The following is a 72,089-nucleotide window of genomic DNA, read 5'->3' on the forward strand; positions in this document are numbered from 1 at the left end:
TTGTGGTCTGAGGGTAATGCTGGCATCATAGACTGAGTTTGGAAGTATTCCATCCTCCACAGTTTTTTGTGAGAGTTTGAGAAGAGTTGGTATTAATTCTTCTTTAAATGTTTGGTACAATTTGGCAGTGAAGACATCTGGGTCCTGTGGTTTTCCTTGTTGGAAGACTTTCTTATTACTGCTTCAAACTCATTACTTGTTATTGGATACAGAATTCTTGGTTGACAGTCTTTTCCCATAGCACTTTGAATATATCATTCCATTGTCTTCTGGCCTGTAGGGTTTCTACTGAGAAATCCACTGAGAGACATATTGGGGCTTCACTGAATATTATGTATTTCTTTTCTCTTTTGCTTTCAGTAATCTCCGTTTGTCTTTGGTTTTTATTAATTTGATTAAGATTTGTCTTGGGTTGTTCCTCTTCAGATTGCATTTGATTGGTGACCTCTGAACTTCCTGTATCTGGATGCTGTCATCTTCCTCTATACTTGGGAAGTTTTCAGTCATTATTTCCTTGAATATGCTTTCTATGACTTTTCTTTATCTTCTCTTTTTGGTATGCTAATTATGCAGAGGTATATTGCTTGAGGGATTCCCATATATGTTGTATTTATATTTCTTTTTTTCTTATTCTTTTTTCTTTTTGCTGCTCTGATTGGATAATTTTCTGTGTCTTTCCTCTGTTTGATTAAGTCTGTTATTGGAGCTTATATTGAGTTTTTCAATTCTGATAATATTTTTTTATTACTAGAATTTCTATTTTTAAATTGATTTTATTCTTTTCTCAACTTTCTCATTCTGCTTCTTAATTTTTTCCAGATATTATTTAATTTTCTATCTGTATTTTCTTGTGATTCTCTGTACATCCTTGAAAGGGTTATTCTGAATTCTCTGTCAGACATTACATAGATCTGCTGTTCCTCTGCATTCATTGCCAGTGCTTTGTTTTCTTTGATGGTGACATATTTCTCTGTTCTTTCTCAATATTTGTGTCTTTACATTGATGTGTGACCATTTTAGGAGACAGGTACCTCTTCTAGATTTTATATTGGTATCAGAGCTTTGTCTCTTTTCTGGTTTTTTTTTTTTTTTTCATTCTCTGGTGGACTAACAGTTACCACCACTATTTAGACACTTCGTAGGAAATAATGTGCTGTCCTGTGGTTAGTTCTGAGTTGGGGGAACTTCCCATGGGGAACAGACCTTAAGCTCTGTGCTTGAGTTAAATTGCTGTTTTGCTGCTGAGTATTTGGGAAAGTCTTTGTGTGAAGATTGTTAATGACTTATGGATCTGAGCTATGTGAAAATTCTGGCCAAGGATAGAATCTTTCCTGCAGATTGTGCCCCCTGAAGTTCTACTACCCTGACTTATTTCCATTGAGACCAGCTGCCCTCACTGATCCCTATATTCCCCTAGTGGGCCAGCCTTTCTCCTGCACTCCAACCACTTCCTGTGGGGAAGGTCATCTACACTTGTGATAAATCACTGGCCTTGGTGTGGCTCCTTTCTCTAGTTGGCTGTGCTTGCTTGCTTGTATGTGGGCCCAGGGAATCCTGCTAGTGGTCTTTATGGCCTGTGGGCTGGTATGATGTGTTCCAAAGCCCTTGTCTCCCCTGCAGAATCCAAGCAGGTTTAGATGTTACCAAATGACTAGAAGAGAGAAGATCAAATGTGCACATCACAAAGAAATGATTAAATTTTACAATATGATTATGGTAATTACCCTGAATAAATCATCACATATTGTATACATGTATTGAAATATAACTGTGTACCTCATAAATAAATAAAATCAATATTTTTCAATAAAACAATTAAAAAATAAGGAATTATACACTAATGTTCTTGAATAATATTGATGCAAAATTCTTCAGTAAAATACTAGCAGACTCAGTTCAACAACACCTTAAAATAAGTATACACTATGAGCAAGAAAGATTTATTCCTGGAATGTAGGGGTGGTTCAATGCATGAAAATCAATGTAACATACCACATTAACAAAAAGAAGGAAAAAAGAAAGATCACTTGAATTGATGCAGAAAAAGTTCTGTACCCTGTCATGGAATAAAATTACTCTACAGGCTAGAAATAGAAGAAAGTCAGCTTAGCATAATAAAGTCCATATATGAAAAGTCCATAGGTAACATCATACTAAATGGTGAAGAAGTGAAATATTTCAGGAACGGGGTAAAGAATCCCACTGTTACCACTTCTATTCAACATAGCACTAGAAGTCCTATGCAGAGCAATCAGGCAAGATCAAAAGAAAAGGAAATTAATCCAAGTTGAACAGGAGAAGTAAAATTTTCTCTGTTTGCAAATGACTTGATCTCACATTCCAATCCACATATCTATCCATGTAGGGATGAATGGATAAAGAAAATGTGGAATATATATACAATGCAGTATTATTCGGTCTTATAAAAGTAGGAAATCCTGTCATATGCAACAGTGTTGATGAACCTTAAGTACATTATGTTTACTGAATCATAAATACAATTGTACTGCCTTTAATAGTGCCTTACATTATAACTGTAACTGGCACCTATTTATAAATTCTTGAATTCATAATAATACCAGAAATAGGAGCATCATTTTTCCTATGTAGGAAAAATTCATGCAAGTGTGTCCCCAAGGGAGAAAGGAAATGCACATAAAACCCAATTTTGATGCAAATCTCTAGTGGGTTTGCAGAATACCTCTAAAGTTCAAACACTCTTTACTGTGTCCTATGGATTATCATTGGTTTACCATAAGACAGTTCTATGTCTGAAGTTAGAGATGCCAGAAAACTATAAATGTATTGAGGAAGGGTCGTGTTGCTTCAATACTTTTTTTTAAACAAATTTTACCTAATTGTATAGATCTTCAATACAAAACAACAAATTAAAAATTCTATGAGTTCTAACATTCAGATCACACAATGTGAGAAGCTCAATATTTATACTAACACAAATAAAGGTGTTATTTTTTTGACCTCATACATTGTTAAGCAAATTAAAACCAAAATTCAATGTTTAGGCCTTTGACATGACCTTACTGACAGCCATCTCATTCTTCTATTAACCTTGAAGAATGTTTTACCTTTATCCAGAAAATTATGGCTTTCTTCCGGTCTAGTACAGATGCAGAACTTTCAGTTCATCTTACTTTTCTGAGAATTTCTTAATTTTCCACTGTGATTTCTTTACTCTTCCCTTAGCCCTCCTCTCTTCCTAGAATACTAGATATGGACAAACACTCCCTTGACTTCTACATATTTTCCTCTAGTAATTTAATAGTGCTAATTTGTGATCACCCCTTACCCACTTCTTGTTATTTGTTTAGTAAATGTTTAACAAATGTTCCTGAATTTCTTAAGATAATAGCTTTAAAAAAGTTACAATTGCTTATATAATACTTTTTGCAGTAGATTACATTAATGGTCTCAATATTTCTCCCCACTCCCTTTCTATACCCTTTAGCATGTATCTTTGCAGTTCCTCCCACAAAGGGGGCAGAATACATTTCTTCACCCCTTGGAGTTCTGCTGTGATTTGCTTTGGACGGTAAAGTGAGTTCCACTCCTCTTCTGGCACTTTGTCTCTCTTATTGTCATAAGAATGGTATGTCCAGGCTAATTGGCTCATGCCCAAGAAGAATGAGGAACATGTAGCACAGACATCAATCATCCCATCAGAGACCAGATTTAGTTAGCTGATGACCAGTAGAGGTCAGCAGAACTGTCTAGCCTAGACCAGCCTCAATCATCTGAACTCCATGGATATATGAGAAATAATATCTATTGTTGTTTTAAGCAACTGAGTTTTTGAGGTTTTTGTTATGCATAGATACCACTAGCTGATCTAGGGATTGTCTTTAAGAAACTCATGTATTAAGGGAACAACTGTTAGTTCCTGTAACTGAAGAAAATGTGAAAAAATTAACAGCCCTATAATTTTTCTAACACATCAACATTTTTAAATTTTTTAACTTAGGGCTTATTATATTGATTTATTTTTTCTGAAATAAGACTTTAGCATGCTTTCAGTGGAATGTTGAGCTGAGTTCAAAATTAGCCAATACTGTTAATCATGTGCATGTGCTAAGTACTTTGTAACCATCACCTCATTAAATCATCATATAATTCCTTGGAGACAGAAATTCCTAAGGTTCGCTCACTTTACATCTCTGGAAACTGAGGCCATAGAACTTAATTAATTTAGGTCAAATATTGATTTAATCAAAGATTAGGTGATATAAACTTTCTGAAGCCATTTTTCATTTAGAGGGCTTTGTGTGTAAATAATTTGACAAAACATAAATGGCAGGAAGAGCAAAATGTTCTTTATACATACATATACGAGCATGAAGGAAATATGTGTGTGCACATGTTCATTTTTTATTCTTATTTCATTTCACACACTTGCAGTATGCTTTTGTTTCTTTTATCATCTCCTTGTTACCTCTACTGTTTTCAAAAATTTACAAACAGTTACTTTAAACATTCCTAACTTATTTAAGCTTATATTTATCTCATTTTCAAACTTAAAAGCAACAACAATTTATTAAAATTTGTCATCCCTAAATATTGTTTTGTTTTTTTATTGCTTTGTGTACTACAAGCTAAGAATCATTTAAGCTATTTTGGCTGGTTCTTATGTAAAAAAGAAATAATGCCTTTCCCAACTCCTTTATAAATAATATTCAAATAAGGACAGATCTTTATTTTTAGACATTATATAGAATTGGATTAATTCTAATATTGTTTCGTGATGCATTGACATCATTGGCATGTATGAGCCTTGTTTATTTTTTTTCCAAACGTAAAAGTTGACTATCACTTATCATCATGTATTATGTTGAGACTTATGTAATATTCATCAATTATTATTATGAATACATACATTCGTATGTGTATGTAAGCAGTTATGGAAAATCTCAACTCTCTTTTTCTCAGATGCAACAGCATGATGAATCTTTGATGAAGATCATTGTCTTAATGTATGCCTTAGAATGCACTCTCTTCACCATGTATTTCTAAATAACACAACAGTATTTTGGTTTTGCTTTTCTTATTTCTATTTTTAACTTTATAAAACTGGTATTATGCCACATATGTTTTGGAAATTAAATTTTTCTCTTAATAGTATACTGCCATGATTTGTCATTTTGGTTTTTTTGGGTGTAGTTCAATTATTCTGACTACAGTGTAACATGCTATTCTATCAGTTCACTGATGTTCATTTGTTCTTTCTCCTGTCAATGGGCGTTTGGATCGTTTTCAGACTCTTGCTTTTATGAAAAACTCTATATGAAAGACCCTCTACATTACTTTATAGTGTACCAATTTGAGAAATTCTCTTGGGTCTATATAGAAGAGTGAATTGGTTATGTCATAAGGTAAGTGAAGTTTAAAGTTTACTAGATAAGTCACACTTTCAAAAAGTGGCTGTACTAAATTATCCTTCCATCAGCAATCACAAGAAATTCTATTGATGCACATTCTCTCCAACATGTACCATTGTCAGAAATTTTCACTCTAGCCAATAAAATGTATCTAAAAGAGTGCATTAATGAGATTAATAATCTCTCCATGGGTTTATTGTCTCAATGTGTTTCCTCCTCTGTGAAATGCCAATTCAATTCTAATGCTCATTTGTCTCTCTATTGGATGCTTCTGTATTCCTCATTTTTATGAGGAATTTTTAATACGGTCTTGATACTGTATAGAATGGCATTAATGCCACATTAAAATGCTTTCCAAATTGAGATTCAGGGTGAAAATCACTATCATAAAATAAAAATTCTGGCATTCAAGAATGAATATAAATTTTAATTTGAAAATCATTACAATTTATTTATTTATTTTTTTTTCGTGACTGGCCACAGGAATGGAACCCTGGACCTTGGTGTTATCAGCACCATGCTCTAAGCAACTGAACTAACTGGCCAGCCACAGTTTAATTTTAAAAAATCTTAGTAATTATATGAGTTTTCTAGGACTGCCATAACATAATACCATAGACTGGGTGGCTTCAATAACAGAAATTTATTTGCTCACATTGTGGAACCTAGACCGTCAAGATCAAGGTGGCTTCAAGTTTTGTTTCTTCAGAGTCCTCCTTAGCTTGCAGATGGCCGCCTCCTCCCTGTGCCTTTGCATGGTCTTTCTTATGTGAGTGTGCATCCCCAATTTCTCTCTGTGTGACCAAATTTCTTCTTATAGCAATGCCAGTCAGTTCTATTAGGGCCCAGCCTAATTGCCTCATTTTAACTTAATTACCTTTTTAAAGGTCCTATCTCCGAATGCAGTCACATTCTGAAATTAAGGCTTCAATATATGAATTTTTCGGGGACACAGTTGAGCCCATAACAGTCATCAAAGTTTAAATGTTTAGCATTACTTTTTCCAGAAAAAGATATTAGCAGTATCATCTGCTGGATTTTTCCTAAAGTTATTTTATGATGTATTAGCAATTCTAATTAGATACTTAATTTTTTAATCGCTGAAAACTATTTTCTTTTTTCTTTTTAGTAAGTAGATTTTCAAACATAAAGTAGAAGGACTAGTAATTATAATGAATTATAGTGTACCTACCACTCAGGTTCAATAATTATTGACTAAAGGCTAATACTGCTTTATTTATTCTATGACCCACTTGTCCCCTTTGCCAAATACTAATTCTGAAATACCAGACTTCATATAATTTTATTCATAAATATTTCACTATGTATCTCTACAGGATAAGGATTTTTACAAGTAATCGAAATACCAATTTCACATTACAGGTTTTACACGTTGCCTTAAAATTATCAAATATCCAGCCAGTGTCCAAATGTCTCTGAGTACCTCAATATTTTAATAATCTATTCAAATGAGGATCCAAGTGTGTGTGTGTGTATGTGTGTGTGCGTGTGTGTGTGTGTGTGTATGCATATTTGAATCTATATACTGTAAATGGTGGGTATGACTTACTGTGCAATACCCACTTATTTTTAAAATAAAATGTGAACACTTCCATCAACAATATGACGACTATTTCACATTTTTTTATAATCAATTATGCTTTAAAAAAATATGAAAGTCAATTAATGAGATATACCACATTAACAGAATGAAGGATAAAAATCACATTATATTTTTAATAGATGGAGAAAATGCATTTGAGAAAAAGTCAGTATCCCTTCATGTTCAATATTTTTACTTTGTTTTTTGATTGTTTTTTTTTTGCCCTTGCATTGTCCTTATGATATACTGACACAAGTAGATTAATTACTATGTTTTTACAATGCTTGAGTTATTTCTTCCCCCTGTCATCATGCCAGCAATTTGATATACATATAGATTCATTTGTTACACTTTTTTTGCTTTAGATACTTCTTTTTAAAATGTAGATTTGATTTATAATTATGTAAAGTATTTAAATTGTTCCAAAGTTACATTTTTAAAAGTTTTAGCCTGTATCACCGTCACTTCTACCCTATTTCTTCCCTCTCTCTAAGTTAAACATTCTTTTTATATTTTGTTTCATCCATCTATTTTTTAATGAAAAATATTTATTTCACATGTTTAAAAAGAAAATTCTTTGATGACCCACTCCAGAAGGAAGTGAACCAGTCTCCATATCTCATTTATCAGAGTGTGTGTCAGTGTCATTTTCTAGAATCTGTGAGTTTCTTATTGCTTCTGATAACGAACAATGAAATTGTTGGCTGAGAGACCAAGACATGAAGGATGGCAATATCCTGGGTGCTAGGGTGGCCACACCACAGCTGCTCGTGACTCTATTTTAAAAGACAGAAGAAAGTCACACACTGAAAGGATGTCTGTCAACTACCTCAATGCCTGTCAAGAGTCTTGTGGTTCTTTACCTTTGTCTGAATCCAACAAAGGCATCTGTTTCTTTTCTTGGTGCTTAAAAATCCTTATGAACACCTTGACCAAAACAGACTACAGGATGTATTCTGTGACTGCTGGTCCACCTCTCCAGAAGCACTGGCTTGGCCTTGCTCTCACCTATGGATTTTGGGAAATGGGGCAGGAGGGTGGGCACTAAGCGTTTAGAGCCTACTTCCATAGTGTCCTGTTCTGACTGCTCACATCTCCCTGGGGTATCTGCCAATGACAACTGCAAGTCATTACAGATCTGGCTGGGACTTTGCTTTTCTTGGGTTTATCAAACCAGAAATCACAGGATTAAAATGAACTCTCACCATGTGACCTTTCCCTCTTTGCTGGTCTTGAACTTCTCCATGCAGCCTTCTACTAAGCGCTGATGTAAGTCTTGCCTCTCAGTAGGGATCAGACAAATGCATCGTGTCACTTCAGGATGTGGCTGTACAGCAAGTATCCAGAATGAAGCACCCATTTTCAAAAGAAACGTATGGCAGTGGTGTGCATCACCCACCAAGTCACCAAGTACCTAGCAGCAACATGTGAGCTGACAAGTAAACTCGAGCACCCTGGGTATCTAGGGCACCTCATCACCTGTGAGAGGTGTGCTGCATGTTCTTTTCCTGGAGGGTGCTTCTGGCTCTTTCATTCCCTCTTTCATTATCTTTTTAATACATGATCATAGGGCCGATCCTGTGGCTCACTCGGGAGAGTGCGGCGCTGGGAGTGCAGGGGCACTCCCGCCACGGGTTCGGATCCTATATAGGGATGGCCGGTGAACTCACTGGCTGAGCGCGGTGGGGGCGACACCAAGCCAAGGGTTGCAATCCCCTTACCGATCATCTTAAAAATAAAAATAAAAAAATACACGATCATATACTTTACTAAAAAGTTATGTGATATATATGTGTGTGGATAGATACATAGATCTCTTGAAAAAACAGAAAGGAAAAAAAACCTCAAAAAACCAAGAACAAAAAACCCCAGCATAATCTGGAGACCACTCAGAATAGTATTCATTTCTTTGTAAAGTTCATGCTATATTCATCCAAGTCTCCTGGTGGACTGGGTGTTTAAACCATTTCAGTCCTTTCCTATTGCAAATCATCCTGTGGTCTTAAGGTTTAAGGTCTATAACCTTAAACAAACTTATTTTTCATAATTTTGTCAGAGTGTCTTTGGGATAGAATCCTGGAGTTGCTGAAGGAAAGGGTATAAAATTGTTTAATTTTTCTAGAATTGTCAACTTCTCCTCCATGGTATTTTTACCATTCCATGTTCCCACCAGCAATATAAGAAAGTGTCCCGGCTTCCCCACAGACTCACCAACAGTATTTTGTCAAACTATTGCTTCTTGCCGATGTGATCGTTGAGGAAAATAACATTCAAGGGGGTCTAAATGGGCATTTCTCATATTAGGAGCAAATTTGAACACATTTGCTTTCATTTTACTGTGATTTCTCCTTTATTACACCTTTTGCCCATTTTCCTATGGGACTGTTGGTTTTCATTTGTCCATATTTTAAAATCTTTATTTATTAGGAAGGCTAACTCTTAGTGTATTTACCAATATCGCTCCCAATATAGGCATTTTTATCTGAAGTTAGCAGCAAATCAAGAGTTTCTTGCTTTGCTCTTCCAGTGAATGTTATTGCTGCAGATGTAGTGGCCACCAAAATATTAGCCCCTAAAGATTTATCCACTTTTTGATTCTAAGACTTGAAATTTACTTGATGACAATGACTGAATGTCATTAAAACTACCACATATTCGGAATGAAGTTTTGTGCATTTTCTGAGGAAGAAGCTTTCTAATTACTGTATATTTCTACTTAAAATCTTTGCCTTCACTTATATTTTTATTTCTTATATATTTGCATACACTGACTTTTTCAGAAAATTGTGTGTGGAAATATTTCCTTAAATCATGGATTTAGGAATTTAGCAATGAACAAAGTCTATTGACTTTTGAGAAAATAATTTCATCTTCAATTTTTTTTAACTGAATTTGTTTTCATTGTATGAATACCAGTTTCCTTTGGGATAGCACAAGGGGAAGAACTTTTTCTTGTTTTTTATTTGTGGTAAGAACACTTAACATGAAGTCTATCCCTTAAAGTTTTAAATGGGCAATGCAGTACTGTTAATGGGAGACACAATGTTGTACAGCAGTTCTTCAGAATTCATTCATCTTGCATAACTGAAAGTTTATATCCATTGAACAGCAACTCCCCATTTTCCCTTCCCTGTGGCCCCTAGCAACCACTATTCTACTCTGTTTCCATGAGTTTGACTGATTTAGGCAACTCATATAAGTGGAACCAGGTGGTATTTGTCCTTCTGTGACTGGCTATTTCACTTATAACGTTCGACAGGCTAATTGATGTTGTTGCCTATGGCAGCATTTCCTTCTTTTTGAGGGCTGAATAATATTCCACGGTGTGTATATTAGTCTGCTTAGTTGTTTGTATCAGAATACCTGTAACTAGGTAATTTGTAAGGAAATGAAATTTATTTCTTACAGTTTTGAGGGAAGTGTATAGTCCAGGGTATGAATCTGCGGGGGGCCTTCTTGGTGGGAACTCTGCTGGGTCCCATGGTGACTCAGGGTATCACATGGTGAGAAATGGCATAAACAAGGGAGCTAACCTGCTCACCCTCTCTCTTTATAAAGCCATCAGAACCATATCCATTAGTCTATGAATGAATGAATCTATTCACCAGGATAGTCTTCACAATCCAATTGCCTCTTAAAGTCCCCACCTTCAATTGTAATAGGATTTCCCATCCTTTTAAAACTGTCACAGTGGCAATTAAGTTTCTAATACATGAAACTTTGGGGGACACAATTTGACCTATAGTAGGTGGGTCATAGTGTAATTTTATTTTTAATTTTTTGAGAAATGAGCATTCTGTTTTCCATAGCAGCTGCACCATGTTGCATTCCCACCATGTACAAAGATTCCAATTTCTCCACATCATCACCAGCTCTTGTTATCTTCAGTGGGTTGTTTTTTGTTTGTTTGTTTGTTTGTTTGTTTTGATAATAGCCATACTATCAGGTGTGAAGTGTTATGTTGTTGAGGTTTAGATTTACATTTCCCCTGATGATTAGTGATGTTGAGCATAATTTTATATTTGCTATATATATCTATTCTTTGGAGAAATGTTTATTCGAGTCCTTGATTCATTTTTTAATTTGGTTATTTGTTTTTCTTGCTTGAAGATCTTTAAAACATATGTCATTTTATAAATTCTTATGTTCTCAAAGGACATTCATTTATTTACTTTTTTAGCAACCACTGATTGATAGTAAGCTCTATCGGTTGGTATTATTATATGCAAAGTACAGTATTAAGGCTTTATTTTCTTCAAGCAATCTTTTTTAACCTATGATATTCATTGTTACACCTTATTTGAACATCATGTATAAAATCTTTTGTCAAGTGGTTCCAAAATCTTTTGTTAAGCTCTAAATAAGAAATTTTTTTAAAGCCCCATTATGTAATTTTGACTATGGCTTGTTAGGTTGCTAAAATATGAGGTGTTATAATTATTTTCTGACATGCATTGAAAGAGATGAGCAAAATAGCACATGCTTAGGATTCTTAAACCACTTAGAGCCAATTTGTTCATCGGCTATTGCTTGATACTTTATTGAATATTCATTACATAAATATTTTTCAATCTGATTTATTTTATTAATGAAAGACATGAACCACAAAATCCCAGAATTTCAATGCACATGGAAAACTACTCAGATTTTTAAATAAGTCAAAATGACACATTTTTATTGCACACATTGCTTTGCCTATAAGATATACTGATAAACAACACAACAACTTGATTGATCATGCAGAAGTTCAGGGATGCTATAAAAGTTATTGAAATAAGCATTTTTTCCTGAGGTCTCTGGAGGTTTAGTTTGAAGCCCAGTTGAAAATTTTGGTCAACTGTCAGGGCCAAATTTTACTGTATTCCTAAATGAGATAAAGACTATCTCTTTAAAAATAGCTTATTTAATAGGCTAATACATTGCTACTATTTTTACTATTGAACTAGTTGATAATTGACATATTCAGAATTCATTTAACTCTTTTAAAATTCTGACTTATTTTTTATATGTTAAAACATATCACTTCTTGACCTTTTAGCTAAAATCAAGTGTGTATGTAAGTTAAAACAATCCTAAAGGAGATTCATAAATTTATACTACCGGCAAATAAATATAAATTAGAATAGAAGACAATAAATTCTAAAAACTGGCAAAAAATGAGTGCATGAGATGAAATTATGGCTGAATTTCTAATAAGAATTAACAAGATGGTGTAACAACTGGTTTACAGCTGGATCCAATTACCTGGGTACGAAATACACTTTCCATCAGCATGCCCTGGGAAGTACTCGTACATTTAGAGTTTTAGATCTTGACATAAAAAAAAATTTTGTGTGGATCCTTATGCCACCACAATGCCTCTTTTCTACATTAATACCGCACATGTCAAAATATTATGTAACAGTGTGAAATAAAGGTAGTCTTACTTTAATAACTGATACCAGACCTCTGCTTAAAAAAAAGAATCACAAACATGTTGATGTTGTTTTAAAAGAAAATTAGATATCAATAAATAAAAACTTTGATGAAATGATCTGGGGGAAAATCCTAAAAAATGGCATAGTTACACTGCTCTGGATAAGAGCTTTAGTAAAGGCTATACACAGCAAAGTAGGAGAGAGAATGGACTAAAAAACATTCCAAGAAGCTGGAACATGAATGAAATGAAAGAAGACAACTGAAAAGTCTCCCATGGCAAGAAGCAGATAGGCAATCATGATGCAGTTAAGATTATTCTTTTATTCATTTATGCATCATTCATTCATCCCATTCATTTATTCATTCATTTCAATTCAGAAGTGTAAATTAATAAATACTTACTATCCATAGCCAGCAGTATTTGGAATAGGAATGAAAAACGTCAGTGTCTAACATGAGACAAAAAAGTGGGGGAAGAAAGGAGAAATGCAAAGTGAGATGATCCATAAATGGAATTTAACTTAGCAAGACAAGAGTGAGGAGAAATATAAGCCCCATGGCAAGATTCTCTCTGAGAGACTGGACATGGCAAGGCACATGGAATATATGTATTTTAAGAATTTTAATAGAATCAAAATAACCAATATACATTGCATTTTATTACAAATCTTTTCACAAATGCAAGAATAATGAATAGCTATGAAGAAAACCAATTAATATTGCAGTATGAAAAATGTAATTGATTTTATAACACTACTCAAGTTTTACTATTAAATTAATAATTTGGTAAAAACTCTAATTATAATTTATATTTAAGTATAATTCCATTTTATAAAGGTTCCTTTCATTCTTTAAAAAAGATTATATTAAAGAAGTAAAAAGCATAAAAACTTAATCTCATTGAGGCAAGAATAATAGGTAAAGTAAGTTATACTTAAAATATTCTCTTTATTTTTCATATAAAATGACTTGAAATAATTGAATATAAAGTCATTACAAGAATGTCCGTGGCTCTTATCTTAATTTTTTTCTCATTTAATTTCATTCTGTGAAATTTAGGTATTACCTAATCATTACAATTGTGCTTCTGAGCTAAGGCTGAGATGTCTAGAGAATGTTTTTAAAAGCAGATTTCTGGGTCTAATATAATACCCCCAATTTTCATTTGTTATGTTTGAGTTGGGACATGGGAGTTAGTATATTCTTATAAATATGTCTGTTTATCAATCAGCAGGTCAGTAGCTACATATTTTGTAAACCTCCAGGTCAATCAGAGTTTATTAGTCTGGTTTTAGTTCCATGTCTAACACACTTTTCTACTTTGTACTATCTCTGTGAGGACTACTCATCTGCATTGTTAGCAATTCCATTTCTTGTTCATCTTGAAGCTGGGCATTGCTCTCAGACAGTGCTCTGCTTCTCCTCTAATTCTAATAGTAATAATGACATTAATAATAATGCAACAAATATAATAATTTCTGGTTCATATTGTATTTAACTTGCAGAATCTTCCTCTGAAATTTTAGTGCTTCAATTACTATTATATATTTAATTATATATATATATATATTCAATTAATACATTATTTAATCTCTGGAATTAAAAAAAGTTTTCAGGGTGCTTAGCTTTCACTAATTTTAATAATTCCAGTTCAGTATTATACTTTGAGTATTCTATGCCACATTTCTGAAAAAACTATCCATTGCCACAACAGACAGCTAAACAGATTTTTTTTATTTACATAGTATTGTCATTCCCATATTAATGATTTTCCTGATGCTGCTTAGTTCCTTTTACCTTCATTTCCTTCCTCATCCTCTGAATAGACATTTTATCAATACATACTAGAATGGTCAACCAGGACTTTAAAATATTTATATAGCTGTGGCCAGGAGTCTGACCCACTTCCCCAGAATACACAACTTGCTAAGATTCATCAAGAGTTAATATTCTATATTATAGGAAGCTTCAAGAACCAGGTTTCTCAGCCAAAAGATGTATCTATCTTAATAGGTTGATCCCTATGCTGTTCTAGGACCATGAAGGCCTATTCCCTGTCTGTTCCATATTCAAGCTCTGTATTTGCTACAATCCTAACCAGGGTAGTTTGAGGTGGGTACTACTGGAAAACCATTGTGGCGTTTGCTAGCCATCTGTCTGTGATCCCCATAGAGCAATTCTGATCATCTGATTTTCCCTAGGTGAGTGTGTGCTGGACCCAAGCGGGGACTTTGGAACAGTTAATGTTGGGACAGGTACATGAATGGTGGTGCTATTAACCCTTTAGGGAAATGCCTGTAAATACATATGCATTGTTTAATATAATATTTTAATGTTTATACAATGTTACCAGATTTCTTGGAAATTTTTACTTGCATAGGTTTTATATGGGTTGATTCCCAACAAGGCAGGGGATCAATAGTTTATAAATGTTTTTATTGCTAAAACTTACAAAACTATACTATGCGTTCAATAAATGAATAAGCATCACCAAATTAACAGTGAATTTACCCCCCACCTCCACCTTTTCTTCTCTTCCAGGATCCCCAGGCCTGAATGCAAATACAGAGTCTAACCTGTAAGTGGGCATGAGCATGAGTACAGAAAGCTCCAGAAGTTCTCTAGTTCTGACCCAAGGAGCAGAAAAGAAAACCCCTGACACTGGGAGAAAATGAACAAATTCCTCCTTTTTTTTTTTCATATTCATCCTTTTCATGTGCATTCTAAAGGATGTGGGTGGAGGAGGAAGCAGCATCAATGAGAGCCCGCAGAAACCCCATGGGAGCTCAAACTCTATGTCTCCTGTTTTCAAAGTATATTTCCATTTTACAGATGTGGAAATTAAGATTTGAACAACTTGAATAAACCAAAGTCATAGAATTGGTGATTGAAGTATTTGGATTTCCAATCTATTTCTTCCGAATCTGTATTTTTGTCTTTTCCCATGCTTCGTTATTGTGTGAGGTAGTCATTTCCATCTCGTACAGCTCCAATTTGATATTCTATTGTTCTGTATTTTAATTTTTTAAGGGAGGGAGAAGATTAGTGATGAAGGCATCCCTTTTCTCTCTTTGTTAAAAGCAAAAAGAATGTTAGTCTCGTGAAAGTGTCTTAGGTGGTACATGCTGCTATGCGGTAGAGGTTACACCCCCTTTCACTACAATTAACAACAATTTCTGGAATAAATGTACCTGATGACACAGAAATATCAACTTCTATGAAATATTTAATATTGTGGAATTTCTTTAAGACTATTCTAGTCTTGAATTGTTTATTTCATATATACATAAATAAGTAGTAGAGGTATTTTCAAATTGTTATATTTATGAAAAAATCACTGTGCATTATCTCTAAAATATCTATACATTATTTTTTATGTGATGATCTTGAAACTTGACCAAGTGTTTCTAGAAAATTATTTCTGATTAGTCAACTTTTGCAAGTACTTTTGATTTTTTAACATATATGATTAAAGTTATGACATGTAGCTTCTTATTCTCAAGACTCTGTTATTGCTATTCCATAATGTTTAGGATGTAAAACATTGTTCTATTGCTTATATTAAAAAGTAAAACAGGTGAAGAAATTATTTCACATACTGGCATTGTTAAAAATGTGATTTTGTGAACTCTTTCCATTATTCCTGCACTACCAGTAATGATACTCCTTGAATCCTTTCCTATATCTCAATTATTGGCACCATTTGTTTTAATATCCTTATGTTACACATGACTAATAATATTCAGCATCATGGCTTCAGGTGTTATTATTATGGAGTATATGCTAAAATTTATTGTTCTATTTTTCTGATACACTCAATACAACACACTCTAGTTGACAGAAATTACATTATTGATGCTTTAAAGAATGTGTTGCAACTTATTTCTGAGACGATTCAAAATATCTTCTTGGTTCTGAACATTAGTTTAATATACTGACCTTGTCCACGATTTTTCTTAGAAGGAAATGAAATTGTTCTTTCAACACTAGTATAAAAGGCTTTAGGTCATGCTTGACTCCATTCATCCTTGGGAGAAATATAAACACTCCACATAAAATATTTATGAAGATTTTATTCAGAGCAGACATTTTAGAAAATATCCCTATGAATTGTCTACCTGCCTTTCCAATCTGAACATTCCAATATTAAATTGGATATTTACTAAATTATTGCTCCTGGGTTAAAACACTTAAATTCCTGGTTTACTTCACTTTTTGGAAATCACTAGATAAGCTTTATCCAAAGCAACTGAAATAAACTTATTATGATTCTTTAGTATATGTGTGAATCATGCTTGATGGCTAATCCGCCTTTCAGTTTTTCAAACTTGTAATTTTCCTAACTGTAAGGGGGCTTTCACGTATTCTGCCTCCACATTTATACACCATGCTTCACATTCTTCTTTTTTTTGAAGCATAATTTATTGTAAATATCTTCGGGGTATTGTGTTGAATATCAATATCTGTGTGCAATATGTGATACTCAGCTCATGATAATTAGTGTGTTCAGCATTACACAATGGAATCATTTTTTGAGGCTCTTTCCCAGTTTCTTGCTAACCCTCTCTCCATCTCCTCCTGTCCCACATCTGGTAACAACAGTTCTGTTCTCTTCTTTTGAAAGTCCAATGCATTATTGTGATCCTTCTTTTTCTTTCTTTCTTTCTTTCTTTCTTTCTTTCTTTCTTTCTTTCTTTCTTTCTTTCTTTCTTTCTTTCTTTCTTTCTTTCTTTCTTTCTTTCTTTCTTTTTAAAATTTTATTTTGCTATTATTTTTTAGCACTCACTTATGAGTGCAGACATGCAATATTTCTTTTTCTATGCCTGGCTTATTTCACTTAACAGAATTTTCTCTAAGTTCATTCATGTTACTGTGAATGGCAGTTATCTCATTATTTTTTATGGCAGAGTAGTATTCCATTGAGTAGACATATCACATTTTCTTTATCCAGTCATCTACCAGACATTTAGGTTGGTTCCATATCTTGGCTGTTGTAAACAGAGCTGTGAGGAACATGGGAGTACACGTATCCCTTCACCATGATGACTTACATTCCTCTGAGTATATACTCAGCAGTGGGTGTGCTGGATCATATGGCAGCTCTATCTGTAATTATGTGAAGAACCTACATATGTTTTCCATAACAGCTCTCCTAATTTACAGTCCCACCATCACCCACTAATTTTATTTAACATGGTATTGAAAGTACGAGCCAGAGAAATCAGGCAACAGAAACAGATAAAGGTCATCCAGATTGGAAAGGACAAAGTCAAACTGTCCCTGTTTGCAGATGACATGATCCTATATATAGAAAACATAAGACTACCAAAAAACTCTTAGAGCTGATAATGATTTCAGTAAAGTTGCAGGATACAAAATCAACATGCAAAAATCAGTAGTGTTTTTATACTCCAACAAAGAACTAGCAGAAAAAGAAATCAAGAAAGCAAGTTCATTTACAATAGTCACCAAAAAAAAAAAAAAAAAAAAAACCCCAAAAACCAACAAAACAAAACAAAACAAAAAGCCTAGGAAAAAACCTAGGAATAAACTTAACCAAGGAGGTAAAATATCTCTATGAGAACTGCAAATCACTGCCGAAAGAAACAAAAAGATGGAAAGACATTCCATGCTCTCGGATTGGAAGAATCAACACTGTAAAAATGTCCATTGATCTACAGATTCAATGAAATCCCCATTAAATACCAATGATGTTCTTCACAGAAGTAGAAAAACAATCCTAACATTCATATGGAACAACAAAAAACACAAATAGCCAAAAAATACTGAAAAAAAATTAAATAAAGCCAGAGGCATTATACTACCTGACGTCAAATTATACTACAAAGCTGTAGCAAACAAAACAGCATGGTACTGGCATAAAACTGGACATGTGGACCAATGGACCAGAATGGAATTATTTCAGTGTCTTGAAATGTGATTTTTCTGAGATTGGGGAACACAATGAATTTAAAATAGAAACATGTTTGTAATTTGTATTTTATTCTATGCCTCAATTTTCACTAAATTATGATTGTCTTTGCAGTTTAGACAAAAGTAAACTAAATTATCAGTTCTTTGTCAGTCATCCATTAGTATTTCAATTCTACCAAGCTGGGCAATTCAGGTTTATTTATTCTTCCACTCACAAAAAACAATTTGTCTGTTTTATTTTAATTTACTTTTTAAAAACCATATCATTGCTACCCATTTATTTTAACAAGTTAAGCATTGTAATATTTTATTTAAAAACTTGATAATCTCACCCACAACTGCTCCACATCTTATTGCTCTGAGTTAAGGCATATTAATATTTTGGAATATTTGGAATATTTGCAAAATTTGTTTTGCAAATGTGGAAATGTTGAAAATTTATACATATGTAGTTTTTTCCAAAAAATAATATCACAGAAGTTATTAATCAGCTGTAGGAGTTTTTTGATAGATTCTTTTGGTTTTTCTATATATATATTATCATGTCATCTGCAAATATAGACAGTTTGACTTTGTCTTTTCTGATCTGGAGTCCCTTTATTTCTTTCTCTTGCTTGATTGCTCTACCTAGTACCTCCAGTACTATGTTAAATAGAAGTTGTGAGAGTGGGCATCCTTGTCTTGTCCCTGTTCTTAAGGGAGAAGCCCTCAGTTTTTCCCCACTCAGAATGATACTGGTGGTGAGCCTGTCATAGATAGCTTTTATTGTGTTAAGATACTATCATTCTATACCTAATTTGTTGAGAGTCTTTATCATGAAGGATGTTGAATTTTATCAAATTCTTTTTCAGCATCTATTGAGATAATCATATGATCTTTGTCCTTGAGTTTGTTGATGTGATGTATCATATTTATTGACTTTTGTATGTTGAACCAACCATCCTTGCATCCCTGGGATAAATCCCACTTGATCATGGCATATAATTTTTTAATATGTTGCTGTATTCTGATTGCTAATATTTTGTTGAGGATTTCTGCATGTATGTTCATCAAGGATATTGGCCTGTAATTTTCTTCTTTTGTTGTGTCTTTATCTGTTTTTGGTATCAGAGTTATGTTGGCCTCATAGAATGAGTTTGGGAGAGTAGAGCTGGTTAATAACTTCAGTAATGTTGCAGGGTACAAAATAAATGCCCTCAAATCAGTTGCATTTACATACTCAAATACTAAACTAACAGAAAGAGAAATAAAGAAAGTAAGCCCATTTACAATAGTCACACACACAAAAAAATGAAATAACTAGGGATCAATTTAACCTAGGAGGTGAAAGATCTCTGCAATGAGAACTGCAAACTACTTCTGAAAGAAATTAAAGATGACATAAAGATGGAAAGATACTCCATGCTCTTGGATTGGAAGAATTAACATTGTGAAAATGTCTATACTACCCAAAGCAATCTACAGATTCAATGCAATACCCATCAAAATACCAATGACATTCTTCACAGAAATGGAAAAAAAAAAAAAAAACAATCTTAACTTTCATATGGAACATCAAAAGACCCTGAATAGCCAAAGCAATCCTGAGGAAAAATAATAATAATAATAATAAAGCCAGAGGCATAACGCTACCTGACTTCAAATTATACTACAAAGCTATAGTAACCAAAACAGCATAGTACTGTCATAAAAATGGGCACTTGGACCAGTGGAGCAGAATTGAGATCCCAGAAATCACTTCTCAGGCTTACAGCTATCTGATATTTGACAAAGGAAACAAAAACGTACATTGGGGAAAAGACTGCCTCTTCAATAAGTGGTGCTGGGAAAATTGGATATCCATATGCAAAAGAGTGAAAATAGACATGCACCTCTCACCATATACCAAAATCAACTCAAAATGGATTAAAGACTTAAGTATAAGACCCAAAACTGTAAAATTACTAAGAGAAAATATAAGTGAAACACTTTAGGAACTAGGTCTGGGCACAGACTTTATGAACATGAACCTGAAAGCACAAGCAGCAAAAGAAAAAAATAAACAAATGGAACTATATCAAACTAAAAAGCTTTGGCACAGCAAAGGAAACAATCAACAGAGTGAAACAACAACCTACGGAGTGGGATAAAGTTTTTGCTAACTATGCATCTGACAAGGGGTTAATATACAAGGAACTTAAGCAATTACACAGTAAAAAACCAAATAACCCAATTAAAAAATGGGCAAAGGAACTGAATAGACATTTTACAAAGCAAGACATACAAATGGCCAACAGGTACATGAAAAAGTGCTCAGCTCACTAGTCACCAGGGAAATGCAAATTAAAACTACATTGAGATATCACCTCACCCCAGTTAGACAGGTTATAATCAAAAAGACTGAATAATAAATGCTGGCAAGGGTGTGGAGAGAAGGGAACACTCCTGCACTGCTGGTTGGACTGGAAATTAGTACAACCGCTATAAAAAACAGTATGGAGGTTTCTCAAACAACTACAGATAGATCTTCCATATGATTCAGCAATCCCACTTCTGGATATGTACCCAGAGTAATGGAAATCATCATGTTGAAGGGATACCTGCACTCCCATGTTCATCACAGCTCTGATAACAATAGCCAAGATATGGAGCCAACATAAATGTCCATTGATGGATCACTGGGTAAGGAAACTCTGTTATACATACACCATGAAATACTATTCTGCCCTAAAAAGAAAAAAAATGAGATTTTCCCATTTGCAACAACATGGATGAGCTTGGAGAAACTTATGTTGAGTGAAATAAGCAAAGCACAAATACCACATGTACTCACTCATAAGTGGGAGCTAAGAGAGAAAGAAGGAAGGAAAGAAAGACCACAGCGGTGCTTTGGACTTGCAGAGGGAGAGAACATACCTTGGGATACAAAGTGGAGTGTGGATGAAAGGAGAAGGGAATGGGAGGTTGGGGATAATTGAGTGGGGACACGGGGTACAAACACAATTTGTGGTAATGGGCATGCTGCCAGTATAGATCTGGCCTTCACATCTTAGTCACAAGGGGTGACAGTCAGCTTTGTATCTCATGAATACTCACAACCAATAAAAGAAAATAATATCACAATATGCACTTTATCTGCAACTATATGTTTAAATTTAATGTTATATATAATAGATTTCTCCAGAAACTATGTACAAATGTAGCTCATTCTATTTATCACTACATAATTATCCCTATGCTTGGTACACCATAAATAATTCCATAATTCTCCATTTGATTATATTTCTATCTGCCTCACATATAACGTTGTGATAAACGTGATTGTACATATATCCATAACACTTAGTGCTTTATTTATAAAAATATCTTTCTTAAAATGGTATTAATAGGTCAATGTATTTAGGTATTCAAAGCTTTTAGAGGTATTTGTATATTATTTACAAAAATTCTTCAGCATATTCACATTCCCACAAGAAATGTATGTAAAGGTTTTTCATCAGTCTTGTCAGGCATTTATGTATTCAGATCTTTAAAAAATTTAACTTTAATTTTAGTGTTCCTTCCTACAATTTTCAATTTATATTATAAATTTAGCTTTATCATAATAATGTTTTCCTCTTGTAATGTTTTGTTTTGATCTCTTAAAACTCTCCTTATAATAGTAGAACTAAAAAAAAAAGAATAAATGAATGAATGAATACTATCTGTAATCCTCTGTTTATAGTTTCAACTTCTGTTTACCAGCTTTTAGGCCAATATTATCAGTATCAGTAAGGGTAGATAATTTCTAAGTATAGTTTTTGATCCAGAGTTTACATTAACATCATTAAGTAATTTTTAAGAAATGAAGTTTCTTATAGCATTTTAAAAATTATTTACTTTCTTTTAAATTATTATAAGAGAATGTAACTACTTAAATGTCTAAGTTATTTTAACTTATATGTGTGCACATATGTAGATATCTGACCATATATATGTATATACATTTATTACTTAACATATATATATATATTTCTTTTTCATTAACCTATCATTAATACATATTATTCTTTGTAGCAGATATGGAGCAACTAGAATTGTCATACATTGTGGTAGGAGTGCAAAAATGCTATGATTTTTTTTTTTTTGGCAGTTTAGTTTCCTGTAAAGATAAACATATACACACTCTAGTAGTCAGCAATTTTATTCCCAGGTGAAAAAAGACAATTGGAAAAAGTATGTATGATTTGTATAAGATTTTTGTCAGCTTTAGTAATCATAGCCCCCAAAAAGCAACAACCTAAATGTCCGTCCTCAAGAGAATGCTGTATTTGTACAAGAGAATAATATACTAGTTAGCAATTAAAAAAAAAAAATGAACAATTGATACACAAAAAAAACAGGGATGACTATCAAAAAATGTGTTGAATGAAGGAAGACAGATACAATAATATACACAGTATGTACTGTATAATTTCACATTCCCACATACATGAAATTCTATAGCAAATCTACTCCAGTTTAGGTTATGCAATGAAGCTTGAGAGAGTGAGTTACAGGAAAATAAACTTTCAAGAAAACAACATTTCTCACCAGTGGCAGGAAAGAGAGGAAGACGTGAATTATACCTATGGTATAGCTGTTTACATGTTTTACAATAAATATTCAGGACAATCTAGATAACTTAGGAGAGGCTCATTAATACGTGGTAAGAAAACACTAAAACCACAGTCATCAATAATGAATTTAAATGGAGCAAAAAAGTGATTAATTGGGGAAACCAGTGAATTTATTGTACAAATCTTAATGTACACAGCTTTTTAAACATAAAATGATAACTAAGAGTGTCTAACAGCTGTGAAGTTCAATATTTTCCTCCAGGAAGGCATGCTTTTCCAGTTCTCGTGGGAGAACTGCCTCATGAAGTGGTTGCTGAACTGCCTTGTTAAATTCTTGGAACATAAACATCTCATAAACCTTGGAGAAAGTAGTCCCTCATACATTGAAGACTAGATTGCAAGAAAGAAAAAGTAGTTTAAGGAATGTATGTTTTGTGAAATTAAGGAACATAACAAAATAATCAACAAATACTATCATGACTCACAGGCTGAGTTTTTAGTGTGAATATCTGTTAGTGTCATAGCACAGGTTCACTGGAAAGAATGACAGCAGCAGGTAAATTGGATTAACTCAGTCATTTATTTGCTACTGAATAACCACAGAAAACACTCTCCAAAATCATGTTGGACATATAAAATATGCCTATTTAGTGTAATGTTTTGTTTAATAAGCAAAACAAGAAAAATAAAGGAAGGAGCTACCCTCAATCATATGACATTGTGCAAATTGTAACGTGTTGGTGTTTTATTTTTTTCATTAGTTTCCATTTCAACTCGACTTTCTAAGGTTTATGATTTTGGTTATTGGTGATCATGTCATATCTAATGTGTTTTACCACTGAAGACAATGAAGCCAAAGTTTATATACTGACAAAAATAAAAATACAAATAGGCATGAAGAAATCACTTCCATGTCGATTTTCCTCCATTTATTATTAAATAAAAAGAATACAATCCATTTTGTAGGGCTACTGTGTAGATGGTTTAAAATGAATTATATTTTGTAAAAGACTTAGAATACAATCATATTAGCCCAAACACACATCATCCTCTGGGTGATTATTTTTTTAATTTACTAATACGTATATTTTCAGTTGAAAATTTTAGGACTCAATGTGGACTTTAGAAATGTTACATCCGTGAATGACTGTCAATCACCAGTGATTCAAAATTAAACATCTTTTTAGTCAATACTAATAAAATGTAGTAATGTTGTAGCTCTTAAGTTTTTAAGTGTCTTGAATTTTGTATTCTCTGAACGTATTCTGAAAAGAAATTCAGTTTTTAAAATTGGTATAATGACTAGGTTAAAATCTAAAAGGGCCTTTTTTGTATGCTCCTGCAGCTTTCATTTAATAGGGAAACTAGGTCTCCATGACTTGCAGCAAATGATGGGGTGCCTTGTTTCCTATCTTGAATTGAACATTAATATGCAAAATGCAAGAGAAAATGTATTCAACTTTCCAAATATTATTGTTCAAACTAAGAGTTTTCCTGAAATTCTTGCAATCAGTTTGTCAGCAACATCCTGTATATATGATATTCAGTCAGGTTTGAACATTTCTCTATTTAGTGTTTATAAAGGATCCCATAGTGGGAAAATGTCCAAATTCAGTAGTTTACAAGTCATTATCATTATCTTGCTATGATACTGGTCTCTTTTCATTTGCATATGTAATTGAAAAAGGGTTTTTCCTTTTTTATTTTTTTGCTAAATGCACTTTTGGGGAAGAAATATTAGGTCAGATTTTTTTTTTTTTTTATCTGAAGAGCATTAAAGGTACCTAATCAAAAAATGTAGCTAAAAAATTAAGTTCAGTATTGTTTTTAATGCTATATTGCTCTAATACTGCTTCTCAGAGGAATGTGGGCAATATTATAGTTTTAAAGAGTTGACAATATATGTGAACATATCATGTTCATATATTCAAAACCTTTTATTTTTTAAATTGGTTAAATAATTAATAGACTCTAATATTCAACTTACATAAACAGTCGCTCACTAGTATTGAGTTTAGAGTGTGTTCAGTGACGATAGGCCAAAGATTGGATATACTAATGGAACAAAGCAAAATTTTAATGTTCAAATAGCTCGTAGTCTAGGGGAGAAGATTAAATAATCAATAATTGTAATTGAATGTGATAAATGCTATAAAAATCTGTGTAAACCACTATCTATTCAGTGCTTGTTGTTTTGACTCATAGTAGTGAATACCTGAATTTCACATCCTCTTCTGTATTTTTCATCTGCACTTAGAATTTTTGATAGGATAAACCATGGGTCAAGGCAGCCTATGTTTGTATTAAGACCTAGGACCATTTTATTCAAATCCCTGTCAGTTTTGTACCTCAGCAAACTAAGATAATGCTCCTTTAATATTTACCATTTAAGTTTGCAAAACTTTTCTGGGCAACTGCCTAAACATACTTTGTCTTCAGAAATGTTTATCTTTCAAATAGAAAACATAGCTCATGGTCAGTGTAAAACTAATCATTCTGTAGGACATGATGAATATGTGTGTGTGTGTGTGTGTGTGTGTGTGTGTGTGTATACACACCCTTATTTTCTAAACCCTGGGATAAGTTTCCTTTTCCCATCAGAAATTCCATTGTAAATTTCATAGACACGCAAATATTTCTTCCCCTCTGGCCACCCTAAAAAGGAAGAGTAAAAGAACAGATAAAAGGGAAATGAAAGTTCGACCTTTAGATTGTCCCCACAGAGTTTCTATACTAGGTTTGTGAGCCCAGTTGTATTTTCTGTATGTATTACAGATACAAACAGTGTTTCTTGCTTGATGTTAAAATGAACAAAGGAAGACAGGTGACAATCTCTCTTAGGCCAGCTGTTGGTATCTGTGGGGAGCATGAAAACTGTCATTTGACCTTGAACAATTTGTATGCAACTGATTGAAGTTTTTTTTTTTTTTAAAATTCTGGAAATAACAAACTATTGATGCATATGAGAGTACATGTTACTTTATTGAGAGGCAAATGAGCTGTAACCCAACTTTGTTCTCACATTCTAAGATGGTTCCTAACAATAATTTTAATTGCAATAATTACATAATAATTATTTTTAAGTTTCACATAAATTTGACTGGAAACCATAAAATGTAAAAACAGTTATTTAAATGATATTTATTTGGGATAATTCAACAGAGGTTAATCATATGAACTGTTATAATTAGCTTTTCTGGAAGTGCCCTTGTACTGTTTTCCCAACCATTGGAAGTGTTTAACAATGGATGGAAATTAAACCTAAAAATTGTGAAGAAGGGATCCAAATAGTAGGTGTGTAATTGTACTTGATGCCACTTAAATGCCCCTGCAACACATGCAGGTCATCATAGGTAGTAGTGATGAATTTCCATTATTTGTGCAAAATATTAGGCTATTGTCAGTTTTCTTAAGATAATGTGTAAATAAAAAAGCCTATCTTCACTAATCAGATAAAAAAACTAAAAAAGATGAATTGATATTATTGGGCACAGCCTGATGGGAAGAGAGAAAAATAATGGCAAAACAGGTGAATGTCATGAATGCAGAAGCGAAATTTAATAATTAGGCTTGTGTTTAAGTTCAGTACTCAAGAGTACATAAAATTAGTAATAATTTTCTTCAATTATCTAGACAAAAATCAATCGAAACTAAGTTGGGGAGAAAAAGCTGATAAGAAAAACCTGCAAAATTTTAATTACCTTCAAATGATAAATGGATTTCATTATAAATTATCACCTGTGACATTACTTCTTTCACTTTACCAATTGTATTTAAAGTTGCTAAAAATATTAGAATATAAGTGAAAGTTTAGGCAAAATGATTATTTGGCATTACAACCTAACAAAACAAAAGGAATAAATTTGTGTTTCAGCATATTCATACTACGTAATGTTATTTTTGGCCTTCCCTAAATTACAGCAGATCGATCAAAGAGTCAGTTGATATAGATTAAGTTTTGACCGTTTGGTTTGTTTTCATGAGGCAGAGTGAAAAACGCAGAAGTGTATGACATCCTTTTTTTCTTATGAAAACTCACTATTTCTTTGTTAAAACTATCAAACATGTAAAGGTTACAAAATATTTAACTGTTTATCAGCATGTTTTTTGCTAATTATTGTAAGAAAATGCCAGCAAGAGGTGCCATGAATATAAGAAGAAGTCACTATGTGTAATTTGAAACAAAACATAGACTTTGAAATGAGAATTAGGTTCAGTTCATGGATCCTTTTGGTGTCTAAGTAGGACTTTAATGCCTCTGAGCTTAAATTTCCCACTGTAAAATATTGCTGCTAATTTCTACCTCAGCTGTTGTGAGGTTGACTGTAATAAAAAATGCCAAGTGTCATATCACACTGGTGTGTCCTAAATGTTACTTCTTTATGCCAACAAACAAAATTTTTTATCTTAGTTGACAGGGAACGTCACACCCAAGGATCAGATACAAAGAAATAAATTTGCTTTTTCCTAAAGAGAGTTCAAACTGTTTGAGTTATTAAAAAATAATGCGAAGTTGTCAGTGCATTTTCTTCTTGTAGAAGAATATGATAGAATATAAGCTATAACCAGAACATTTATTACATAACATCCAATTAGAACAAAGAAAAGGAATTGGGTGATCTTCAGTATTAAGTTGTAATAGCCTGATGCATCAATGTTATTTACAGGCCTAGAGCAGGAAACAAATAGTAACTACTCTTGGTAATGCTGGAGGTAGAGTTATCATTTACATGATTATTATCTATTTTATTTCAAAGCATTTCTTTCCTAGAAATTGTTTTCTTTTATTGAGAAAGTGTTGGTCATCCAAATTCCTTCCTAGTGGTTTCCCAGTTTCTTCAACGAATGTAAACATTCCTCAGTCTCATTGTTCATCATCTGTTGATTTAGGAATCCTGTTTGTATGTTTGGCTTGGGCTCTCTTAATTTCTTTCCCCCAAAATAACAATTCTAAATTCTGCCTGTATCTTTCTGTATGCCCTATACAGAATCTATAAATAAATACTCCCCAAATATTATAACTGTTAGTTCTTGTAAACATAATAAATCATCATTTGTTTCACCGAATTTCAAAGTACAAATTTTGTTTATGATGATCTTTGGTAAAACATGTGAAAAAAAACTATAATACTTATCTAATGCCTACATAGTCCTAAATAACTTATTTTAGAGATGATGTTTGTTTTCCTTATTTAGCAGAAGTTCCAAATGAGCGTGGCATTTTAAAAGCATCGCCCTTTCCTCCAAAATAAAGGTCCTAAGGTGCCAAAAATTTATTTGACTTGGAATCCAAATGCTGGTAAATGACAAACGTTTACCTTGGTTCTCTCTTTTTCTCCTCTTCCTCTACCTTCACCTCCCCCTGATCCTGCTTCTCTTTTTCTTCTTTTTCTTTTTTTTCCTGGTTTTCTTCTTTGAGTTACCTATTTGATTTGCTCTAACTAGTTTGACCTAATATAAGAAGGAATTTGGCAATTATATTACATATAGTCATAATTTCTTCATAATTTTGTAAAATCCAAAACTCTGAGAAACACTGTGCTATGCCACTTTATATATATATGTATATATAAACACACACTGTGGATTGATATCCCATCAAAACTTAGTCCGCATTGTGACAGTGTGAAGACAGTGGGAAATCCTATTATGGTAATTGAAATGTGATTAGATTGTAGGACCATGCCGTAGTGAATGCATTAATAATGGTGGTCAGGGCCACGGTTCTGAGGGCTTTAAAAGGAGAGTATATGAGTTTCTCTCTCTCTCTCTCTCTCTCTCTCTCTCTCTCTCTCTCTCTCTCTCTCTCTTCCACTATTTCCCTGCACTGCTATAAAGCTGCCAGCAAAGAAGACCCTCACCAGATGTGTTCCCTGGATTTTGGACTTCCTAGCCTCTGAAACTGGAAGCAATAAATTTTACTTTCTTACAAATTACCCAGTTCCGAGTATTTTTTATAAGCAACAGAAATAGACTAATACAGAAAATTGATTACTGAGAGTGGGTTGTTGTTTGTAACAAATACTTGAAAAGTGGCTTCCAAATACCTGGAAGAGGATTTGGAACCGGGTGTTGAGGAGAGGTTGGAAGAATTTGAAGGAGCAGGTTAGAAAAGCCTAGCTGCTGGTAGGAGATTACAAGACAAGAAAACCAGGGAATATTTAAAATGCTTTAGAGACTGGTTAAATAGTGGTGAGCAGAATGCTTACGGAAATATGGACTATAAAGACCATTCTAAGGAGGTCTCAGATAGAAATGAGAAAGAGCTTATTGGAAATTAGGGCAAAGATCATCCTTGCTATGAACTGGAAGGAACTTGGCTGCATTCTGTTTATGCCCCCAAATTTTATGGAATGGGGAACTTAAAGTTGTTGAACCAGGGTATTTGGTGGAAGAAATTTCTAAGCAGCAAAGCCTTAAGGAAGCTGCATGACTACTTGCGACAGCCTATGCTGAGTTATGGCAAAGAGGCATGAGGTAAAGCCAGGATTTATAATTCAAAAGACAGCAGAGGGTGAAAAATTGGAAAACTATCAGCCTGGCCACAAAACCAAGTTTGTAGGCCAGGGACCCATTACTATGGCAGAGCACAGAAGAAAGGGATTATCAAGAGAAAGGAAAAAAGACCTTGAAGGCCAACCTGGCTATGGCAACTGCTGAGCGCTCAATCTACCAACAGCAGAGACCATCACTGAGCCCCTCATATAGCACCACCCCTGGGATGATCAGCCAGCTACCTGGTGGTGGGTTGATTACTTTGGACTGCTTCCATCATGGAAGGGGCAGCGTTTTGCCCTTATTGAAATCGACACTTACTCTGGATATGGATTTGTCTTCCCAGCATGAAATGCTTCTTCCAAAACTGCCATCCATGGACTCACAGAATGCGTTATTCACTGTCATGGTATTCTACACGCACTGTTTCTGACTAAGAAACTCACTTCACAGCTAAAGAAGTGTGGCCATGGGCTCATGCTCATGGAATTCACTGGTCTTACCAAGTTTCCCATCATCCTGAAGCAGCCAATCTGATAGAATGGTGAAAGGGTCTTTTGAAGTCACAGTTCCAGTGCCAACTAGGTTACAACATCCTGCAAGACTGGGGTGAAGTTCTCCAGAAGGCTGTAAATGCTCTAAATCAGCACCCAATATACGGTACTGTTTCTCTCATAGCCAGGATTCACGGGTCCAGGAATCAAGGGGTGGAAAGGGAAGTGGCACCACTCACCATTACCCCTAGTGACCCATTAGCAAAATTTTTGCTTCTTGTCTCCACAACTTTATGCTCTGCTGGTCTAGAGGTCTTGATTCCAGAGGGAAGAATGCTTTTATCAGGAGAGAACAAAAAACAGAGAAAAAAAGGCAAATTACTCTCTCTATCCACCAGAGCTGATATGCACTATTCTCTCCCATCCATGGACATCAGAGCTTGAGACTCTTCAGCTTTCGGGTTCCAGGACTTACACCAAGGACACCAGCAGCTTCCCTGGTTTTGAGGCCTTCAGTCTTGGGCTAAGCCACTCTACCAGAATTTAATTTGCAGACAGCCTGCTGTAGGACTTTTCTTCACAATCATGTGAGCCAATGCCCCTAATAAATCCCCTCTCAAAAATTTATAACATATCCTATTGATTCTGCCTCTCTAGAGAACTCTAACTAATACAATAAGTTATGTCTAATGGACAAATACTAAACACTAACCCTTAAGAAAAAAAGTTAATTTAATTTGGGTTCATTTTCCCTTTGTGAGAAGGAAAATATCCACAGGAAAAAAAGAACATTTAATAAAGTGTATGATCTCAGTTTCTGTCTTTGAGCAAAACAGAGCTGTATTAAACACTAATTCTTCTTACAGAATTTTTTACATAACGAAGACTAATTATTTTCTTCAGCATCTACCTCAAGTCATAAGCGTGCTTAGGTAATTGAATGAGCTCAGTCACTTTAGTTTTTCTATTTAACTCTGATTTAGCTAATTAAAAAAAATAAAACTATCACATTAGACATTTATCTACATGTGAACTTGTGATGAGTCGTAAGGGAGAAATACATGTCTGCTAGGAAAGATTGTTTTTCTTAAAAAATGAAGGAAGCTCCATATTTCTTTTTCTCCTTTTTCTTCCCACATGGGTTATTTTTAGGAAGATGAGGTGACTCTCTTTTCCATGTGGGTACAAGGCTCAGAACTGAAGATGATAAAGCAGGAGGCTAGAGAGCACCTGAGTCATTGCTGATATTTTTGAACTGCTATACTAAACTTGGAATTGTGTATCTCCAAATTCTCATTATGAGAGATAATTAAATGCCTAGCTTTGAAACTGCATTTGGCTGTCATTCTGTTTATTGCAGCCAAACACATTTTAACTTATATACCATGAGAGTATATACTACTTTCAAAGAAAAACAAATGATTTAGTGAGATAAGAAATTAGAGTCAGTGTGGGGTTTGAGCAAAACAGTGAGTCAAGTTGTACATTGAAACTTTTGCTCTTTTTGCAGAGGAAGAATTAGTAAATGTTTGAATCTCAGAAAGATATTTCTGGTAAGTGGTTGAATATATGGCTTTAAGCATTGAGAGAGAGATTTCAACTAGCAATATAAATATGAGAATCATAACCACAAGGTAATAAATTTAAACCAGGTGCATTTATTTATTTTACAAGAACTTATTGAGTGTCTAATATATTCCTAGGTGCATTCTTATGTGCTTAAAATATAGTAGTTAAAAAAAACAGCAGCTGAGCTTACATTATTTAAGTGGAGACTAAAATCAAACAAATGCAACAAACACGTAAAATGTACTGCTTATTAAAATTTGACAAATGCTGTGAAAATACAGAGAGACAGAGAGAGAGAGAGAGAGAGAGAGAGAATAAAAGGGATAAGGGATGTAAGATTGCCTTTTTAGTGCGTGCATGTGTGTGCATGCATTTATGTGTGTATGTGTAGCGTAATCAGGGGAGACCTAACTGAGAATTTTACCATTTGAGCAAAGACCAGAAGGAGGTTAGGAGCCCAGTTTTGCTGGAAGAGTATTACCTCAGATGGTAAACTCATTGATAAAGTCTAAGTTAGAATATTCCTGTCTTTTTTCTAGATGAGTAAGTAAGAAGGAAGGTCAGTGAGTTGGAGCAAATTGAACAGATGGATGAGACATAAAATAAGTCAGAGAGTAAAGGCGATGCAACTTGGTGCAGGACCTTTGTCACAGATTGAGGTCTCGGAAAGCCAACAGTATGATGGAAATTAGAGTTAAATGCTTATCAGGAAATGTTCTCCATACAAACACATGTATGGTTTAAGTGACAAAACTGAGATTAGGCAGAAATTGGGCTGTAGTGTAGTCACTAAAAGAGTTCAGTCAATCCCATAGGGAGGTAGAAAGCTAGGATGGGCCATCAGAATGGTACCCCCACCCTCACTGCAGGAAGGACCCTCTCTATATCTCCTCCAGCCTCATTAGACGCTGGCTGCCCCTAAAAAGGGATGTTTCTTTGAACGAAGCGATTCTCTTTAGTGGAGGCACTTCCAGTAAAGGTGTGACATAAGAAACTTGTCAGACAAAAACCTTCGGAACGACTGAAAGAATAAATCCTTCTGTCCTGATAGGTAAATCCAGGCTGTGCAACATAGTATCTACAATAGAGCAGACCTTGAATTGCTCAGATCCTCTTTCTTCATATACATTCTAGGAGTGTCTTCTTCAGTACCCTGGTGAAAACTTTCTCGTGGGGAAAAATTGCAAGAAGTTTAGTGAGAAGAACTCACTAGGTTAGTGAGTGACCGATGCCATTGCAGCTGGACTTGAGACCTCAACAAATGTGCATCACCTCCGACTTCTATTATCCATTCTAGACTACCCTCGATGTCTCTAAGCACAAATAACACATGTTAGGGTGATCCAGAGGCCTATTACTTAGGGATATAAGCCCCTTTTTCTCATACTCCTCTCAAAATATGACTTATCTTGCCCATTTACCATCAAATTGGAGAAGGTAATACCAAGAGTCACCCAACTGAATCAGCTGAGATTGAGTCATAGTCCACCATGTCCCACTGTGTAACAGCCACCTTACCTTCTCCTGGTAATTAGTCAGTTACTCTTGCCTAAGTGATACATATTTCTTCTTGTCCGCTAATCCACTGGCATAAGGAGCCAAATGTGTCCATGTTCGGTGATGACAACATTGACGTATCTTTTTGTAAAAAATTATTTTCGACCCACATTTTTTATAGGAATGGAAGAGAATATATTTACCACATTAATGTCTACCTATTGCATATCTGAGGCTATATTAATCTGCTATAGTAAAGATATTACAACTGGCCAAGCAACTGCTCCTGGGACTACTACTTGCTCACATTTGTGATAGTTTATAGTTATTCTCCAGAATCTGTGTAGTTTTTATAGGAGCCAAACAAATGAATTAAATAGAAATAGAAGGGAATCAACAACTCTGCATCTTGTAGGTTTTTGGGGTGGCATTAGTCTGCCATTTCCCCTGGGATACACTATCTTGGCCAAGTTGGGAGGAGTGGAGAGAGCAGTTTCAGATCTTTCCACTTGGCATTTCTTACTGTAATTTTTCTTACCTCACAGGCCAAGGAATCAATGTGGGGTTTGGATCAATTTCCAATGATGTACATCACAATTATATCTTTGGAGATGGATTTATGACCAGCTGATAAGTATTGACCCAGTAGACCCACTGTGAGCTGGACCTCACTAGTGCCAATAAGGCTTCCTTCCTGTGTTGTTGATTCCGAGTGTGATCTGGGGAATACTTGTGGGCTTGTACTATATTCTGCTGTAATTTCTCCTGAGTAGATGTAGCCTAGCAATGATGTACAGACTTTTCGACTCAGTTTTATTCTGATCCTAGGAGGGCTCTTCTTGAGTGTCTTTTCCCTGGTTACTCTATTAAAGGTATAGATGCTCTGTCATTTTGTTTGCATCATGGATCTACCATCCTTCTCTTAATTCTTCTCCACCAAGATCTCCGTTGCTTTTAACAATACTTCTTACAAGAATTCATAGTTTTCCATGTTCTTTCCAAATAAGTCAGTTCCCTTCACAGAACTATGAAGCTCTTTATCCTTTAGACCTGCCTGTTCCCTTGGACAGAATGCCTGCACCACTGTATCAGAATTGGAGATAGGGACTGTTTTTTTTTTTTTTTTTTCCCCAGTGTTAACCCCATCTGTGAGTGAGCAATGGGTGGACTTGAAGCCCATGTCTTATCAGCTTGCCCCTTTTTACATGGAACCTCCACCCTACAAATAAGTTGGTATGGGATGATCATGTCCTCAGTGTTCTCAGTCTGAGACACCTGCAGAATAGCTTCCATCCTGTGAGTGGGGGCAGTGCAGGGCCATGCTTTCCTGGAATAAATTTTCTGCAGCACAAGGCAAGGGGAAGGGGATGGCAACACAGTTGGCAGCCTGCTCCTTCTAGAGGGAAACTATGGCCCAGACTAGAAGCTTGGTATAGAGGGAAACCCTGTCCTCTTGGTTGTCTCTGCCTTCAATAGAGCATCTATTGTAGAGCTTCCATAACATGGGTCTGGGATTGGGGGATAAGGAACAAACCATAGCTCAAATGCCACTGATTCTTATTATTCTTAATGACATTTAGTAGATTTTCTTGAATTAATTTTTGTCCACTTGCTGTATCCTCTTAGGATAATTTCGAGGGACTTTTACATTATTTTTAAAAAATAATTTTCGCCACCTAAACTTTTGTTATGCTGGAGAATGTGTCCACCAATTTCCTTACTTTTCCATTCCAGAAGTCCTGCTCCAACTTCTTTCAGAAATAACCTTTTTAATTGTCCATTTACCTAGTTTTGGGGGATGCTGAGTTTTATTACATACTGTCATAGCTCTCAGTATGTTATGATCTGGCAGTCACTTTAACCTTTCTGTTTTTTTACCACAATGTCACCTACCTGGCACCAACAGGTTATGTGTCAACATCTAGCTTCTGGCTTCTAGATCAAATCATTGCAATTACTATCAGTTAGCCCAGTTCTGAAATGTATAGCCTACTGCCAATCCTGGATTAGAAAAGAGATTCTTGGTTATATTGGCATTTCACTCTTCAGTATATTTTTCAATGATTTACTAAACAGTTTCCTCCAGGCCCACTTAAGAACATAGTCAGAAGGTGCTTTGTCGGGTCAACCCCGTGGCGCACTTGGGAGAGTGCGGCGCTGGGAGTGCAGCAGTGCTCCCGTGCGGGTTCGGATCCTATATAAGGATAGTCAGTGCGCTCACTGGCCGAGTGCAGTGTGGCCAGTCACAAAAAGACAAAAAAAAAAAAAGAAGGTGCTTTGTCCACTATTACATATTTTGTCTGCAATACTGGCATGACTTCTCTAAGCCTTTTGTCCGTATTTGTACTGTCTTCTATGGCTAGTCTGGTTTTTCTTCCTTACTTAGTGAGGGTGATCCACTTTTATTAGCCATTCTAGGAGTTTGTTAGCATTATTTCTTGAATTCGTGTCACAGCATTAAATTCTGTATTCCAGATGATTGCTCCCAAATTGATGAAGTCTCCCTCATCCAATTTTGTGATCTACCCCTTTGGCCCAACACTCTGAGCATTCAGTCCCATACATACTCCTTTCTCCTACTGGTCCTGCAGTTTCTTCTTGATATGATCCCTTTCCTTCTTTAGCGGGCCTAGCAGTAAGTTTTATTATTTGACCCAAGTTATGGATAAGTGGGCAGAAGGTCAATGGGTGAGATATTCTGAGGGTGCCTATATTGTCTTGCAGAACAAGGCCTCTGATCATCTTTATGAAGGGCAAAAAGAGCAGACAATTTCTACAGCCTAAGAGTATCAACCTAGAAATGTCTAGCCCATGTTCAGCCCAAGATCTGACTTTCTTTTTCAGTCCGGTACCTGAGCTTGGTATAGCATACCTGTATAGGTTGAGAATTAATCTTGGAAGCTCTGCTATTCTCATCAGTATGTTCTGTGCCCAGTTCTCAGCTTTCTTTGTTCTCTAGGTTTGGGAAATTAGAGTCTCTCTACAGGGAGATCCTCTAGATTTTAATCTTAACTTTAATTATTCATCATTTTCAGCCTTTAAAGTATCAATTTACCCTAGAAGCCACCATTTAATTAAATTGTGTAAATAATATGCATTTCTCCCATACTCAGTAATACCTAATATATCCTTACTGGTGCATTTTCTTCTACTTGTGCAGAATTCTAATTTACCACTGGCAAGTGTGTTAACAATTGCTATGCTACCTTATTCCAGGGGCTACATGAACCATGTATACTGCCAACAGTAGGGCAATTGTGGATAATCCAACTCCCAAATCCTGTTAAACATCTCCTTTCTAGGGCAATTCCAGTACTAATGTTTCAGGATAGTTTTCCTGGGAAGCAGATTTGAAGTACAGATTACAATGTAAAAAGTATACTAGTAAGTGTTCTCAGGATAAAAATCTGTTGTGAGAAGAATAAGAAGCAAGATAATCCATAGGGAAACTTTGGAAGATTAGGTTTGAGGTTGAAAGGGCCCTTCAGAGGTGTTCCCTTTTGGAAGGAGACCAGGATGTTATACTCTAGCATCCAGTCATAGGATGTGGACTGCACCTTGCTCTCTTCAGCTGGGGCATTTCCTGGAAAGATAGTAGAGCTGAAAACAACAGTGGGTAGAATGAATCCTTTAGTCCTGAAAAGTAGATCTGGATCACAGCATTCATGACAGTCTTGGAAGGACTTCGCCCTTTACTCTTAACGAAATGCAAAGCTTTAAATAGAGAAGTATGAAAAAAATATATACTAAAATAAAATAAAAGGAGGAGAAGACTGAGAACAGAAGTTTGGCAAGAGTTAAGTTTCAGGTATTGTGAAAAGGTGGGAAATTCCATCAAAATCACCTAAGAAGGAATGGGCAAGTGAGCACCTGTGGGGATGATATGTCTATTGAGCAAATGAAATGTGAGAAGAAATCCGTAGATAGATATTTTCTCAAAAATATTGTGAGTGAAGAGAAGAAGAGAAATAGCAAGAGTAGGCTATGAAATCCAATATTTTTGTTTATTTGTTTTGGTCTTTTGGAAGATGCTTGAATACATTTGTATGCTAAAAAGAGTAAGCAATTGTAGAGTATAAAGTGAAAAATAAAGAGAGAGAATAATGGTCAAATGGACTGAAGAGGAAAAGAACCAAATTTGCCGACCTCTACAGTGCTTGAAGAAATGGAGAGTAAGAAAGGGATGAAAACAGAAGAGTAAAATAAAAGGCAGAACAAAAGGGTATTGTGCTTGATGTTCTCAATGAAAATAAAACAAATACAACAGGGGAATGAGAACACAGATGACCATCTGTGGTCAGCATGAAGGGCATTGGAACTCAAGAGTTTAGACTTGGGATATTTCTGAGTGAGGAAACTTTATAGAGAGGGGTTAGAAATAATCCCACAATAGATGAGAGACAAGAAAACATGCCACTGTTTAGATGATGACAAAGGCTTGTGGTTAGACTTCTAAATGCACTATCCAGACCAAAGTTAGCCTGTTAGCAAGAATGAGGCCCACCTTGGAGCCATCTTTCAAAAAACTGGGGAAGAAACCAGAGTGCCAGATAATTTTAAGGTGGGAGAAAGCAGAAAGATGCAGCAGATTTAGATGTACACCTGTGTTAAAAGAGAGAAATGTACAGAACGATGGAGCAATCTGATAGTGGCTCTGCAGAGTTAAAAGAATATCAACTGTCTTCCCTTCTGTCTGAAATTGTGGAAGAATGTCATTTCCTCTGAGGATAACGCCAGACAAATGCCCTTTTTCAAGCTGGGGTTAGGCTACAGCAAAACAAAGAAGTATCAGGAACATTCTGTCAGGTTTGGAGAATTAGGTAAACTCATCTAAAGTGAAAAAAAGAAGGCTTATAGATTGAGTGCTTATGCAATTGATCATTCAGACCTGGGTGCTGTTGCAAGTATAAGGAGTCAATGTTAGTAACAACAGGTTTGGTATCAGGAAATTGGGGTGTAGAGTCATCCTAGACATAAAAGGCACAGTTAAAATATTTTGGAGAGCTGTCAGAGGTAAAAGATGAGCACAAAGGGAATGTGAATTTGCATGGGGACTTGGAGGGAGAAGGGAAGAGATAACTCAGACAGACAGGAGAATGAGAACAGAGCATATTTCTACATGAATTTCCCAAAATTTTAAGAAGGAAAAACCATTAATATGAAAATTATTTTTCCTCACAGATATCAAAAGCCATAAATGAATTTAGCCAATTATATTAACATAAAAGTAAACTTTTATGTTGTTATATAGAAGGATATTAGAAATCATCTTACCCAAACTTGAAATTTTTGACACAAGGGAATATGATTCAAAAGGATTAAAATTCTTGTGAAATGTCTCATAGCCAGCTGGTCAAGGAGAATAAGACTTTCTGAATTTTTTTATACCAGTTTTCATAAAAAATTAATATTCGGATATACAGCTTATGGTAAAATATAAATCATGTAAAGTGTTTTTAAAAAGTATTTTCTAGCTTGCACACTTAATAGGAAAATAGATACATGTATTTTAGGACATGATCCACAAACTAGGCAAATTTTGAACCCAACTGCAGGATTGTAAACCAGGATTGTCTTGAAATAAGTGACATCCTATGAATTTACACAGATTTTTGATTAATGGAGGGAACTTGCTAACATTTTATATCTGTACTTGTATTTTTCTATATATCTACATTCACACCTATCCCTACCCCTATCCCTATGTCCGTAAATAAAACTATACCAATATCTGTCTATCTTTATTTACCTATCTAGCATTATTATTATGTCTGATATCTCATCTTCTCAGTAGTAAACCAGATTTATTGGAAAAACAGTTTCCAAACTTCCCTGTCCCTAGCCTTTCACAAATCTTACTCCAGCACCCTTTTTCCAATAAAATACTTATGATGAAATAAAAAAATAATAAAAATACATATTAAACAATAAGTCTTTTTTGCAAACAAAAGATGGTGGTTTTAGTGGCATTGATTTGTTAAAATGTTAAAATTTTAAGTTTAAATAAGAAAACAAGTTTAAGCTAATCATTCACTAATTACGAAAGTTAGCCAACAGTTTTGAATAGCCTGATTGAATATTGTCAGGTCCCATTCTGTCGAGGTGATTCATGTAGTACTTTAAGTACTTTAAATGCAGTAAACGGAAAAAAAAATTGTGTTTGGCATAGTTCCTGTATAAAGGCATTTCTCAGCAATGTGATTTAAAGGATCTTACTTTGTGAGTGCATCAGCCAATAGTTTTGGGAGTGTGCATATGTGTGCATGAGAGAGAGAGAGAGAGAGAGAGAGAGAGAGAATTATGAATTATGTTTAACTCCTTTACAGACCTGACAGAGACAAAAGAGCTAATTATGTAAGCCCCCACATAAGGAAAGAAAATTTAGGCACTTCAACACACATGTGTAAATCAAAGCCTTTTGTCCATTTTCTGTATTGCGCAACTAGAAAAGAAAGAGCTGGAATATTAAGAATATCTTTCTATACTAAGTTGTAATTGAATCTAGAATACATATTTAGATGTAGCAGAGATAAAATAACGAATCTCTTATGCTGATCCTTTCTCCTTTATATTCTAATTCTTGATAGAGTATATCTGAATTTTTCTTGTTTTTAAAATCATAATAATAAGTCGTGAGTTGAATTTTCTCTACTGACCTTTGAAAACAGATTAATATTACTATTTTTTTCCTGGGTGCTCTATGTACTGCTAATTTAATTATTGCTTTTTCTTTCAAAGTGCTTCAAAAATAATTGCATTAAAATATTTTAAAGACATTAATTTGTATAAGAAGACTTATTTTAATTTCTTTTTTAATGCAATTCTTTTATTGGTTATGAGATACAAAGCTGATTGTCACCACTCGCACCCAAAATGTGATGGCCAGATCCATATCGCAAAGAACTCATGTTTCCTTATACAATGAACTATGATACTGTGCATGTCCCTAGGAATAAGCAGTCCTGGGATTTATGCTGGATTTTGGCTGTCACTCACCATAGTTCTCCTTGCTCACTGTTCTTCCCATGTCATCCATTTCATACTGTAGTATAAGGTATATATGTGTGTAATATAGGCATGGATAAGGGCTTAAAGAAAATAAATATAATTAGTGTCTACCATACCAATGAATCATTAAATCAATTATATCTCATCAAAAACATTTTTACACATCTACATTATGTCAGGCACTGTGCTAAATGCTAGGAATACAAATAAATATATGTTTTAGTTACTCTTCTAAAGAACTTATTGCTTAATATGGGAAACATACAGAAATAAATAGCTGAAATATAGTTATAAATATTTAACAAGGGCCCTAAGGTGTATAAGAATGGATGAAAATATTTATACAAGCAGGTACTAAGGTACCACTTCTGTATTATTCACAATCATACAGGACCTTGCATCTATCTATCTATCTATCTATATATAGTGTGTGTGTGTCTATCTATCTATCTATATACATATGCTTTATTTACTGATGTTATATTTGTTGAGTAAAAGGCTAAATGAATGAGTGCATGAAGGCAGTAAGTTATGCACTAAGTTTAACGGAGGCACCAATGAAGCAGTAATTGACAGTGCTTGAACAAATCAGGGAAGATTCATAGGAGAAGAGATGATTGAGTCTTCCAAGACACGTAGAAGCTGGCAAACCTTATTTATTCAGGACATGAACATTCTAGAATGAAGACCATGAGCAAAAGCTCATAGGTAAGAGTTGGAATAGCTCATTCAAGAACTGAGTATATTCACATGGCTGTGGGACAGTGGGACAAAGAAGAAGAGCTAAGGTTGAAGGGTTTGGCAGAGATGTCCACAACACATTTGCATATACTTGCAGATGATACAGGGACTTCCTGCTCCATTCTGTGTGACAGCTGTCATGAAGCAAAAGTGGCACAGTTTCTTCTGTTCATCCTGTCTGTGGTCTCTGAACCTTCACATCACATCATTCTAAATAGCCACTATCAATATTTTTGAGTAGTGATATGGAAGACACCCAGTTGGCAATGGTATTATATTAATTATTTTAAAGATAATAATGAAATGTATAAAACATTGATATTGGCATTTTGGAAAGATTCCTTTGGGGCAGCACGGAGGATGGATTACAGGGGAGCAGACAGTAGATAATACTTAAGTATTAGATCTTGTCAGCCCAATATTTATCTGCTTAGTAAGAAAATGTCCTGAGTACTGAGAAGATTATATATTTTTAAAGAGTAGATTTAAGCAGCAAAGAGAATATAATTAGGTGTACTTTGTACTTGTACCTGCTAAATTGCTAAAGGATATATTTTAAACATCTTTATGTGAGGTTTTGGTGTGTTCTCACCAAGGTAACATTTCTATTTTCAAACTGCAAGGGTGGAGAACAAAAACAGTTCATCTTTCACCTACTACACTAACCCCTAACACCCAGGTTGTTACTGGGCACAGGTCCAGTTGCCTGCCCCCTTTCAAAAACAAAACACTCCAAAGCCAAATGTTGGTGAAAATGAAAGTGAGCTTTTATTCAGAAATACCAGTGAGCTGAGGAGAGATGTTAGGCTAATCCATCTATATGGTAAATCTGAAGGAGAACGGCCAGACTAAAGCCATGTCCCCGACTCAGATTTACTGAGGGTTTTTTAAAGAAGGTGCTGAGGGAATGAAATGTAGGAAATGAAAAGCAGGAGGGAGGGAGAAGTGAGCTGTGAGGCCTCTGTGCAAGGAGCCAGGTGCAAGGTCTCACCAAGGCCTCTTTTGATTTCTGTTCCCATCTTTGCTGTTGACTCAGGATCCGGATAGTACGTGCCTCCTGGCAAGTCTGCAGCTTCAGGTTGGCTGCAAAACAACTTTAAATTCATGTAAATAATGTCATCTTGCCCCATTACCAGGGATCAAAATATCAAATGAACATGGGAAAAGAGGGAACTTGGAGAAATGCATGCCAAGAAAAAAGCTGTGTCTTTTTAAAATTGCCGACAGCCTATGAGGTTTCAGGGTCCAACATCGCTTCAGTCCACTCACTCCAACAAGGTCACTCACTATAAATGCAACTGTACTAGAGGGATATTGATGCTCTGGTATCACAGTAATTATGAAAATCATCTTCAAAGAATCCAAATATACCTAAGAAAATTAAACCTTAAATCTTAAAAATCTTAGTGAAACAAATTCGTACTCTTTCCTTTTTTCACTAAGTTCTTATTTTTCTTTCTTGATTGGAATTCTGTCTGAACAGAATTTTGAATGTCAGAATGTCAGTACTTTATTTCACTGGCATGAGGAAGAGTCAAAAATTCATATGCAACAAAAAGAGAGGGCTTGCAGTGTGAGATGTGGTTTAAGGTCAAAGTATTGTGTCCTTTACAGTCCATTATCCAATGTGTACTACAGCTGAATGAAAATGTGTGAACAAATTTTACATAAGAGTTCACCACATGAACTAATTAAGAGCAGCTCAAAGGTAAGAGTAGCTCATTGTTGCTTCTAATTAAGACCAGAGAATTGCTAGTTCTAATGCTATTAACATCAATTTCACAATAAAATATTTTAACTAAAAGTATACTTCATTTAGAGCACAGATACTCAATGCTACATCTACTCATATGTATACTCACACGTAGTATATATCTCAATAACAACATACACATGTAATCATAAATTAGCAAATGGACACTATTGATTGTTTGCTTCATTTAGTTCACATAGGTTTTCTTAACAGTACCTTAGAGTTAAGTGGGTGGCAGTCAATATGAACAGTGATAGAACTGAAAAACAAAAGAATAGAATTTGTAGTCAACTTCTAATGGTGCATTATTCAAGCTATAAAGTCTTAGGGAAAGAATGTAAACTCCAAGCTTTAGTTTGCTCTGCTTTAAAACTGCAATTAGAGGGTAGTTGTTAGAATTTAATAAGAAAATGCTAGTAATGGTACTTCCTAACATCTACAAACAGTGAATATTGGCATTACTGATGCAATTGACTGCAATAGAGTACAGTTAAAAATGAATTTATTAGTGCACTGCCACTGCTGCCACTTATGACCTGTGCCTGAGCCCTGGAGAAGCCTGCCCACTGCCTGATCTGGATCCCAGGTGAGCACAGGTCCCATGTGCCACTGTTGCTACTGCTGGCCCACGCCTGAGTCCCAGAGAGGCCAGCCCACTGCCTGAGTAGGAGCCAAGGCAGCCCACCACACAATCAACTGTGCTGATAAAAGAAGAATCACCCATAGTGCCTACAAATAGAGGAGGAAGCCTTTCCTTCAGAGTAATAGACGAAGCAAGTGCCCTACCAGATGACCAACCACAGACAAAAAAAAAAAAAAATACTAAAACTACAAATAAACAAGAAAATATGACACTACTGAAGGAATTTGGTAATTCTCAAGTACCAGACCCCATGGAGCAGGGAACCCTTGAAATGTCTGAAAAGGATTTCTGAGCAATGATCTTAAACACAAAGAGATAAGAGAAAAATCAATTATAGAACATAATGAAACAAGAAAAAATATCCAGGATATGAAGGAGGAAATTTGCAAAGAGATTAACAACATAAAAAAACAATGTAGCAAGACTCCTAGAACTGAAAGATTCACTCAATGAAATAAAAAACAGAACAGAAAGCTTGAGCAGCAGGCTAGAGCAAAAAGAAGAAAGAATTTCAGACCTTGAAGATGGTCTTTTTGAAATAAAGACCTTTTTGAAATAACCCAGGCAGACAAAAAAAAAAAAAAAAAAAAGAAATTTAAAAAAAAAGAAAAAAGTCTAAGCAATTTAGCAGACAACCTCAAGCACACAAACATCCAAATCATGGGTATTCCAGAGGTGGAGGAGAAAGGAAAAGCCCTTGAAAACCTATTGAAGGAAATAATAATAGAAAACTACCAAGTTATAGGGAGAGATACAGACTTTCAGATCCAGGAAGCCCAAAGATCTTCAAACAGACTGAATCCAAAAAGATCCTGTCCAAGATGCATTATCCTCCTCAAACTAGCAAAGTTCAAAGACAAAGAGAGAATTCTGAAAGCATCAAGCGAAAACATCAAGTCAACTATAAGGGAGCCACCATCGGACTAGAAGCAGACTTCAAAACTGAAACATTAAAGGCCAGAAGAAAATAGGATTATATACTCAAAATACTAAAAGAAAAAATTACCAGCCAAGAATTCTGTACCCAGCAAGATTATCCTTCAGAAATGAGGGAGAAATAGTGTATTTCACTGACAAATAAAAATTATGGGAGTTCATTACCACATGACCAGCCCTGAAAGAAATTCTCAAAGGAGTCCTGCATCCAAAATCTGAAAAACAATAATCACTATCATGGATTTTCAAGAAAGAGCAAAACCCACCATTAAAACCAGAATACAAATGAGAAAGAGAAAGAAGTAAATCATGTCACCACAAAAATCTATCTAACATTTAAGATGAAAAATAAAAGGGAAGAAAGGAACAAATGATATTTAAAACAACTAAACAAAAAGCAATATAGTAAGAGGTATAAAGCAATACTTTTCTATAACTAGCCTAAATGTAAATGGATTAAACTCCTAATTCAAAAGACACAGACTGAGTTATTGGATTAAAAAGCTGGACCCAACTATATGCTGTCTTCAAGAGACCAATCTAATCTATAAAGACATACACAGATTAAAAATGAAGGGATGGAAAAAATATATACTATGCAAATGGAGACCAAAAATGAGGAGGAGGAGCTATTCTTATATTGAATAAAATTGACTTTAGACCAAAAACCATAAAAAGAGACAAAAAAGGCCATTATATAATGATAAAGGGATCTATCCAGTTAGAAGACATGACAGTCATATACATATTCATCCAACTCTGGAGTACCCATATACATAAAGCAAACACTTTTACCTAAAAAAAGAGATAGACCTTAACACAATAATAGTGGGTGATCTGAAAACCCCTCTCTCAGCATTGGACAGATATTCCAGGCAACAAATCAACAAAGAAACACAGGACTTAAACTATACCTTAGACCAATTGGACCTGGAAGCCATTTCCAGAACATTTCATCCAACAATTATAGAATACACATTCTTCTTATCAGCACATGGAACATTCTTGAGGATAGACCACATGTTAGGTTACAACTCAAGTCTTAGCAAATTTTAAAAAATTGAAATCATCCCAAGTATCTTTTCAGATCACAATGGATTAAAACTGAAAATCAATAACAAGCAAAATTCTGGAAACTTCTCAAGTGCATGGAAACTGAACAACAGACTCCTGAAAGACCTATGTGTCCAAGAAGAAATTAAAAAGGAAATCAAAAAATTTCTTGAAAATAACTTATATAAAGATACATCATACCAAAACCTGTGGGATACTTCAAATGCAGTAGTAAGAGAGAAGTTTATTGCAATAAATGCCTACATCAAAAGAATGGAAAGACTAAATAAACAACCTATGCCTCAAAGAACTAGAAAAACAACAACAATCTAAGCCTAAAAGTAGTGGATGGAAAGAAGTAATTTAGATCAGAGCAGGCCTAAATGAAATAGAGCCAAAAAAAAAAAAAAAAAAGATACAAACGATCAATGAAACAAAAAGTTGTTTTTCTTTTTTTCAGAAGATAAATAAAATAGACAAACTATTAACTAAGTTAAAGAAAAAAGACAAGATAAGAGAAAAACCAAATAAAAATCAGAAATGAAAAGGCAGACATTACAACCAATACCACAAAAATATGAAGAATAATTAGAGATTATTATAAACAACTGTACTCCAACAAATATGAAAACCTGGAGTAAATGGATAAGTTTCCGGACACACACAAACTGCCAGCACTGAACCAAGAAGAAAGAGAAAACCTGAGCAGACCAATAACAAGTAGTGAAGTTGAAGCAGTAATCGGCAGTCTTCCAACAAAGAAAACCCAAGACCAGATGGCTTTACAGCTGCATTCTATCAAACTTTTAAAGAATGAATACCACTCCTCTTCATTCTTTTCCAAAAAATTGGAACATAAGCAATTCTCCCAAACTCATTCCATGAGGCCAGCATCACCGTGATATCAAAACCAGATGGATATACAAATTAAATAGATAAATAAAAAATTACAGGCCAATAAACTTTATGTACATAGTTGCAGAAACATCAACAAAATATTAGCAATCAGAATACAAAAACACACCAAAAAATTATACACCATGATCAAGTAGGTTTCATCCCAGTGATGCAAGGATGGTTCAACATACACAAGTCAGTAAATGTTATACACCACACCAACAAAATCAAGGACAAACATCATATGATTATCTCAATGGATGCTGAAAAAGCATTTGACAAAATTCAATGTCCCTTCATGGTAAAGACTCTATAGAAGGAAATTATCTCAACACATTTAAAACCATTAATGACACACCAATCACCAATATCATCCTGAATGGGGAAAAGCTTTCAGCTTTTTACTGAAAGAAATTAAAGAGGACACAAAAAGGTGGAAAGACATACCATGCTCTTGGATGGGAAGAATTAACATTGTAAAAATATCCATACAACCCAAAGTAATTTACAGATTCAATGAAACCTCCATTGAAGTACCAATGACATTCTTCACAGAAATCAGAAAAGCAAGCCTAATATTCATAAGGAACAACAAAAGATTCCAAGTAGACAAAGCAGTCCTGAGCCAAACAAATAATAAAGCCAGAGTTATAAAACTACCCAACTTCAAATAATATTACAAAGCTATTGTAATCAAAACAGCATGGTATTGGCATAAAAACAGACACTTGGATCAATGGAACCAAATGAAAAACACAGAAATTAACCTATATACTTACAGCCAACTGATCTTAGACAAAGGCAACAAGAACATACATTTGGAGAAAAAACTTCCTCTTCAGCAAATGATACTGGAAAAATTGGACATCCATATGCACAAGATTGAAACTGGACCTGTACCTCTTATCATATACCCAAATCAACTCAAAATGAATGAATCAAAGACTTAAATATAAGACCCGAAACCATAAAATTACTAAAGGAAAATGTAGGGGATATATTCCAGGAAGTAGGACTGGGCAAAGACTTTAAGAATAAGACCCCAAAAGCACAAGCAACAAAAGAAAAAATAAACAAATGAGATCATATCAAACTAAAAACCTTCTGGAGTTTCAAGATGGCGGCAGCTGCGGCGGCTGGCGTGGAGTAGCTGAGGTGGAAAAGGTGGCCACTGAGCCTCAGGCAGCCGGGAAGCTTGTGGACCTTCCTCTGGCCATCTCTTAAGTGAGGACTGCTGCTGCTGGCCGGTCGTGGGGGCTCAACGCCACTTTGCCCCCGGCAGGAGAGGCTGCCTCATTTACAGGCAACAGCTTTGAAGTGTGGAGCAGGAAAAGAACTGATTCTTAGCTGCAAAACCGAGTCTTGAAACAGGGAACACGGCGCCAGGGCTGCTGTGGATGCAGCCAGGATCCCGGAGGCTGGGGCCGCACTGAAGGCGGCCAGCTGACCTATTCAGGATTCGAGGTTTCAGACCGGCATTAAAGAAGATTCCTGGGAGCGCCCGAGCGGCACCGCGACTGAACAGCCCGAGGCGGCAGCGCCGAGAACACGGAAGGCAACAAACCAGAGACAGAGCGAGCTCCCGACCTGGCACAGCACTGTGAGTGATCCCTGGCACAGCTCTGTTTGGGGGGTGGATGCCCACGCGGCTCCTGCCTGCACCACCAGGCCACTCACTGCCCCGGTGCTGCCTCCATTTTCCCAGGTGCGGGCAGCTCCGCCCTGCTCGGCCATCACTGAGCCCATTTGCTTGGCCTGGCGCGGGGCTTTCCGGACCCTGCGGACCGGCCTCCTCTCCCACTCCCTCCGCAGTTCTCTGGCGGGGCTGGGGGTGTGGGGCGTCCCGACCAGTTTTGGGAGGGCTAGGAAGTACGGGCGGGCCGACTGTCACTCCACCACACCCTGGACTCCGCCCCGGTAAACTTCCTGTTACTGGGAGGCAGTTACCATCTCTGCGACCACCAGTTTGAAAAAAAAAGCCTAACGAATTTCTGGTTGGGAATAGTGTGGTAGGAGAGTTCCCAGGTCCGCTTGAACCTGCTGGAGAGCAGGCTGCAGGCGGGCACTAGACTCGGTTTATACCGGGGGGATACAAAGGTGAACAAGACCCGAGAAAGATCTACACAGTGATACAAAGGCACCCAGAGAGACCGGTCGTCTGTGCCTAGCAGAAACCTGGTAGACTTCCTGGGCGAGGCGGTGCTGAGCAGGGTCTTGAAGGCCCAGCTGATAGACGAGGGGTGCAGAAGACACACCCCAGCCCAGCACAGTGTGCACAGAGGGGGGAGACGTGCGGCCGGGGAGGCGGAGACTCGACAGAAACCACACACCTGGTGGGGTCGCCACTGCACGATCTAACAGCCTGGGCCAGAGCACACCGAACGGGGAGAAGTCCTGTACAGAAAGTGAAAGCTCAACAGAGATCACACACCCTGTGGTACGTGGTCCACCAGCCCAGCAGAGTACAAGCTGACCAGAAAGGTGGATCCCCGGAGAAGCCCAAGACCCGAGGCAACCACACACACAAGACACTAGTGGCCAACTGAGCAGTCCCGGCGGGAGCCATACCAAATTGGCAACCACAGCAACATCCTAGTTAGTCATTAGTCTCAAACCAGTGGACTGTGAAACCCCCTGCCACAATGAATAAACACCAAAAAAAAGACACCAGAAATACAAAAAATCAAGAAAGTACACCACCAAAAGTTAATAAATCTCATACTCTAGATCCTGTAGAACAAGAAGCCCTTGAAATAACTGACAAGGAATTTCGAGTGATAATTCTAAGGAAACTGAATGAGATACAAGAAAACTCAGCTAGACATCATGATGAAATGAGGAAAAGTATACAGGATCTGAAAGAGGAAATATACAAGGAAATCAATGTCCTGAAAAAAAATGTAGCAGAACTTGCTGAACTGAAGAAGTTATTCAGCGAAATAAAAAACACAACGGAGAGTTTAACCAGCAGGCTTGTCGAAGTTGAAGAGAGAACCTCTGAACTTGAAGATGGGCTGTTTGAAATAACACAAGCAGACAAAAAGAAAGAAAAAAGAATAAAGGTCATGGAAGAAAATCTGAGAGAGATATCAGACAACCATAAGCGATCAAATATCCGAGTCATGGGTATTCCAGAAGGGGAGGAAAATGGAGATTCCATTGAAAACATATTCAACAAAATAGTGGCAGAAAACTTCCCAGGTATAGGAAAAATCACAGATCTTCAGATCCAGGAAGCTCAACGATCTCCAAACGTATTCAACCCAAAAAGGCCTTCTCCAAGACATGTCATAGTCAAATTGGCAAAACTCAGAGACAAAGAGAGAATCTTAAAAGCTGCAAGAGAGAAGCGTCAAATCACCTATAAGGGAGCCCCAATCAGGTTAACATCAGACTTTTCATCACAAACCCTAAAAGCTAGAAAGGAATGGGATGATATTTTCAAAATACTAAAAGACAAAGATTGCCAGCCAAGAATACTCTACCCTGCAAGGCTATCCTTCCGAAATGAGGGGCAAATAGTATATTTCTCAGACAAACAAAAACTGCGGGAGTTCACTACCACACGACCACCCTTACAAGAAATCCTCAAGGGAGTACTGGGTTTGGTTCCTGAAAAATAACTACCACTGCCATAAAAACCTAAGAAAAATCTAAACCCGCTAGTACAATAAAAATGGCATTCATGAAGAGAAAACAAGCTAACAAAAACACTATCTACAACCTAAGGAACCAACAAACAAAGAAACCAAACAGTAAATCAGAAAGCAAGGAACAAAAGACACCTAAGACAACCAAACAACCAATAAAATGCTAGGAATAAATCAACACCTTTCAATAACAACTCTTAATGTTAAAGGCTTACATTCCCCAGTTAAAAGACACAGACTGGCTGACTGGATCGAAAAGCAGGACCCAACTATATGCTGCCTACAAGAGACCCACCTCACCCATAAAGATTCACACAGACTAAGAGTGAAAGGATGGAAAAAGATTTACCATGCAAACAGAAAAGAAAAACGAGCTGGAGTGGCTATTCTTATATCTGACAAAACAGACTTTAAACTAAAAACCATAAAAAGAGACAATGAGGGACACTACTTAATGATAAAAGGACTGATCCATCAAGAAGACATAACAATCATAAATATGTACGCACCCAATGTTGGAGCAGCCAGATTTATAAAACAAACTCTATTAGACCTAAAGAAGGAAATAGACACTAATACCATAATAGCAGGGGACCTGAACACTCCACTGTCAATATTAGACAGATCATCTAGGCAAAGAATCAGTAGAGAAACACATGATCTAAACAAGACTCTAGACCAATTGGAATTGGCAGTTATCTACAGAACATTCCACCCAACAACCTCAGAATATTCATTCTTCTCATCAGCACATGGATCATTCTCCAGGATAGATCACATATTAGGTCACAAATCAAGTCTCAATAAATTCAAAAAAATTGCAATTATCCCATGTATCTTCTCAGACCACAATGGATTAAAACTAGAAATTAATAACAAACGAAACTCTGGAAACTATACAAACACATGGAAATTAAACAGCATTCTACTTAATGACATATGGGTCCAAGAAGAAATCAAGCAGGAAATCAAAAAGTTTATTGAAACTAATGAAAACAATGATACATCATACCAAAACCTGTGGGATACTGCAAAAGCAGTATTGAGGGGAAAATTTATTGCATTAAATGCTCACTTCAGAAGAATGGAAAGATGGCAAGTGAACAACCTAACACTTCACCTTAAAGAACTAGAAAAACAAGAACAATCCAATCCTAAAGTTAGCAGACGGAAAGAAATCATTAAGATCAGAGCAGAACTGAATGAAATTGAAAACCAAAAAACAATTCAAAAGATCAACGAATCAAAAAGTTGGTTTTTTGAATAGATAAATAAAATTGACAAACCATTAGCATGGCTAACAAAAAAAAGAAGAGAGAAGACTCAAATAACAAAAATTAGAAATGAAAAAGGTGATATTACAACTGATTCATCTGAAATACAAGGAATCATTCGAGACTACTATAAACAACTATACGCCAACAAATTTGAAAATCTGGAGGAAATGGATAAATTTCTGGACACACACAAGCTCCCAAAACTGAACCGTGAAGACGTAGAAAATTTGAACAGACCAATAACAATAAAGGAGATTGAAGCTGTTATCAGAAGGCTCCCAACAAAGAAAAGCCCAGGACCAGATGGATTCACAGCAGAATTTTACCAAACATTCAAAGAGGAATTGACACCGATTCTTTACAAACTATTCCAAAAGATTGAAACGGACGCAAATCTCCCAAACTCATTCTATGAAGCAAACATCATCCTGATACCAAAACCAGGTAAAGATATAACCAAAAAAGAAAACTACAGGCCGATATCCTTGATGAATATAGATGCAAAAATCCTCACTAAAATACTAGCAAACAGAATACAGCAACACATACGAAAAATTATTCATCACGATCAAGTGGGATTCGTCCCAGGGATGCAAGGTTGGTTCAACATACGCAAATCAATAAATGTGATACACCATATTAATAAACTCAAACACAAGGACCATATGATCATCTCTATAGATGCTGAAAAAGCATTTGATAAAGTTCAGCACTCATTCATGACAAAGACCCTCTATAAGTTAGGTAGAGAGGGAAAGTATCTCAACATAATTAAAGCCATATATGACAAACCCACTGCCAATATCATCCTGAATGGGGAAAAGCTGAAAGCTTTTCCTTTAAGAACAGGCACTAGACAAGGATGCCCACTCTCACCACTCCTATTCAACATAGTGTTGGAAGTACTAGCCAGAGCAATCAGAGAAGAGAAGGAAATAAAGGGCATCCAGATTGGAAAAGATGAAGTCAAACTGTCCCTGTTTGCAGATGACATGATCCTATATATCGAACAGCCTAAAACCTCTACAAAAAAACTCTTGGAATTGATAAATGATTTCAGCACAGTAGCAGGATACAAAATCAACACACAAAAATCAGTAGCATTTCTTTTCTCCAATAGTGAACATGCAGAAGGAGAAATCAAGAAAGCCTGCCCATTTACAATAGCCACCAAAAAAATAAAATACTTAGGAATTGAGTTAACCAAGGAGGTGAAAAATCTCTATAATGAGAACTACAAACCACTGCTGAGAGAAATTAGAGAGGATACAAGAAGATGGAAAGATATTCCATGCTCTTGGATTGGAAGAATCAACATAGTGAAAATGTCCATACTACCCAAAGTGATATACAAGTTCAATGCAATCCCCATCAAAATTCCAAAGACATTTTTCTCAGAAATGGAAAAAACTATTCAGACATTTATATGGAACAATAAAAGACCACGAATAGCCAAAGCAATGCTCAGCAAAAAAAATAAAGCTGGAGGCATAACACTACCTGACTTTAAGCTATACTACAAAGCTATAATAACCCAAACAGTATGGTACTGGCATAAAAACAGACACACTGACCAATGGAATAGAATAGAGAATCCAGAAATCAACCCACACACTTACTTCCATCTGATCTTTGACAAAGGCACCAAGCCTATTCACTGGGGAAGGGACTGCCTCTTCAGCAAGTGGTGCTGGGATAACTGGATATCGATATGCAGGAGAATGAAACTAGATCCATACCTCTCACCGTATACTAAAATCAACTCAAAATGGATTAAGGATTTAAATATACACCCTGAGACAATAAAACTTCTTAAAGAAAACATAGGAGAAACAATTCAGGAAATAGGACTGGGCACAGACTTCATGAAGATGACCCCAAAAGCACGGGCAACCAAAGGAAAAATAAACAAATGGGATTATATCAAACTAAAAAGCTTCTGCACAGCAAAAGAAACAATTAAAAGTGTTAAAAGACAACCAACAGAGTGGGAGAAAATATTTGCAAAATATACATCTGACAAAGGATTAATATCCAGAATATATAAGGAACTCAAACCACTTTACAAGAAGAAAACAAGCAACCCAATTAAAAAATGGGCAAAAGAGCTAAGTAGGCATTTCTCTAAGGAAGATATACAAATGGCCAACAGACATATGAAAAAATGCTCAACATCACTCAGCATCCGGGAAATGCAAATCAAAACGACATTGAGATACCATCTAACCCCAGTTAGGATGGCTAAAATCCAAAAGACTATGAACGATAAATGCTGGTGAGGCTGCGGAGAAAAAGGAACTCTCATACATTGTTGGTGGGACTGCAAAATGGTGCAGCCTCTATGGAAAATGGTATGGAGGTTCCTTAAACAATTGCAAATAGATCTACCATACGACCCAGCCATCCCACTCTTGGGAATATACCCAGAGGAATGGAAATCATCAAGTCGAAGGTATACCTGTTCCCCAATGTTCATCGCAGCACTCTTTACAATAGCCAAGAGTTGGAACCAGCCCAAATGCCCATCATCAGATGAGTGGATACGGAAAATGTGGTACATCTACACAATGGAATACTACTCAGCTATAAAAACGAATGAAATACTGCCATTTGCAACAACATGGATGGACCTTGAGAGAATTATATTAAGTGAAACAAGTCAGGCACAGAAAGATAAATACCACATGTTCTCACTTATTGGTGGGAGCTAAAAATTAATATATAAATTCACACACACACATACACACACACACACACAAACCGGGGGGGGTGGGGAAGAAGATATAACAACCACAATTATTTGAAGTTGATACAACAAGCAAACAGAAAGGACATTGTTGGGGGGGAGGGGGGGAGGGAGAAGGGAGGGAGGTGTTGGTGATGGGGAGCAATAATCAGCTACAATGTATATCGACAAAATAAAATTAAAAAAAAAAATCTAAAAACCTTCTGTACAGCAAAGGAAACAATCAACAGAGTGAAAAGACACCCTACGGAAAGAGAGAAAATATTTGCAAACTATCCATCTGACAAAGGATTAATATTCAGAATAAATAAAGAACTCAGTCAACTGTACAGTAAAAAAACAAAAACAAAAACAAAAAATCCTATTAAGAAACGGGCAAAGGAGATGAATATGCATTTGTGAAATGAAGACATAAAAATGGCCAACAGGTACATGAAAAAAAATGCTCAGCATCATTAATCATCAGAGAAATGCAAATCAAAACTACATTGAGGTGTCATCTCACCCCAGTTTGACCGGCCATTATCAAAAGACCAAAAGTAACAAATTCTGGCAAGGATATGGGGAAAGGGGAACTCTTCTACACTGTTGGTGGAACGTAAATTATCACAGCTATTATTTAGAACTGTATGAAGGCTCCTCAAACAACTTCACATAGAACTACCATGTGGTCCAGCAATCCCACTTCGGGGTACATACCCAAAGGAATGGACATCATCATGTCAATGTGATACCTGCACTTCCATGTTCATTGCAGCTCTATTTACAATAGCCAAGATATGGAAGCAAGCTAAGTGTCCATTGACAGATGACTAGATAAGGAAATGTGTGTGTGGAATACTGCTCAGCTATAGAAAAGATTGAAATTCTGCCATTTTCAGCAACATGGATGAGTCTGGAGAAAATTACATTAAATGAAATAAGCCAGACAAGGAAAGAGAAATATCACGTGTACTCACTCATAACTGGGTGCTAAGAAAGAGAGGTAGGGAGGGAAGGAGATGGACATGGAGATGGAGAGGGAGAAGGAGAGGGAGAGAGCACAAACTAAGACACTCAATTTAGTTCAATTTGAGTCATCTTAACAAATATTTATTGAACAGCATTATGTTTTTAGCCCTCCAGGAGGTATATAGGTAAACTGTTAAGTGTGAAGAATGAGGAGATACATTTTAGACTTGATTTTTTCGTGCAACATTTTGTGACCTTAGAAAATTGAGTTTTGGAGGATTTTGTTTTCTCTCCTTTAAATGGTGGATTCAACCATATGGACTCTAATATTCCTTTTAGTTATATAATTCTAATAAACTTCTTGATGTGGAGGCTCCCTCAAATATGCCCTCCTCTGCTCATTCCAGTAATGGAACACATCTATGTATTTTATGAGGCTTTCTTCTATATCCAGTATTGCGTGTACTTTTAGAACCATCTTTCCAAGCATAGGCAACTGAATTTTTACAGCAATATAAGTTCCTGTGTTGCTGCAACTATGACTAGCATGCCCCTGCCTTTTCCACCTGACATATTCATGTCCAAAAAAATTCTGTTTAAATCAGAATCATAAATGTGTTCAAAGACTTTCACAGTTCTTCCTTAAAAGCATATGCAAATGACACTGACTTTCTTGAGCTTATCATTATAAATGTTGACCATATAATAATGCTTTATAGGTTTTCATTTTATATTCAGCCAAAGGCAATTAAAACTGCTGGTTTTATATCATTTATTTGAGTCAGGAAAAATTTTTTTTTTCATTTAAAATTATTCCATTTGGGCCATCGAAGTAAAATATTATGCAGCTCCTTATTGCTTGCTGTCATTTTGAGAGACATAGTTTTATAAAATAGTGAATTAAATTCGGAAATAACATTACCAATGCAGTTTTTCTGTGCCTGCATGACAGCTAGTAAGGAATTTACTTGTACTTAAAGATTACTCCATGTGCTGTCAGTTTTATTGATAATTTTAACTGTTACCATTGCTTGCAACTGAACTGTTACAATATCATTCTACTAGAAGTTTAGTTCTCACAAAATTGCAGGCTTTACATTTTTTTGTTGTGTACATATGTTTTTTTTTTTTTTTTTTTTACTTAAAGATGAAATCTTTAAAAGTCTAGGCAAGTATGACACTGACAAAGAAGAAACAAGCAGAGTTGCCAGGGTATTGTTAAACACACTGTACTTTCCCAGTGGTACAAATTTGGTCACAGGATTTTGTGCATAACTTTCAAGATTCAACAAAATATTGAGTGCTTTGGTACCCATATAAACACTGTTGTATTTCCTTTTGGCAGCTGTTACCATTAGCCTTGTGGTGATGAGAATTATTCTCTGATTCTCCTTTTGACTCAGCTGTTCTTGGCTTATCCTTCCTCAAGACCAGTGAGAGCCAAGCTGGAGCAGTGACCTGGTAGCAAGCCAGACTGGAATTTTGTGTGGCTTTGTTATGGAATGAATGCTCAATAATTACTAAACTTTACAGGCATAGAACAAAGAATATGTACAATTTCATAAACCCAATATTCACTCTCCTTGCTATTTCTAATATTATAGAAGAAAATAACTGGGTGCTTAGCATATGAAATAAACAAAATAAACTAGATCACATCCCAATTTTCCTGTTGACTTTTGGCATGTTTTTTAACTGTTTTTTAATTTAACATTTATTAGTACATATTTGTGGGGTGCCATGTGTTGCTTCAATACATGCATATATTCTACATTGATTGACTTAGGGTAGACAGCATAGCTTTGTATCTGTTAATCCACCACTTCTCTCCACTTCCTTTCCTGACCTCTGACCACCATTATTCTACCCTCTAATTCTGTGAGAACCACTTTTTTCTTAAGATGCCACATACGAGTGAGACCTTACAGTATTTGTTTTTCTGCACCTGGCTTACCACACTTAACATGATGGTTTCCAGTTCCATCTCTATTAGTACAAATGACAGGATTCCTTATTTTTCTTTTCTTTCTTTCTTTTTATCTATCTATTCTTTCTTTCTTTCTTTCTTTCTTTCTTTCTTTCTTTCTTTCTTTCTTTCTTTCTTTCTTTCTTTCTTTCTTTCTTTCTTTCTTTCTTTCTTTCTTTCTTTCATTCATTTTTTTACTGGATAGTACTCCACTGTATATATATATACCACAGAATTTTTGTCCATTCATCCATTGATGGCCATTTGGGTTGATTCCATCTCTTGGCTATTGTGAATAGTGCTGGGGTGAACATGGGAGTGCAGGTGTTTTTCTCATATATTGACTTCATTTCCTTTTGGTGTATACCCAGTAACAGGATAGGTGGGTCATAAGGTGGATCTGTTTTTAGTTCTTTGAGGAACCACTCTACTGTTATTCACAGCATTTGTACCAACATACATTCCCACCGACAATGGAGGAGAGTTTCTTCTCTGCATCCTTGCCAGCATTTGTTATTTTCTGCCATTTTGATAATAGCTAGTCTAACCAGAGTGAAGTGATATCTCATTATGGTTTTTGTTTGCATTTCCATGATGATTAGCGATGTTGAACTTTTTTTCATGTGCCTGTTGGCTATTTTTATGTCTTCTTTTGATAAATGTCTTTTCAGGTTGTTTGCCCATATTTTTAGTAGGGTTATTTGTTCTTTTGCTGTTGAGTTGTTTGGGTTCCTTCTATATTCTGGATATTAATCCTTTGTCTGATGTGTAGTTTGCAAACATTCTCCCACTCTTTGGGTTCTCTTCATTTTGTTGATTGTGTCCCTTGCTGTGCAGAAGCTTTTTAGTTTCATGTAGTTCCACTTATGTATTTTTGCTTTTGCTGAGTGTGAGTCTGTATTTTTATTCAAAAAAATGCCTCCCAGTCCCATTTGATGCAGTATTTCCCCTATGTCTTCTCCTAGTAGTTTAATAACTTCAGGTCATAAATTTAGGTCTTTAACCCATTTTGAGTTGATTTTTGTATATGGTGAGAGATAGGGGTCTAGTTTCAATCTGCATGTAGATATCCAGTTTTCCCAGCATCATTTATTGAAGAGGCTGTCTTTACCCCAGGATATATTTTGGCACCTTTGTCAAAAATCACTTGGCTGTACATGCATAGTTTTATTTCTGGGCTCTCTATTCCTTTGGTCAATTTGTCTCCTTTTATGCCAGTACCATGCTGTTTTGGTTACTATAGCTTTATAGTATATTTTGAAGTCAGTTAGTATGATGCTTCCAACTTTGTTCTTTTTGTTTAAGATTTATTTGTCTGTAAAGGGTCTTTTGTGGCTCCATACAAATTTTAAGATTTATTTTCTTATTTCTATGAAGAATGTCATTGGTATTCTGATAGACATTGTGTTGAATCTATAGATTGCTTTGGGTAATATGGACATATTGATGATATTAAGTTTTGAATCCATGAACAGGAGATACCTTTTCATTTATTTGTGTACTTTAATTTTCTTAAGCAGTGTTTTATAGTTTTTGTTGTAGAGGTCTTTCTCCTCCTTGGTAAAATTTACTCCTAAGTATTTCATTTTTATGGTAATATTGTGAATGGGATTACTTTCTTGGTTACTTCTTTAGATATTTTGTTATTGGCACATATGAACAGTACTGATTTCTGTGTATTGATTTTGTATCCTGCTATGTTAATGAATTCATTTATTTTTAGCAATTATTTTGTGACTACAGATACATGGAAATTAAGCAACATGCTCCTAAACAACAAATGGGTCAATGGAGAAATTTAAAAAGAAATTTAGAAATACCTGGAAACAAACTAAAATGAAAATACAATACACTGAAACCTATGGGATGCTGCAAAAGCATTTGTAAGAAGGAAGTTTATAGCAATAAATGCCTATATCTAAAAAGAAGAAAGACTTCAAATAAACAACTTAAATTTATACCTCAAGAAACTAGAAACCCAAGAACAAACCAAACCAAAAATAAGTAGAAGACGACATATAACAAAGGTCAGAGCAGAAATAAATTACTTAGAAAGATTTAAAAAACAGTGTGAAAGATTGATGGAAAAAAATGTTGTTTTTTCTAAAAGATAAACTTTAGCTAGACTAATGAAGAAAAAAAGAGATGGTGCAAATATGTAAAATCAGAAATGAAAAAGAAGACATTACAGCTGATACCACAGAAATACAAAGGATCATAAGAGACTATAGGAACAATTATATGCTAACAAACTGGAAAAACTAGCAGAAATGGATAAATTCCTGGATACATACAATTTACCAAACTTGAATCATGAAGAAGTATAAAGCCTAAACCAACCAACAACTAATAATGAGATAGAAGTGGTAATAAAAATTTTTGCAGCAAAGAAAACCCCCGGACCATATGGCTTCCCTGATAAATTCTACCAAACTTTTAAAGAACTAATAACAATTCTTCTTAAACTCTTCCAAAAAATTGAAGAGGAGGGAATACTTTTAAACTCATTCTATGAATCTAGCATTACCCTCATACCAAAAGCTGAAAAACACAGCAAAAAAAGAAAACTACAGACCAATATCCCTAATGAACACAGATGTGAAGATCCTCAACTAAATACTAGCAAACAGAATCCAACACCACATTAAACATACCATTCACCATGATCAAGTGGGCTTCATCCCAGAGATGCAAGAAGGGTTCAACATACGCAAATCAATAAACATGACACACATCAACAGAATGAAGGAAAAAATCATATGATCATTTCAGTAGATGCAGAAAAAGCACTTGTTAAAAATCCAGCCCCACTTTATGATAAAAACACTCAACAAACTAGGTATAGAAGGAATATACTTCAACACAATAAAGGCCATATACAACAAATCCACAGCTAATATCATACTGCACTTTTGGTCCTTTATTCTCCCAATCAGTTTGCTCATCTAAAAGATTTTATAACTTTTTTATCAATATTCATGAAATAAAAAGCTAATTGTCACCACTCGTGCCCATGATGTGAGGGCCAGATTCATACCGGCAGCATGCCCATTACCAGAAATTACTTTTGTACTCTGTGTCCCCCACCCAATTATCCCCCAACCTCTTTCCCCCTCCCCCTGTAATACTAATATAGAAATGTTATTTGCTATAAAGGATTAGATAATCATATTAAGATAATATTTATCATATTTTGTTCTGTTGAACTCAGTGCAACTGTGACAAACATTTATTCAGTTAATATGTAGATATATAGGAAGAGAACAAGAAGAAAAAATTGTGAATAGACCCATACCTCTCACCATATACTAAAATCAACTCAAAATGGATTAAGGATTTAAATATACACCCTGAAACAATAAAACTTCTTAAAGAAAACATAGGAGAAACACTTCAGGAAATAGGACTGGACACAGACTTCATGAATACGACCCCAAAAGCACGGGCAACCAAAGGAAAAATAAACAAATGGGATTATATCAAACTAAAAAGCTTCTGCACAGCAAAAGAAACAATTAACAGAGTTAAAAGACAACCAAAAGAGTGGGAGAAAATATTTGCAAAATATACATCTGACAAAGGATTAATATCCAGAATATATAAGGAACTCAAACCACTTTACAAGAAGAAAACAAGCAACCCAATTAAAAAATGGGCAAAAGAGCTAAGAAGGCATTTCGCTAAGGAAGATATACAAATGGCCAACAGACATATGAAAAAATGCTCAACATCACTCAGCATCTGGGAAATGCAAATCAAAACCACACTGAGATACCATCTAACCCCAGTTAGGATGGCTAAAATCCAAAAGACTCTGAACGATAAGTGCTGGCGAGGTTGCAGAGAAAAAGGAACTCTCATACATTGTTGGTGGGACTGCAAAATGGTGCAGCCTCTATGGAAAATGGTATGGAGGTTCCTCAAACAATTGCAGATAGATCTACCATATGACCCAGCTGGGAATATACCCAGAGGAATGGAAATCATCAAGTCGAAGGTATACCTGTTCCCCAATGTTCATTGCAGCACTCTTTACAATAGCCAAGAGTTGGAACCAGCCCAACTGTCCATCACCGGGTGAGTGGATATGGAAAATGTGGTACATCTACACAATGGAATACTACTCAGCTATAAAAACGAATGAAATACTGCCATTTGTAACAACATGGATGAACCTTGAGAGAATTACATTAAGTGAAACGAGTCAGGCACAGAAAGAGAAATACCACATGTTCTCACTTATTGGTGGGAGCTACAAATTAATATATAAGTTCACACACACACACACACACACACACACACACACACACAAAATCCCGGGGGGGGTGCCGGGAAGAAGATATAACAACCACAATTACTTGAAGTTGATACAACAAGCAAACAGAAAGGACATTGTTGCGGGGGAGGGAGGAGAGGGAGGAGGGAGGGAAGTTTTGGTAAGGGGCAACAATAATCAACCACAATGCATATTGAGAAAATAATATTCAAAAAAAAAAAAAAAAGAAACCATCTCAATATTTAAAAAAAAAAGAATAATGAGATTTATAAGTTGAACATAACTTAGAAATTAATAAGTCCTAAAATTATGATGTTAATAAACTGAATATTATTTTTTTAAACAAATAATCTTCTAACAAAATTTTGCCTTATATTTCTGAGGATATCAATTAGAATTAAAAAATTTTAAAAAATATATAGACAAGTAGATAAAATCTATGTATAAACTAGTCTTATGCAAGTGTTAGGTGCTGAAATAGTTGCTCAAAATGTACCATTTTGGGGTTAGGGACATAATTACTATTCGCTGCTGATTTCCTCTGAAATTTAGCAATAGGTAAGAGTTCATTACTTTTACCTTAGAGTATTCTTGGGGAACTGAGATTAATAAGAATATTTGACTTTTCAAGATCCTTGAACTGTGAAGATTAAAATTTGAATGAGGTTGTAATGTGGACAGATTTATAAACCACACTACTAGTTTGTCATCTATACATATACATATATATATACATACACATATAAATGTGTGTGTGTGTGTATATATATGTATATATATAAATGTATATATGTTTACAGTCATGCACCGCATAACATTTTGAGCAGCAATGATGGACTGCGTACATGATGCTGGTCAGAGCAATCGGCTATACCATATAGCTTAGCCGTGTACTAGGCTATATCTTCTAGGTTTATGTAAGTACACTCCATGATGTTCACACAAGCAAAATTGCCTAATGAGGCATTTCTCAGAATGTACCCCAACCATTAAGTGACACATGACTGTAATGTGCTTTTAAGAAAAAAATGAGATTTTTCAATTAAATTGCTTAGTGAGTTATTTTTCTTTTACGTCTGTCAACAGTTTGAAGCATCATTATAAAATGCATGTACACAGAATATGTAAGATGAAACCAATGAGGTCTTTAATATTACTTCAGTGTATATTTTTATAAATTGACCTATTTTACAAGCATAAAATTAAGTACCTGCTATTATCCTAAGTAAAATAAATTACGTTGAAGCCAAATTACCTGGAGCCAAATTATTCAGCTTTAGGATTCTTCCCCCTTCCCTTTTCATTTAACGGTGGCCAATACTAAGTTTCTGTGAGAAAGATTATTAAAAAGAATTCCAGTAGGGAGTATACTTATCTTCTTCATGTTCTACGCAAACTTTTGGAAACTGTCTATGGTTTCATAAATGTTAAATAGAGGAACTGGTGAATCAATATAAGTTTACATAAGTGTCATTGTGGTTTTTCATAGTGTTGGTTAGCATACCTCTGTTGGAGCTGCCTAGCTTTTTAAGAGAAAAGATAAAATACAAGCATTAATATAAGTGGTGTAATAAATTGTAAAGTTTTTTTGTGGTTGTTTTCTTGCTCACATAAGGTTTTTAAGAGTATGCTTTCATACAGATGCTGATAACCTCGGTTTATCCTTTTTATCGATTTTAACATTTTTCTTTTATTAACATTATAGAGGATTGAGTTTATAACTTTAACAAACTTGCTCTTTTCCCAGAATTTATTGGGATTATCAGCCTAATTATATACTATACTGTAAAATGTATGCATGTATATGTATAGTTTCTCACACTTGTGAAATGTGGGGGTGAAAATATGCACATTATTTATATATATATCCTTTCTGTGTGTGTATGTGTACACTGACAAATTGGAGAGTTTATAGATTACAAAAGAAGCTTCAGAATGTAATGAATAACAGCTCCTTGTTAGGATTTTAAAAGATAAGGGGAATCTATCATAAGATTTTGGGTTCCTTAGATATCTAGATCCAGAAACACAAGTGAATGAAGTTTAACCAAAGAAACATCCTAGCAATACCCAGACTCCTATGAATGTAAAATTGGATTACTCAATTACATTTCTAAGAGAAATGGTTACGATAGGATGAAGTTCCTAAGTTCTTCTCTGCTTACCAACAGGCAAATTTGATACAGTTTTATCCAAAAATAAGTACTGTGTTGTGACTTAAAATGGTATTCTTTTTTCCCCCTTGGCCATCCTATACCATTCATTCATGAAGTCCTTGTCTGACTTATTACCTTGAGGAAATTGTATCCCTAGTCAGATATTAAGCCTGAAAGCCAAGAAAAAAGAGTAGATAATCAGAAAAAAATTGTGATCTATAGGAATTTCAGCTTTGGCTCATATTCTTCTCACATAAGTGTTAGGATTTCATAACTGTAATACTAGTGATCATGTTATGATAATATTTATCATATTTCATTTAACTCAATGCAACTGTGCCAATCTTTTATTCAGTTAATATGGAGAGAAAGAGAACACAACAAAATATCCTGAATCAAATTACAGGCAAGTAGATAAAGTGCATGTATAAGCTCATCTTATACAAGTGTTAGGTGCTTAAATAATTACTCAGAATGTGTCATTGATGGGTTAGGGATGTAAGTATTACAGCCTCCTTATGCCCTCTAAAATTTGGCAATAGGTAAGAGGTTTACCAATTTTATCATGGAGTATTCTTGGGCAACTCAGAGATTAAAGCCTTAGTTATCTTTGGAGAGAAAGGAGGAGAAAGTGACCTGGCCTCCAAGCCCTGGAGATATATAAACACACACACACACACACACACACACACACACACACACACTCATATATATATACACACACATATGTATGTGTATATATATAAGTACAGTCATGCATCACTTAATGACAGGTTCATGTTCTGATAAATGCATCGTTAGGCAATTTTGTCCTGTGAACATCACAGAGTGCTTACTCAAACCTAGATGTTAAAACCTACTACACACCTACACTATCTGGTATGACCTATTGCTCCTAGGCCTACAAATTTGTACTACATATTACTGTAGTGAATACTGCAGTCAATTGTAACACAATGGTAAGAGTATATTTAAACTATCTAAACATTGAAAAGGTACAGTAAAAAAAAAATTGTGTGTATATGTCAACGACAACTCCATTTTCAGTCTGTGTTTAATGGAAGGATTCCAGTGCTAAACATGCCTGAAAACACTTGGTTTATTCCTAAACAACAATGATACTTAGAGGTCAACCAATGCATCTTTTGAAGTTGTAGCTGGCTATTACTTGGAATACTTTACTTTCTGATTGATGTATTTACATGCAAGAAGTTCACTTGCAATGAACAAAACTGCCTACTATGTAGTCAGAAATGATGGTGATGTGTTAAAATTATACCTTTTTGCACTATTTTGTCAAGAAAAGTGAGCATTAGGGTGTTATCGTCTGAATGTTTCCTTTTAATGCATGATGACCTTGTCAAGACGCTGACAAACAGGCGGCAGGTAAGTATATTGTGCATGGGTCACCAAGCTTTGGGCTTGTCAAAAACATGATCAACTGCTGTGTCTACTTTCATTTCTCAGCAGGAGCCTGTCTGAAGTTGTAATACAAGAAAATGCACAAAAAAAGGTGGAAAAAATAAAGATAATAGACAAAGAAAAATCTGTATTGCTATCTTACTATTTAATTAACTCATCCTAAATGTCATTACAAACATTTCAATGCAGATATAAGCTACAAATGATGTTGAATCACAGGAGGAGATTTGAGCTTTCCCATCAATCATCAGAAATTTATCAGGTTTATTTCTGGTTTGGTTTTCTATGTAGCATTTTTCTTAGCTCAAACTACTCTAAGTCATTCCTACACACAATATAATTTAAAGTGTCAATAGGTAGATGTTTTTGCATTATTTTTGCTAATGTTACACAAGCTAATTTTTAATTTAATAAAATAAATAAGTGCCTCATGTAGTGTCAACTTTAAATTCCCATTACTAACTTGCTTCATGGTTAATAATACTTGCCCTGGCTATCTTGCAGGGTTATCTCATGTTTAACAAATGAGAATTTCATATGGGAAAACACTATAATAGTTTGATGTGCTGCCCTCATGGTCTTTCAGTACTGAAAAGTTATGTTCTCTGCTGCTGGAATTGTTGCCCCTAGACAACCCTCAGCTGTCCACTTTGGAACTGATTTAGCTAGAGGCTACTCAGGCCCATGGTCCCACCCCATTTGCAGGGCCAATTGCATCAAATCACTTGTTGCCACAACTGCACCAAGACCTGGACACTTTCCCTGAATTGGGACATTCAAGAGACTCCTAAGGAGTTCGCTTATGCATTTTGTTGAGACTACATTATAACCCAACTTCTCCCTACCCAATCTTGCTTCCTTCCTTTCCATTCATAGATATAGATCCCAACAACATTCCCCAATAGACTTGCACACTCATCTCTATCTGAGTTTGTTTCTCTGGAAACTCAACTCATGATAAAATCCATGAAATTGTATGTTATCATCACCATGCTAAGAAATATTTGTGAACAGTTTGCCAAGCCAATTCTAAGAATGCATGTTCACACTACAGCTGCTTTTGGAAGAATAACATGAACTTCCACTTATTTATCATCTGATTTGAGGAAATAAACTTAATTGAATTTGAAAAGCTTCAAATTCTTCAAATCTCATAGGTCATTATTATATCTTCCCTACGTACCTCTTAGTGCTGTGTTGAAGGCCACAACCAAATTAGATAGATTATATTTAAGACCTCTGTAAACTACAAATAGCTACTACATGTGATGAGTTGTTTATTACATTATTAGAACTATAATACTAATAATAACCTAGATATCTGCAGAAATTTTGCTACCTTCATTCTTTTATGTATATGAAAGATTTTTTTCTTGAAGAAAACTTGGAAGATTTTTATAGTAATTTCGACTATGAATGCTGAATTAATTGAATCAAAAGGGAATTAAATATGTCAACATTTTTTTGAAGTAAAATATTCCTGGTCATGATATTCAAGGGGTTTAAGTTACCTTTTGAATTTGCTTGCTGTATTAGACCATTTGTGTTGCTTATAACAAAATACTTGGAACTGGGTAATCTATAAAGAAAATGAAATGTATTGCTTTCAGTTTCTGAGGCTGGGAAGTCCAAAGTCCATCTGGTGGTGGTGACAGTAACCCAGGGTTCTCACATTGCAAGATGGTGGAAGCAGAGAGAGAAAGAGAGAGAGAGAGAAAGGTAGAGTCTCCTCTTCTTTTAAAGCCCTCAGAGCCACACCTTTGACCACCATTTTTAATCCATTCACTACTGCAAGGTCGTACAATCCAATCACCTCTTTAAGCCTCCATCTTTCAATTACCATAATAGGATTCACACCCTCTTAACAGTCACAGTGGGGGCTAAGTTTCTAATACACAAAACTCGAGGGACACAATTCAAGCTTCAGGGAGTTTTGGGGGGACATAATTCAGTCCACTACACTTGCTATTTTTATTATTAAAATGTTTTTCAATATTAAAGCTTACTTTGATTATTGTCTTATTACTAAAAAGATACTTTACGTATATAACTTTGAATATCAATGAAACCTATATATATACTAGGGGCCTTCAAAAAGTTCGTGGAAAGATTTGTATTATCTTTAAATTCTATTTTTCAACTAACTTTTTAAAAACTCCTTGAATATGTACGTACGTGTGTGTGTGTGTGTGTGTGTGTGTGTCATGGTTGAAGTAAGTATTAAAAGTTACTTTCAGCAAGAGAAAAAATTTGCACGAATTTATAAATCCAAATCAGCTAATAGTTTTATTTGGGGAAATTTTTATGTATTGGTGTAAAGTATCCAGTGTAATTAAATATGCATTAGCTAAGCTTCAATATTTCATCTTATCAAGTGGAAACTACATATTTAACATGAATTTGAAATTAAAATGTATTTATCTTTCACTGACCTTTTTTTAAATTGTGATAAAAATGTATACATGTAACAAAATTTACCATTTTAATTATTTCTAAGTGTACGAGTTTAGTGGCATTAAGTACATTCACATGTTGTGCAACAATTGCCACTATCCATCTCCAGAACTTTTTCATCATTCCAACTGAAACTTTGCACCATTCAACAGTGACTCCTCTCTACTCCATCCCCCCTGCCCTTGGTAATCACTTTCTACTTTCTGTCCCTATGAATTCAACTATTCTAGGTATAAGTGAAATAACATAATATTTGTCTTTTGTGTCTGGCTCATTTTAATAAACACGATGTTATCAAGATTTATCTTCATTGTATTATGTATCAAAATTTCCTTCTTTTTAAAGCTGAATAATATTCCATTGTATGTATATACCACATTCTGTTTATTCATTCATCTTTCCATGGACATTTAGGCTGTTTCCACTTTTTGGCTATTGTGGATAATGCTGATGTAAACATTTGTTTATGTTCTCTGCTTTCAATTTTGGGGGGGTATATGCCCAGAAGAGGAGTTGCTGGATCATATCATAATTTTGTTTAATGTTTGGGGGAACTGTCATACCGTTTTCACAGTGGATGCATCATTTTTCATTCCCACTGGCAATGCACATAGGTTTCAATTAATTTCTTCATATCCTCACCAACTTGTTATTTTCTGTTTTTTGTTTGTTTGTTTGTTTGTTTAGTTTTCTTTTATATCAGTCACCAAATGAGTGTGAAGTGGTATATCATTGAGTGTGGTTATGATTTGCATTTTCCTAATGATTAATGATGTTGGACAACTTTTTTGTGCCATCTATACTCATATATCTTCTTTGGAGAAATACCAACTCAAATTCTTTACCTGTTTTTCATTTGGATTGTTTGTTTGTTGCTGTTGAGTTGTGAGACTCTTTATATATTCTAGATATTAATCTTTTATCAGATATATGATTTCCAGGCATTTCCTCCCATTTTGTGGGTTGACTTTGCACTCTTTTAATAGTACCCACAGCAACCAAGTTTTTAATTTTTATAAAATCAAGTTTATCGATTGCTCAGTAGTTTTAAAGATTTCCTTCAGTAATAAAATATTAAAGTTGAAACAAAAAAAGAATTATTTGCTATTTCCTTTATCCTGGCTAATTATTCTCTGCGATGTTAACATTGGTTCTCTTTCTTTCATTAGAACCTTTCTACGCAGTGTCTATATGAAGATATATATATATATATATATATACACATATATATATTACTTTTCTTATAAATGTTTCTTTATCTGCATACTGAGGGTGTTAAATCAGATCACCATTTGTCAAACGTTTTAGTCCCTTTTTATCCAGATGAAATTGTGCATAATATTTAAATAAAATTTTAGCTGTTCTAGTCCTTACTAGCTTTTATTTTAAATTGTATGAAAGATGTTTTTATACAAGGATGGCAAGTACAGATAACCTCCAATTAAACAAACCTGAGGAACAATGTTTCCTACCTGTGGATATCTGGATACCTGCTTCTCCATTCACTGGCTATGTAGCTTTGGAAATGGCTTAGGCCCTTTGAGACTCAATGGCTGCATCTGAAAAATAGAACAAAAACTATATCGCAGGATTGTTGTGAAAGCTAAATGAAAGAATGCATGTTATTAGGAAAAACCTGTAGCACTTTGTTAAGTAAATGTCATCCAGAGTTACTTAATATCTAGAGTACTATTTTAAGTGAGGTATACAGTCTTACTGATTCCAGTTTTGGGATTAAAAAAAAAAAAAAAAAAAAAAAGGTCCCTAATAGATATTATATAATATGTTCAGTTTAACAGAACGAATAGACGACAGAACTGGGAATCTAACTCAAATTTGTTTGTTTCTGAAATACCATGTTTTCACCTTAGTGGCAAGATCATGACTGTTAAATATAGCATGCACTGCCCTCGTCCATTTTCTGATACTACAACAGAATACCATAGACTCAGTGATTTACAAAGAACAGATATTTATTTGTGTATTGGCTCTGGGGCTGGGAAGCCCAAGAGGATGGTGCTGGCATCTTGTGAAGGCCTTTGTTCTGTGTCATCCTATGGTAAAAGGCAGGAGGGCAACCAAGAAAGGGAGATATAAAGAGGATGGGGGCAAAACTTTGTTCTTTTTTCAGGAATCCACTCTTGCAATAACTAATCTACTCCTGTAATAACAAAATTAATGCATTCTTGAGGTCAGAGCCTTTATTGTCTGATCATGTCTTAAAGGTCCCACCTTTTAATACCATCACAGTGGCAATTAAATTTCAGCATGAGTTTAGGTGGGGAAGTTCAAACCATGGCATCCATCATAGACAAGTTTTCTGAAGTGACAGAAGAATAGCAGCACAAATAAGAACAAAAACAGTGGCAAGTAATGCCTTGGAACCAGAATATTAGAAAAACAGGAATTAGGGGAACAATGTTTTATTTATGCTGACTTTTGTGTTCCTAAATCTCCTCCCAGCAAACCTTCCGAGACTCTAAATCTTCTTTATATTCCATACCTCTCTATGAACGCTCAGATTTATTAAAATGACTATTTTACCCAAATACAAAGTGGAGGCAGCTGATAAAATCATAAAATGTAAGTGCACACACACCATTAACTTCCTATATTTATACCCACCAATTTGAATCTGAAAACTTAAGCATGAATTGACTACTAGGAGTGGGGTTACTAAATGTCACTATTTGGAAGGTAAACCAAATAATCATAAAATTTTAGAACTGTAAGAAAATAAGAATCTCCTCAACCCCCATCACCAAATATTAATCCACTTATGTCTTATTGCCACTCTTCCATATTTCCTAATAGTCTGCTAGCTTTGGACTAGATATACTCTCATTAACACCATTAGAACTTATATTAATGTAATATCAGACATAGTTTCCCTAGCTTTGAAATAATTTCATGTTTATAAACTTAAGGGTTGGTTTTGACTGGTTGGAGGAAGTATTTGGAATAATAATATAGGGTAGATAATAATAGTTTTGTGATATAAGATACAAAAATAACTCCAAATCATTATGTTGCACTGGAATTTCAATATGAAATTGCCTCAATAAATTAAATTAGATCTAGCACACAATGTAACTAATTACAACAATGGAGCTAATCGTGAATTGATTACCTTTAGGAAATATTAAAACAAAGGCAGTTAATTCAATCCTTAGAGAGATCATCTCATACTTTAACTTTCATATATTGTGTTGAAATTAGTTTAAAACTATATTCAAGACTGGTAAACAAGTCATTTTTTTAGAGAAATCTGGATGAAGTAAAAACCATAGAGTATTTAGCTGGAGTCCTGATTTTCTATGTAACTGCTCAAGAATCCTCTGCATTTCTCCAATAGTAGGGATCTGAACATCCCAGTCCAGGAAGAAGGGTAGAAAAAGAATTGTGAAATGGATTTCTTCTATGATTCCCATCTTTTTCTCTAATACATAATCAAGCAATATTTACAACTCATTCTTAACCACTGGGAAGCAGATATGCCATATTTAAGGACAAAGAGGCAGGTTAGCTTGCTTTATCCATTAATCAAAACAAAATAAAAATATATCATTTTGAAGCAATGATAAATTCCACCTAAAAAACAGCAACAAAAATGCATTAAAAACAACAACAAAAACTACCACCAACAACAACCAAACTCTACCCAAGGGCCCTGTAGTCCAGATATTTATATAGATGTGTTGGTTAATTTTTATCTTCATTTTAAATGACCGTGGGGTGCCCAGATTAAACAATATTTCTGGGTATGTTTGTGATGCTGTTTCAGGATGAAATTAGCATTGAATGGGTGGACTAAGTAGCAAAGTAGCGTTTCCTTCTCAGTGTGTGAACTTAGGTATCTATGCATCTATAGAGGGACTGAACAGAACAAAAGGTGGAGGAAGGAGAATTTCTCCTCTTTTGCTTTCTGTCTGCCCACTTCAATTGGGACATCTCATCTGATCTTCTCTGGCTCTCAGACTGGGATTTAAACCATTGGTTCCCCCAGTTCTCAGGCCTTTGGACTGAATTACATGGCTGGTTTTTCTAATTCAATTTTATCTAATTCAATAGATAATAAAGGATTAAAACCCTATTTCTTGGCTCATCCATGACCAAGATACTGAAAATGGGTGGATGATTGTGATACATAGATCATCATGGCTGAGGGACAGGAGAGGAAATTAAGAAACAGCAAAAGGGAGCAGGGATGTGGTAAAAAGGGGAAGGGGAGAGGGTGGTGCTGAGGGGTGGGCAGAGAAAGAGTAAGAGGAATAATAGTATCAAAAAAAGCAAAATAATTGGTAATAAATTTAACCAGGAAGTTGAAAGATCTGTACATGTTAAGCTATAAAACAGGGATGAAATTGAAAAAGACATAAATAAATGAAAAGATACCCATGTTTATGGATTGGAAGATTTAATATTTTTAAAATGCCCTGTCAAAGTAAATTAAATTAAAGACAAGTCCTGAAGAATCCCTGAGCTGACAAAGCTTAATAGGGCTCATAAGTGACCTAAACCTTGCTTGATTTGCAAACATAAGCAAAACATAACTTGAGCTATTTCTTGTAAATATCTTTATTAAAGAAAAACAAAGCTTAACTTCAGCCAATCACGAGCAGCCAACTAACATATGGTTACATGACTAGGAGCTTTCCAACAACGTGTCCAATAAAAGGCAATTTTGTCACTAATAACCAACAAAATAATTTATTTTGCTTCCACATTTACCCCACAAATACTGGCCTCTGATGATTTATCATCAGAACACTAAACCTCTTTTGGTCAGGTGTTTCCTTCCCAATTCATGAATTGCTTCCTATTCAAACAAATTATTTACATTTTTATTGTGCTTCAGTTTACTTTTTTTAGCAGTCTATACTACCCAAAGGGCTGTGCAGATTCATTATAATTCCTATCAAAATTTCAATGACATTTTTCACAGAAATAAAAAAAAATCAATCCTGAACTTCATATGGAAGCACAAAAGATCCCCAATAGCCAAAGCAATCCTGAGCAAAAAGAACAAAACTGGAGGCATCACACTTCCTGATCTGAAAATCTACTGCAAAAGTATAGCATTTAAAACAGCATAGCACTGGCATAAAAGCAGACACATAGACCAATGACACACAATAGAGAGCCCAGAAATATTTCCATGCATTTATGGTCAATTGATTTTG

Source organism: Cynocephalus volans, chromosome 15 (assembly GCF_027409185.1).
Source record: "Cynocephalus volans isolate mCynVol1 chromosome 15, mCynVol1.pri, whole genome shotgun sequence".
NCBI classification, from domain to species: domain Eukaryota; kingdom Metazoa; phylum Chordata; class Mammalia; order Dermoptera; family Cynocephalidae; genus Cynocephalus; species Cynocephalus volans.